The following is a 72,089-nucleotide window of genomic DNA, read 5'->3' as shown; positions in this document are numbered from 1 at the left end:
TGTCGATTTATTGGGTTGGTTTTGTGATTTGGGTTTGCATTGTTTGTGTGTTTTGTTTTTACTTTTCTTTTTATTTGCATGGTTTGTTGTGTTGTGTGCCCTGTGTCCTATTGGTGCGGGTGTGTTTGCTTATTAATTATCCTTGCTGTTATTATATTTTGAGGCATTAACGTTTTGGGGTTATTTTAGCATTAGTTCTATTTTATTTCAGAGGCCTACTGTGTTTTAAATAATTGTATTAAAATAAAATTGGTTTTTGTTCGGTATTTAGGGCATCACGTCTCTCCTTTTTGTGTCCGTCCCTAGCGCGGCTTTTTTTTTTTTTTTTTGATCTGGTTAAGATTGTTCTTCTGGGTTCCTGGGGTTTTCCCTGAGTGGCGTTGTTGACCTATTGCCTCAGATATATATTTATCAATTTTACCCACCCGCCACAGGTAGGTAAATGCAAGAAGCAGAAAAATAGGACTGGTAGTCACACAGACTTGCTAATTACCATTACATTGCTGACCATTGTGTATGTGTCATGCTTTTTTGTCTCTGTGTCTCTATGTGGCCCTGTGATGGACTGGTGACCTGTCCAGGGTGTACCCCTGCCTTCCACCTGAAAGAGAGCTGGGATAGGTGATGGTGAGTAGTTATTATGCTACAGGATGTTATTTATATAGCAACTATTGGAAATAGTGGAAATAATTACCAGTTTTTAGATATATTATAAATTAATTAATATTCTAATACTCTGATACCAAACCTATGTCCTTGGGATTAGTGGTAAATATTTACTGTTTTGTGCTGTGAGAATAAACAGCACAAACAGCAAATTATATAGAGAGTAAGTGTGCATGATCAGTCAACAGTTTAAACTAACATTAAAGGTTTGGTGTGTTGATCCTCCTTCATCAGTCTGTTAATGACTACTTACACAGACATGCAAAGTAAATGCAAATAGTCATTCACATAATCAGGTAATTAAGTCTGTACTTCCCTATTGTTCTACAAAGTGATTCCCTAATAAGGCTATATTCTAAAACTCTCATTCGACAGTTAACCTTCCATCCTGGGCGTACTCTCTTATACTTGTCCCTTCCTCACATCTAGTGTCCTAAGGAAACTCTCTCCCAGATACTCCTCACCAACATCCTTGAGAACACTGTGTCCCTTAGTGTCAGACTATACTAGGTCAGAAAAAAAATAAACATCAGATATGATTATGAAAAACACATAAGCCTTGGTGAACTCTGAATCAACCTGTAAATGAAAACCTGTGAAACCAGAAAAACCAAGAATACAATAAGAAACAATAAAAATCATAATCAGTAAGAATAATCAATCTTTGAAACTCATTTTTCCATTACAGTGGTTAGCAGTGTTGCCTCACAGCAAGAATGTTCCTGCTTCGAAACCCAGCAGGGACCTTTCTGTGTGGAGTTTGCATGTTCGCCCTGTGCTTGCGTGGGGTTTCTCCAGGTACTCCAGTTTCCTCCTACAGTCCAAAAACATGCATGTTAGGTTGATTGGTGACTCTAAATTGCCCATTGGAGTGAGTGTGAGTGTGTGAGGTTGTTTGTCTCTATGTGGCCCTGTGATCAACAATAGTAAATATTTTTGTGTTGCGAGCATGAACAGGTTTCTAATAGAAAAAAAAATCTGTGAAGCAAGTGAAGAGCATCAACAGTATAATTAACTGTATTTTTATACTGGATTGAGTTACAGAGGTTGGCTTAACAGGAGATAGGCAGGACATGATGTCACACACCTGCATTTAAGGAGGGCGTGTCTTCTCTAACATTTAATCTCACACCTCAGCTGTGTGTGAGACTAAGTCAACTGGACATAAACTGACAAACAATGAACATTTTAATCTTTTCAAAACATTATATCCTTTATTCTAAACACTTTATCAATTTGATGATTGTGTTTTTGAGGATTATCACAAAATGAGCAATACATCTAGTGTAATTGTATTTTCTCTGTCTGGCTTCAATGAAACAGTCAACTACAGAGTCACACTTTTCTCTCTCACTTTATTAAGCTATTGTGTCATTTTAGTAGTAAATGTGTCCATCATTTTAACCATAATCCTGGATGAAAACTTACATGAACCAATGTACATTTGTTTGTGTAACTTGTGCATTAATGAACTTTATGGGACTGCAGGTTTTTACCCTAAATTCACTTCAGATCTTCTGTCTGATATTCAGGTAATATCATATGCAGGATGTCTTTTACAAATCTATGTTATATATTCCTCTGCAAATGGTTGGCTTTTCTGTTTTAGCTCTAATGTCTTATGACAGATATGTGGCCATATGTCGACCACTGGAGTATCACTCTGTTATGTCTCTGAGAAGGACTGTAGTGTTAGTCACTTTGTCCTGGTTTGTACCTTTCTGCTGTGAGACTATGGTTGTAATGTTGACATCCACACTGAAATTATGTGGCTCACACATTCAGAAACTCTACTGTGAGAACTGGTCAATTGTTAAACTTGCTTGTAGTTCAACAACAGCAAACAACATAGTTGGACTGATTCTTATTTCCTTCTATTGTTGCCATGTCCTCTTCATTTTAGGTTCATATGTGCAGCTGGTAAAATCAGCTGTAAAATCCAGAGAGAGCAGGAGAAAGTTTACACAGACATGTGTGCCACATTTATTAAGTTTGTTTAATGTCAGTGCTGCTTTGCTTTTTGACCTCATGTATTCAAGGTATGGATCAGCATCTGTGCCACAGAGTGTAAAGAATTTCATGGCCATACAATTTCTGTTAATCCCACCTATACTCAACCCTGTTATTTATGGGCTGGTCCTGACTAAAATTCGAGGTAAAATAACATCTTTATGCATGAAGGCAGGTCAAAGGTTTAAATTGAGACTCAAGGCTTCATCTGTGTAACAATGGAGAAATAACTGTCTAAACAAAGTGTATGTTATAACAACTTTTCATTTTTGTTCTATTCTTACTTTTCTATACCTCATTAACAAGACTATTGTTGAATTTCGGTTGTGGCTAAAAATAATTATTATAGTATTAAAATGTAGAGAAAAACACCAAATCTTAAGCAATAATAAAAAAGAACTGATATTCTTTGGACCCTATCATGATTACAACATGATTATAGTTGTAAAAGTATGATCACCCTATTCTACTGCAATTGAAACTCAAATGTGTTAATACTGCATCAATAGAATGGTACACATATCCACAAAGCATTAAATTTATTCTTAAACTATACCTGTACTATTGCAGTTATTAGAAACGGCACAACCTACTGGAGATTTTGGACCAATGTGTTAGTTCTTTCTACCATCATCAACAAATCACCAAATCAAAATGAGCATATTTTACATTTTCTCAGTCTAAACATTTGATATATTTTCTGTGTGCTGTTGTGAATAAAATACAGATGTAAAGAATCTGGAAATCATGGCATTCTGTTTTTATGTAGGAATTTACAAAGCGTCCCAACTTTTTTGGAAGTGGAGTAGTATATCATAAGATCAACATAGTATCCAAAAATCCTTCCAGTGCAAAAAGTGAAGAAAAGAGGAAAATAGTCGAACAATTGAAACTAAAAAAGAACTCACTGCCAAGTATAAAAGTGGCATACATATGTTTGAATTAGCATTTCAAATATGGAATGGCCAAGTCGATGACATCGACAATACTGAAAGGTAAAGAAGCTCATGTAGCAAAAGGATTAATAAAGCACCTGTCAAACAGCACAGCATGTCGCACATGTGTTAAATATGAGTTTGACACAGTAAAAGTGTCTGAGACCCAGTGGGCCTAGAGGGAGGCCCATTTGCTAAATTAACACTGTTTGTCGGACCTGTGACTGTTTTATTTTGTTGTTTGGGACATTGAAAATATTAATTAATATCTTTTTTTGGGAATGAGCTGTCTCTGCTTCAGTAGCTTTGAGTTTAATATTATGGTGAACAATTGATTTCTTTTTTCCCCATTTTTTTTCTTTTCCTCTTCTTTTTACGCCTTTTTGGTTTCCTTCAGTGATCTTTGCAGTGATTAAGTAATACTGAGCACAGTCGATATGTCTAGTGAGGGATTAGAAGGTTAGGTTATGCCTGCTCGTAATGTGACTTTTGGGTTGGGGAGGGGTCAGCAGATTACTCCATCCTGTCTCAGTAGAGGGAGGCTAGTTGCCCCTGAGATTGGTAACAGTATGGCCGACCAGTCAGTAATCCTCCTACCATTAGGACCAGAGGCTAGCTCCACCACGGTTGTAGACAACCATGTTGATAATCCATACACAAGACCAGTCACTAGTGGGATGTTGGGCAGCTTAATTACTGATGTGGCTAAGCAGATTGGGGATAGTATTTCATCCACCTTTAGCGCTATGCCCCAGCCGCCATGCTCTTCACCTACATCTCCCCAGACACAGTTCTCCAGTGGTTGTAATGTCTCAGGTTAAGCTGGTTGTACAGTCAGATGCTAAACCCCTGTCTTACTTTAAGGGTGACCACACAGATGCTTTTCCCATGAGTGGGAAGATATGATGAGTTGTTACTTACAGCGAGTGAATTGTGATACATATGATGAAATGTTTGCCCTGTTAATGTCCAGATTGACTGATATCCAGAGACGTAGTCAAAGTCTCACTGCGCTGCCGACCTGAAGTGAGTGGGGATGAGCGATTGACTGCAGTGTTTGGCATACTGAAAAGTAACTTCAGTGATCTAAGGTTTTCCAAACTGCCGATGAGAGATTTTTGTAGCACTGGAGGATGACCAGGGGAAAATGCAATGGACTATTGGATTCGTCTGAATAAAGCCAACGATGCTGCTGCAGAGTGTATTCGCGGACGAGGGAAGCTGGTGGAAGATCCCAACGGCAAGGTCGTAATGATGTTCATCGATGGCTGCCCCGACCCCAGCTTAGCCTTGTCTTTCCAGCTGAAGGCTCCTGAGGAGTGGACTGCGGCAGAGGTGCAGGACCGTTTAGACAGTTATATGAGAAAAATGAGGTCTAATGTTTTGTCTCATAATTATGTGTGTTTGACTGAGCCATGTCTTGGTCCTGATCCCTTTTCCTGCCTGTCTAGTCCCTGTGTTACACAGACTGTGTTACACAGACAGTCCAAGCAATGACTGAGCCTGCCCTGCAAACTGTTGCAGGGGAGGACTGGTTGGTCCCCTCTGCAGTATCTACCTGCCAGTGTCACCCACTTGGTGCCTCTGTGTGCTCGCAGCGATCTGCTGTTTCGTCTCCATCACTCACTGTTCAGGTTGCAGCTCCGTCTCCAACAGTCCCCTGTTCCCCAGATCGGGACTCGAGCAGTAGACAGATGGTGGCTATGTTTGACAAGGGGTTATCCTTGTGTTCCACGTCCCTAGCAGCCCAAACATCTCTCTGGCCGTCAAAATACTCATACGTCATCATGTAAAGCTCAAACGCGCACACAACCAATACGCACTGTAGACTATACAGGTTGTGCCTCAGTTGTTTCAACCGTGGACATGTGAGGCATGAATGTCCACACAGCCACCACAAATCTGACACATGCAGTCCTCCTTATCTCTGGTGCGGCTTTAAGCTAGCCAGCCCTGTGCAACGAGAGAGGCAGCATGGGCAATGTTAGCGATACCCTCACCAATGCATTGGACCCATATTCTGTTTATGTTAACTGCTGTAGTACACTAACTGGGAAAATAGTTATTGTGGGGTCCCAAAGGGTTGGTGGAGCAAGTTAATTGTTTTATGCTCCAGTGTTGATTAGTGGACAATGTTCTTTGAGGGGGATGCTGGACTTGGGGAGCATGTCATGCACACTGAGCGTTGACAATGAAAGCGAGCTTAGAGCTGCCGGTGTTGTCATGACTCCTCAGCACATTCCTGAAGGTGTGGCGCTTGTTGGCTGTGGCGGTCTTATGACGCAGACCACCTATATATACAGTGGGTACCAAAAGTATTCAGACCCCTTTATATTTTTCACTCTTTGTGTCATTGCAGCCATTTGCCAAAATCAAAAAAGTTCATTTTATTTCTCATTAATTTACACTCAGCACCCCATCTTGACAGAAAAAAACAGAAATGTAGAAATTTTTGCAAATTTATTAAAAAAGAAAAACTGAAATATCACATGGTCATAAGTATTCAGACCCTGTGCTCAGTATTGAGTAGAAGCACCCTTTTGAGCTAGTACAGCCATGAGTCTTCTTGGGAATGATGCAACAAGTTTTTCACACCTGGATTTGAGGATCCTCTGCCATTCTTCCTTGCAGATCCTCTCCAGTTCTGTCAGGTTGGATGGTGAACGTTGGTGGACAGCCATTTTCAGGTCTCTCCAGAGATGCTCAATTGGGTTTAGGTCAGGGCTCTGGCTGGGCCAGTCAAGAACGGTCACAGAGTTGTTCCGAAGCCACTCCTTTGTTATTTTAGCTGTGTGCTTAGGGTCATTGTCCTGTTGAAAGGTGAACCTTCGGCCCAGTCTAAGGTCCTGAGCACTCTGGAAGAGGTTTTCTTCCAGGATATCTCTGTACTTGGCCACATTCATCTTTCCTTCAATTGCAACCAGTCGTCCTGTCCCTGCAGCTGAAAAACACCCCGACAACATGATGCTTCCACCACCATGTTTCACTGTAGGGATTGTATTGGGCAGGTGATGCCTGGTTTTCTCCACACATACTGCTTAGAATTAACGCCAAAAAGTTCAATCTTGGTCTCATCAGACCAGAGAATCTTATTTCTCATAGTCTGGGAGTCCTTCATGTGTTTTTTGGCAAACTCTATGCGGGCTTTCATGTGTCTTGCACTGAGGAGAGGCTTCCGTTGGGCCACTCTGCCATAAAGGCCCGACTGGTGGAGGGCTGCAGTGATAGTTGACTTTGTGGAACTTTCTCCCATCTCCCTACTGCATCTCTGGAGCTCAGCCACAGTGATCTTTGGGTTCTTCTTTACCTCTCTCACCAATGCTCTTCTCCCACGATTGCTCAGTTTGGCTGGACGGCCAGGTCTAGGAAGAGTTCTGGTCATCACAAACTTTTTCCATTTGAGGATTATGGAGGCCACTGTGCTCTAGGAACCTTGAGTGCTGCAGAAATTCTTTTGTAACCTTGGCCAGATCTGTGCCTTGCCACAATTCTGTCTCTGAGCTCCTTGGGCAGTTCCTTCGACCTCATGATTCTCATTTGCTCTGGCATGCACTGTGAGCTGTAAGGTCTTATATAGATAGGTGTGTGCCTTTCCTAATCAAGTCCAATCAGTTTAATTAAACACAGCTGGACTCCAATGAAGGAGCAGAACCATACCCACTGTATGACTTGGACATCGAGATTTACAGGTCCAGGTATGTTGTGCCTATGTTTGTGGTTCCTGGACAGAAGGACGAACTTATTGTTGGAAGAAATGTGCTTCGACCCATTGTCCAGAAGATGAAATCCAACCCAAAGTATTGGGAGGTTTTTACCTGAATTTAGTGAAGAGTTTTTGCAGTTGTTGAACTACGTGTCCCGGTGGTTGGGTCCTGTAGTGCCTGACAGAATAGGCACAGTCAAATTAAGACAGGCTGTAACTCTGTTTCCCCAGCACGAGCACATTGTGTGGGGTAAGCTGCCTTCCACAGCTCCTATATCACCGGGGAGCTCCGTCACAGTGGAACCTACGTCATCTCGTTCCGCCCCGGCAAACATTTTTGGTGGGTCGTGGCGTGACGCCCATGTGGGGTGATCACTGGATCCCAACCCCAACCCCACACGAAGCCTGGTGACATTATGCCATAATGCCAAGATTGTGGACGTTTTCCCTTGTGTTGCGGTGGAGGATTTGTCAATTACACAGGGTCTCAGTAAAACCCTGTCTGACCAGTCTTTTAGCCCAGCCTCCTCGTCTATTCCCCCGGGTGACCTGGTACAGCAATTGAAGAACAGTGGGTTAGCTGATATTGAATGAGGGCTGTGAAGTAACAGCTGAGTGGAAGACGAGGTTAGCTGAGCTAGTGCTGAACTTGATTGTGGTGAGGCGAAGGATTTTGTTCATCGTATCCATCTCACCGATGATCGTCCTTTTCGGCTTCCATACCGTCGTGTGCCTCCAGCTCACTACCATAAGTTGAGAGAGATACCGTTGGATATGAAGATGAAGGGCATTATTAGTAAGTCCATAAGTGAATACGCATCAGGACGGTGAAGGATGCACCTCCTCTATTCCATCAATCGGACTGTCTTGCCGCCCTGGGTGGTAATGCTTTCTTTAGTACTATGGACCTTACATTGGGTTTTATAATATTCCCCTTCATGAGTCAGAAAAGCATTACACAGCCTTCACAAAGCTTTAGGAAGGAAGACCTTATGGAAGCTGATAATGTCTCCTCCCTCTTGTGCTCCTTTAGTGACTGGGAGTCTGCTCCTCGTCAGCGTGCAACATCCCTTGCTGACCATCTGGCTTCAATCAGTTCACCCATTGATGATGACTCTGATGAGTTATCCTGTGCCAATCTCTTGTCTCACCAGACGGGGGACCCTGTTATTTCTAGGGTTGCCCACTATGTTGAGCGTAGGCGCTGACCTTCGAGGCATGAACGTTCCCATGAGAACCGGCTTACATTAAGGCATTGGGACTAGCTCACCCTTTTGGATGGTGTTCTGTATCGAGTGGTGAGTGATCCACTCACTGGACACAAGCGATTCCAGTTCGTTGTACCCGATTTACTGAAGTTGAAGGTACTGGCTGGCATGCATGATGATGCTGGGCACCAAGGTCAGCCTCTCACGTTTTTTTGGGCTGTCAGCGGTTCTTCTGGTACGACATGGAGGAGGATGTACACGATCATGTGAGACATTGCCGCAGATGCATCCTTAGTAAGACCCCGGAGCCGGCGGCTTGAGCTCCCTCGGAGAGCATCAAGACGAGTGCCCCCTTGGAGCTCGTTTGCATCGACTTCTGGTCGGCTGAGGATAATAACAAGTCTGTGGATGTGCTCGTGATTACTGACCACTTCACTAAGTTGGCTCAGGCATTTCGTTGTCAAGACCAGACGGCTAAGAGTTTCACCAAGACTCTTTGGGATGGGTTCTTTTGTATTTATGGCTTTCCCCAGCGTATTCACTCCGATCAGCGAATTTCGAAAGTGAGTTGATCGCAGAGCTCCTGAAGTTGAGTGGTGTTAGTAAGTCACGTACCTCACCTTACCACACTATGGGGAATGGAACTACAGAACGATTTAATCGTACTCTTGGCAATATGCTACGATCTTTACCCTCTAGGTCAAAGCAAAAATGACCGCAGATGTTGGCTTCCATGATGTTTGTGTACAACTGTACCCTTCATGAGACCATAGGTTTCGCACCATTTTATCTGATGTTTGGGAGGGTCCCTAGGTTGCCAGTTGATTGGATGTTCAAGAACGTTCTACATGACGTCACTGTTAGTGACTACAATGGATATGTCACATCTCTGCTAGACGACTTGCGTACTGCTTTGCTCCTGGCACAGAAAAACACACCTCTGTGGAGCAGAGACATCAGTCTGATCAGTACAACAAACGGGTCAAGGGTCTGTCTCTCTCTCCTGGTGACCAGGTGTTAGTGGCGAATAAAGGGATTAGGGGGAAGCGGAAATTGTCAGATAAGTGGGAACCTGTTGTGTAGACGTTAATGGGCTGTAGTCCAGGCCTGCATATATGCCGCATCAGAGACAGGGAAGGGAATGAGCGTGTGGTGCATCACAACCTTCTTCTGTTGGTTAACTTTTTACCCTTGGATGTTGCCCGGGGGATGTTGCTTTCTGTCCAGCTGAAAGTATGGCCGTTGGTTCACTGGTGGTCGATCAGCAAGAGTCCACATTGTCCTGTGTAGACACTGGGGCGGCAACAGTTGACAATCAGGCTGTTGAGTCTGTTGGCAGTAGCGTTGACCGCATGTTGTCGTGGGTCCAGCAACAGTCCGCCATTGACATAAATGGCCTCTGTGTGGTGTAAATGGCACCTCATATTGTCTATAGAGTGTTCTGAGATCCTGCTAGTTCTCCTGAGCAGTTCTCTCTTTCCTCTTATCCTGTTTGTAGGAAGCTTTATTGCTGAACTGATTAGCGGACTAGGTCTGAATCTGTCGATGGCCTGTGTATTTGTCCCTGTGGGTGTATTACTTTTTTTGTTTTATCTTATTTCCCTGTACTTCCCATAATTTTGTATAATTCTTCAAGCGTAACATAGTTACAATCTTTCACATTTTACACACTACACCTTAAGGACAGGTCATTGGTCGTGAAATATTTACATTTTTTGTGTTGTTAAAATGAGTAAACCATAAATAAAATATTTATAAAGCAAGTAAACTCCATCAACAATCAATTATCAATTTTATTTCAATATGGATTGGGTTACAGAGGATAGCAGAATAGGGAGTAGGCAGGACATGACGTCAAGACTTTAACTTCGTCAGTCACCTGCATTTAACCTAAATTTACTTCAGATCTTCTGTCTGATATTCAGGTAATATCATATGCAGGATGTCTTTTGCAAACCTATGTTATATATTCTCTGTAATGGTTGGCTTTTATGTTTTAGCTCTAATGCAGCCTTTTTCATAGACAAAATATCAAAGATAAGACAAACTATATCTAGCTGCAGTCCTAGGAACATGACAATATCACCTGTGCCTCCTTGTTCTCCAGTGAATCTAGAACATTTTGATCTCCTTGATCACAGAGCTCTGGCAGAAACGCTTCTACAATTAAAATCCTCATCATGCTGCCTTGATATTTTACCAATAAATTTTTTTAAAAGTGTTTTAACAGCTTAGCTCCAGATGTATTGCAGATTGTCAATAGTTCTCTTCAGTCAGGGCAGTTTCCCCAGGCCTTAAAAACTGCTGTTATAAAACCTCTTCTTAAAAAGCCTAATCTAGATGCTTCAGCAGTAAGTAACTACAGGCCAATATCAAATCTTCCATTTTTGGGAAAAATAATTGAAAAAGTAGTTTCTCAACAAATTCACAGATTTATGGTGCAAAACAATCTTTTTAATGCACTTCAGTCTGGATTTCGCGCACACCACAGCACAGACTGCACTTATTAAAATTTTAAATGATTTACATTTAAATAATGATGAATCCAAAACCTCTGTTTTAGTACTACTGGATCTCAGTGCTGCATTTGACACAGTTGATCATGATGTGCTGCTTGATAGACTAGAAGCGTGGGTGGGAGTTACTGGCTCAGTGTTAAATTGGCTAAAATCTTACTTACAAGATAGAGACTATTTTGTCTCACTTGGTAACTATGAGTCTGAAAATGAAATGTGGGGTTCCTCAGGGTCTATTCTTGGTCCTCTCTTATTCAATATCTACATGCTGCCCCTTGCTCAGATTATTGAATACTACAACATTGACTACCATACCTATGCAGATGACACCCAACTTTATATATCAGTATCATTTCATGATTATAGTCCTCTAATTTCATTATGTGAGTGTATCAATCAACTCAAAGAATGGATGCACCAGAATTTTCTCCAGCTCAATACAGACAAGACAGAAGTGATTGTTTTTGGCCCCAAAAATGAAAGGTCAAAGGTCATTGCTCAGCTTGACTCCATGTCATTGAAAGCTACAAATCAAGCCAGAAACCTTGGTGTAATCATTGACTCAGACCTGAACTTTAACAACCACATAAAATCCATCACTAAATCTTCCTATTACCACCTGAAAAACATTGCTAGAATAAAAGGTTTTCTGTCTAAACAAGATGCAGAAAAACTTGTTCACGCATTTATCTTTAGTAGGTTAGATTATTGTAATGGCTTGTTCACAGGTCTTAGCAAAAAGTCAATCAGGCAGCTGCAGCTAATCTAGAATGCTGCTGCCAGAGTCCTTACAAACACCAAGAAACTGGATCATATCACACCAGTTCTTAGATCACTACACTGGCTTCCCATTAGTCAAAGGATAGATTTTAAAATCTTATTGCTAGTTTATAAAGCACTAAATGGTTGTGGACCAAAATATATTCAAGATATATTAGTTCCCTTTGAGGTTTCCAGACCCCTCAGGTCATCTGGGACAGGTCTACTGTGTGTTCCCAGAACCAGAACCAAACAAAGTGAAGCAGCATTCAGTCACTATGCTCCTCACTTGTGGAACAAACTTCCTGAACACCTGAGGTCTGCTCAAAATGTCAGCTCATTCAAATCAGGACTGACAACACTGTTGTTTACTGCTGCCTTCAAATAATTATTCATCTTTGTTTTCTTAATGTGCTTTTATGTTTTATTTTTATTTACTTTACTTGATTTATGTTAAATGTCTTTATTTTTAAATGCTCTTTTCAATGCTTTTAATGTAATTATATGCCTTGTAAAGCACTTTGAATTGCGTAGTGTATGAAAGGTGCTATACAAATAAATTTGCCTTTGCCATTGATGTCTTATGACAGATAAGTGGCCATATGTCGACCACTGGAGTATCACTCTGTTATGTCTCTGAGAAGGACTGCAGTGTTAGTCAGTTTGTCCTGGTTTGTACCTTTCTGCTGTGAAACTGTTGTTGTAATGTTGACATCCACACTGAAATTATGTGGCTCACACATTGAGAAACTACTGTGAGAACTGGTCAATTGTTAAACTTGCTTGTAGTTCAACAAAAGCAAACGATATAGTTAGATTGATTATTATTTCCTTCTATTGTTGCCATGTCCTCTTCATTTTAGGTTCATATGTGCAGCTGGTAAAATTAGCTGTAAAATCCAGAGAGAGCAGGAGAAAGTTTACACAGACATGTGTGCCACATTTATTAAGTTTGTTTAATGTCACAGCTACTTTGCTTTTTGATCACATGTATTCAAGGTATGGATCAGCATCTGTGCCACAGAGTGTAAAGAATTTCATGGCCATAGAATTTCTGTTAATCCCACCTATACTCAACCCTGTTATTTATGGGCTGGTCCTGACTAAAATTCGAGGTAGAATTATATCTGTTTGCATGAAGGCAGGTCAAAAGTGGAAATTGAGAACAAATGTTTGATATATATAACCACATCAAAATTAAAACTCATTAACAATGTTGTTGTTAGATTTAACATTTTTCTTACTGTTATGGCTATCTTTGGAGGCAGTCCAAGCACTATGTACTGTGCCCAAGACCTGCATCCTTGAAGATAGTATAGCAACACTGAGTGAAGCTCATTTTACTGTAGAGGTGGATGTGTTTTCTCAATATAATAGCATATTTATTCAATTTTACTTTAAACCACCTTTAACAACACACTTTGCCATTTCTATATATTCTATCATACAGCCAAACATAAAATGTGGATGTGAACATTGTGTAAATGTAATGAAAACAGCTTACGACTGGCTGCATGAACATATGGCTATAGAGAAACGTTCTAAAGCTTTTGCAAAACATGTTTTGGATATTGCCAAAGTCATAAAAAGACAGAACCTACAAAGGTAGACCAGTAGACACTGGAAAACGACTGGAAAGAGACTACACAGGTTTCAAACAGCAAAAAATGTTGTCTCTCATACCCACATAGCAAATGTTCTCTTGCCCAGCTCCAGGCCACACAATCACTTTTCCCTCGACCCAATTACCGCAAAGAATGACGGCCCTGAAGTGGCCCAGAACTGGATTAAAGACAAGGGCTACACATGGGCCATAACCGACCCGAATCTCAGCCAGTTAATCACCCTTAAGTGGCCCTGAAATGGGCCAAAACAGGTTTAATTATTGGTACCAATTCTCAGCCACAAATTAACCATATCAACACCACCCTTTAACCAGAAACCCCAAAACTGAGCCATAACCAAGCCTAATCTTACCCAAATCATGTGCACAAATAAGTCACAAGAAAATTCAATTCTCAAAATTTGTTCATTTAACAATAATGAACAAGCCAAAAGGAAAAAAATAAAATATGACAGCTAGAATTGTGTAACTGTGTGAATGCAATTTTATTTAGTACTTTTAAAGCATAATATCTTATTACCATTTCAAAAAAGTACAAAAATGTAGTTGTAATTTCAAAACTAAACAGTTGCTTACTTATTGCAGTAATGCACAAAAAACAACCCCCCCCCCAAAAAAACAACAAACAAAAAACAAACAAAAAAATGACAGCTAGAATTGTGTAACTGTGTGAACGATCTTAGTTGCCTGAACAGCCATGTACAAAATTTTTCAATTATAACTAAAATAATCTATGAATGAATCTAACACTGAAATTTAAACAAATTATAATGTAATTTTACTCTCAACAAACAGAGAGCATATTAAAACAATTACTTAAAACAAACTAACACATCAGAATGTCTGTATGTGTGAAGGAGAAAGTGATCCTATTTAGAATCAGGAAGTGAAGTACAGCTCTGCAGTCCCTCTTTTCTCCACAAACGCTCTCTCCTTCCTTCATCTCTATCAGGACCAAGCTGAAGACATCTTTGTATATTTGTATATTCGGTGGCATGTTGTGTCAGACGATTTTTTCCTCACAGCAGCTAAAAGACAAAATACAAAATAATACAAAATTTCTTAATACATATACAAACATTTATCCACCTACTGTAAATAATTTGGGGTAACAATTTAAAATAAGGTTGCTTCAGTTACATTTTATACAGGAAATGAGTGCTTATGTGGCACTACTGAATGCTTGTACTAACTACCTTTTCAGTTTGACAACAGTATTTTGACAAACAAGGCCATTTTAGTGAACAAATGAACAAATGTTGAGATATGAAAACTGTGGTGTAAACAGAGTACACTGCACTGTTAAAGTACTGATAATGTAGCACATTCAAAGAATAACATCTTATTATCTCAAAAAAGTGAATTTAATTTTAAAACATAGTGGTCTTTCTTAAACAGTTATTGCATTGGTTAATGTAAACTAACAATGACCTTCTACAAATACCAAATGCATGTATTAGTAGCATTAGTTGTATAGAATATTATGCACAAATTAACATTTAAAAAGCGTATTATAAAAAAAATATTTAGATGTACAATTTTAAATAAATTTATTCTTTTTTTTTTTAAGTGGTCATACTCACTACAGACTTACCAAGAACGATGTTCCGTAACTGCAAGCTTTTAAAGCTGATCTTCCCATTTAGATTAGATTAGATTAGATTAGATTCAACTTTATTGTCATTTAGCAGAGTACAGGTACAGAGCCAATGAAATGCAGTGGACATCCAACCAGAAGTGCAAAGAAGCATTAAGTACCAAGTGCAGGTAGAGTATGGTTGTGTAGACAGTAGAGATGAATAATGTACAGTGTATAGATAAATAAATACAGGTTTTCCATATAACTAATATAACTAATATATATGTACAATATATTGCCCGGGTATATGGGCAGGCTATGGAATATAAAAAAATAATATATCTATATATGTATATAAATATAATGTATAGTATGGGGTGTTAGCAGTGCAAGTCCTGGGTGAAACAGTGTAGGAGTAATGTAAACTGATAACAGTGCAATACCGTCAATGTAAACATGTAACAGTGCAAAGTAAACAGGTTACTAGAAATAGCTTAAAGTGCAAATGCTAGACAGGAGGTGAAGTTTTGTTCAGCAGTGCTACAGCCTCTGGAAAGAAGCTGTACCTGAGCCTGCTGGTGCGGGAGCGCAGGCTCCTGTATCGCCTGCCAGATGGGAGTAGGCTGAAAAGACCATGATTTGGGTGGGTGGCGTCCTTGACAATGGATTTGGCTTTGTTTGTACAGCATTTATGATATGTGTCGTGGATGGAGGGGAGTTGGGAACCAATAATCCTTTGAGCAGATTTCACTACTCTTTGCAGTGCCATGCGATCAGCAGCGTTGCAGTTGCCGTACCAAACAGAGATGCAGTTAGTGAGTATGCTCTCAGTGGTACAATGGTAGAAGTCTGTTAGAATCCTAGAGCATAGGTGAGCTTTCTTCAGGGTACGTAGGAAGTGAAGGCGCTGATGCGCCTTCTTCACCAGACTGGAGGAGTTGAGGGACCAGGAAAGATTTTCAGTGATGTGTACTCCAAGGAACTTAAAGCTAGACACACGTTCCACCTCAGCACCGCTGATGTGGAGGGGGATGTGTGCCCTGCTCTTGGCTCTCCTGAAATCCACAATGATCTCCTTGGTCTTCTGGATATTGAGTGCCAGGTCATTGTTTTTGCACCACAAAGCTAGTTAGCTGAACCTCATCTCTATATGCTGTTTCATCCTCCTCTCTGATCAGGCCCACCACTGTGGTGTCATTGCAAACTTGATTATAGCATTGGAGCCATAAACAGGGGCGCAGTCGTGGGTGAAGAGGGAGTAGAGCAGAGGGCTCAACACACAGCCCTGCGGCACGCCAGTGTTCAGGGTAATGGTGGAGGAGGAGAGGCATCCTATTTTAACAGTCTGGGGTCTGTTAGTGAGGAAGTCCATAATCCAGCTGCAAAGTGAGTTGCTGATGCCAAGCTGGCTGAGCTTGGAGATCAGCTTGGAGGGGATCACCGTGTTGAATGTTGAACTAAAGTCAATGAACAGCATTCTGACATATGTATTGGGACTGTCCAGGTGGGTGAGTGCCAGATGGAGCACTGTGGAGATGGCATCCTCTGTTGATCTGTTGCGTCGGTAGGCAAATTGATATGGGTCCAGTGTAGCAGGCAGACATGACTTCAATTTGAAGAGGACCAGCCTCTCAAAACACTTTGCAATTATGGGTGTCGGTGCAACCGGGCGGAAGTCATTCAGTTCTTTGGCTGTAGACTTTTTAGGCACCGGAACAATAGTGGCAGATTTGAAACTGTGGGGGACTGTTAAGTGGGCCAGAGACATGTTAAAGATGTTGGTGAAGACACCAGCCAACTGCTCCGAGCAGGCTCGCAACACACGTCCACGCATATTTATATTCCTGGCCAGCGAGTTTGTTATAGTTGCTATCATTATTCTACAAACTCCATCCCTGGTGTCCGTCACACCTTTCATTGCCAACATGCTTATCTGTGAATTAACATTATTTGAATAATTGTTAAAATAAAACGGCAATTATCCACTAAAGGGATAGTTCAAAAATGTAAATTATGTCATCATTTCCTCACCTCCACTTGTTCCAAGCCTGTATGAATTTCTTCCTTCTGTTGAACATAGGAGAAATTTTGAAAAATGATGGTAACCAGGCAGTAGATGGTAACCACTGGCTTCCATAATATTTTTTACCAATGTTACCTTCAACTCTCTGGTTACCAGCATTCCTCAAAATGTCTTCTTTGTGTTCATCAAAAGAAACCCAATCATACAAGCTTAAAAGTAAATGATGAGTAAATTTGCTGCTATTAGTTTGAAAACATGCTGCTGAAGTTGTAGCTAGCTAAGCAACAACGGACTGTTCATAACAGATTTCAGTGCGTAACTGTCATGAGTCCCCTCTGGGACTTCCTGCCGGGGAACCTTTATTTTGTAAAGACTTCTTTTTTCCCATTGTACTGGTCCCCGGCAGCTTCACGTTTAATTGTGTTCGTTGGTTTCACCTGTTGTCTATTGATTATACTTTTCACCTGTGTTAATCACCTTTTTGTGTTCTCCCTATTTATACCTTCCTCTTTACTGTTCCAGGCGAAGCATTAGTTGTATTTAGTCGGTGATATAAGAAGTGTTGATGAGGATAAGTGTGTTTTCTGTGACGACCGTCTCACCCGGTCTTTCTGAGTTCTGACTGTCTCACTCGGTCTTGGAAGCTTACCGTCTTACCCGGTTCTCGTGTCTTTGTTTTTTGCCCTGGAAGTCCCAGGAGAAATAAAGCTTTGTTGTCCTGCGATTGGGTCCTACCGCCTCTCCTTTCCTCCAGCACCTCACCAGCACATGACAGTAACAGAGCTAATGGTAGGCTCATGATTCACCAACTGGCTGCAGAGTGTGTCCTCCCTGGAAGACATCAGATGTGCTCTTTAATTTCCTTGGAATAGATGAAAGGGCACTCTGGTAGATTAAAGACAGATTATGTCAGAGCCCTCCACCCCTGTTAAGGGAGGGTTTTTCCACTTCCACTTGCAGGCAGTTGGTAAATCTGAGGGGACACATGAGTCTAACATTACATCCTAATGATCCTCAAGCCTATTCAGGCCAGGTGTGAAGTGAAACCAACTCAGGAGTGTGGGTATAACGACTATCATCTGATTTACATACCTCACCTAATGAGTCTATTTGGACTAGGGAGGAGTGAAATGAACCTGAAAGATAAATTGGAGTTTCTATATATATATTGATGGGTTTGTTGGTCGCGGTGAGGCATCCTGCTCGTAGCCACTGCCCAAGTTCCACATGTACTGCTCCTGCTGCGTAGGCCGAATCTGTGTAGATGTTGACTTTCTGTCCTTTACCGAATTTCAGGGCTTCTATCACTGCCACCACCTCAGCTCTTTGAGCTGACTGTTGTCCTTCCAGTCTTTCTGAGATTCTGGTTTCGTAGTTTCCCTCTACTTCCTCTATTACTGCATACGGCACCTTCAGTCCTTCCTTCTCATCCCTGAAACAGTACCCGTCTGTATATAGCTGTCGTGCTCCTGGGATTGGTGTTTCCCTCAGATCTGGTCTCACCTTTTCTTCCTTAGTGACCCTATCTGCGCATAGGTGTGGTTCCCCTATTCCTATGCTCTCTGCCATATTAATCCCTTCATGTGTGAATGTGATGTTAGGTGCTTCCAGGATTCTGCTCAGTCTCTGCTGCCTCAGTGAGGTAAGGGTGAATGACTGTGAGTTTACATACGCCACTATACTATGTGGGGTCAGTACCTGTAGCGGATGCCCCATGACTATGTGTGTAGTTTTCTGTAGGGTTTTTGCTATCCCTGCTGCGTGTCGAGTGCATGTGTGGTGTCTTTTCTCCATGCTGTCTAGCATTACGCTGATGTACACCAATACCTTCCTAGTCCCCCCTTTTTCTGAAACAGGACGCCGTTCGCAACTGCGTCCATGACAGAAACGTCGAGGAAGAACGGGAGGGAATAGTCCGGTATGGTGAGGTCAGCAGCCATCGAGAGAGCCTGTTTGAGGCGGACAAACGCCCGTTCAGCGTCCAAAGTCCAGTTCAGTCGGGCTGAGAGGTTTCTCGTTCCCTTATCTTTGACGAGGTGGCGGAGTGGCTGGGTGAGACCGGTATAGTCAGGAATGTAAGTGCGGCTGTAGCCAGTAAGACCCAAGAAAGAAAGCATGTCTTTAATGGACAGCGGCTTAGGGTGGTGGGGGATGGCAGACCTGTGAGCGGGAGACAGCCCTGTGCCCTTCTGGGAGATCAAGCGACCCAAGAAGGAAATTTGTTTCCTGCAAATTTGCAATTTAGACCTGCTTACCTTAAACCCTCTCTCCGCCAGACACAGCAAAACGGTTTCTGTGGCCTGGAGACAAGCTGTGGCAGAGGGAGCCGCCAGCAGGAGATCGTCAACATACTAGATGAGCGTGGTATTCTCGGGGAGGGAACAGCCTGACAAGGCCTGCTTGAGTACCTGGTTGAAAATTCCTGGAGACAAGGCGAACCCCTGGGGGAGCTGGGTGTAGCGATACTGGGAGCCCTGGTAAGTGAAGGAGAAAATATGGTAGTTTATGCAGGTAAACCAGGACTGGTCTGGGTTCAGGTTGGTGAGAGCCACAAAAGGGTTTGGTACAGGAACTGTGGGGGTCACCAGGACGTCATTGATGGCGCGGAGGTCATGAGCCATACGGTACTTCCCTGTGCCTTTTTTCTCCACCGGTAAAATGGGAGTATTCCAGTTGGAGTAGGAGGGCTCGAGGACACCTGCCTCCAAAAGGCCTTCAATGGTGTCACAGATCCCTTCAGCGGCTTGCGGTTTATGGGGGTACTGCTGGACCCACAACGGGGAGTCCGTGGTCACCTCGAATGTAACTGGAGGGCAGTCCGTGAGGCCGACATCTGTCAGGGACTGTGCCCAGAGATGTGGCGGCAAAGAATCCAGCAGACCTGCTGCTAGATGGTGGTTCGTTTTCTCTCGACCATGGTGTTTGGTGACCTGTTGGTGTTCCAGGACCGCAGATTCTGTGGCCGATGTCTTTATGCAGAACGTCTTAATAGGTGGAGCGTAGAGGACCCCAGGCAGCTGCGTAGGCTGCCACGCGTCCTGTTTTAGGGCTCTTTTCAGGATTCCGCCAAGCTCCTTGGCCTCATGAGTGGGGTGTAGTGCGAGAGAGACATAAGGTGCACTGTCCTCCTCCATCCTGAACCAGGGTACTTGAGCCGGAAGCAGCCGAACTGCGGCCACTACCCCCTCGGGGACAACATAAATGTTTTCTGTGTCGATGCTCTATTCGTCTCCCTCGACCTGTTCCTCGAATTGTTCCCTGTACCAATCGGTTTGGAGCCTGTCGTAGAAGAGGGTGACGTAGGGCTCGAGGAGCGAGATCCAAGGGCGCCACCGCTGGAAAACAGATAGAATGCCCGGCTGGTCTGGTGGTTCAGGGCAGAGTTTAGCCCAATATATGTCCGTACTGTCCTCTTCTAGCGGCTGCAAAAGACATTGTTTGTGTGCCATTGCATGTGTTCCGGAGCAAGGGAGACGTGTCCCATCAGGGAGTGTCACTGTGAGTCCATCAGGGGTGCACAGAATTGATGCACCCAGTTTGATGAGAAGGTCTCTGCCCAGGAGGTTAACTGGCGTGCCTGGAGAAAACACAAAGGGATGTGTCACTATTTGGGGACCCACTTGGGTGGTCAGTGGGACCGTGAGTGGCAGAGTCTGTTTCTTCCCCGAGAAGCCCATGACTGTAGGGTGATGAGTCGAGAAGGTGGAGTTGGCCATGTTATTGAGGGTGGAACATGTGGCCCCTGTGTCAACTAGAAATGGCAGGTACATAGTGTTGACCCGCACGGACAGCATTGGATCTGCCGTGGTGTTGCTGTCCGGGTTTCTCGGTGGAAAGCGTCAATTTTGGTGGGAATCCTCCCACCCATAGTGGAAGTCCCAGTCCATCACCGTCATATTGTGCGCGGGGGGCCCACCTCCGCCGGAGCTTGGGAAGCCGCCCCGATATCCCCTCCCTCGCTCCATGGCTTTGATATGAGGGCAGTTCTTGACCCAATGTCCTGTCTCTTCGCAGTAGTAACATCCCCCGCGTCCTCTCCATCCACCTCTCCCCCATCTCGGACCATTCCCAAAGCCACCCCGACTCTGTAGAGGGTGTTGAGGCTCCCAGGGTGGAACGGGGAACAGGTCGGGGGCCTCCGGAGCATCCATGCCCCACTGCCACATGACCTTGCTGGGGTCCTCTTTCTTATCCTTTTTCTTTTCATTAACTTTCTGCCTGGCATCAGCCAGTTGCAGTCTCAGCAGTTGCATTTGCAGGTCTTTGGTCTGATCATGTTCCCTTTGGTGTTGTTCCTGACCGCACTGGTTAAGGTCACTTCCTTATTAGGTAAAACTGTCCAATTCCCTTAGCAACAGCTATGCTGCAGGCGCACCCTATATCTGAGGGTCACATTGTCTTACACAAAGAGGTGGTTACAGGGCGTGGCTGTTGTCTCTACATACCATACTTAATTCATACTAGCAGGACCTATACAACTTTATGCCTTAAATCCTATATTCTATGAAACCCTTTTGTCAGGTAGTTGCTGCATTCCCACAAATGGCATATGCAGGTGTGTCTCAGGATGAATAGTGATTTACCTGAGAAGACAAAAGAGGCACACAACGACCAGACAAAGAACCGCATAATGAGCCTTTCCATCAATGTAGCTGAGAGGGGATTAATGCAGAGCAATACAATACAATGCAGAGCCAAATGTTTGTCATTTCAGTTGTGTTTTTCCTCTGAGGACAAACTAAACTATTCGTGTCTGTGTGGAATATAAGAAGCGCTTCTTCACCCGCGTAATGTAACATCATCCAAACGCACAGAAACAGTGAGTAAATTCTATGATGAAGTTTGACGTTTTATGTCATTTCTCGGGGGCGTGTACAGAATTACCTGGTTCACCTCAGATTATTTCCATGTGAACAGTGTGCTCAGTGCGAGGTGGGGATCAAATTAGCTATAATGAGGTGAGACAGGAGAAAACGTACTTCTCCTTACGTTCATACAGATTAAATAAAAAGTGATGATTTGTTTTTGACTTGAATTGTTTCATTTAAAAGAAGACATTTCAAGCTTTCTAGCCATATATTTCTTATTTTTATGAGGCTAGTATTCGCTAACATTCTGGTTGTTTTATTTACGTGTCTGTGAAGAGAGATGACAGAGACAGAGGAGACAGAGAGTGCACCCTGTCTGCTTTCTTTATTTTACAAAAGCAGTGTTTTGTTATTATGTATGTATACAACTAAAACTAGACCCTTTACAGATTCTAAGGATATATTGCTTTTATCTGTACGATCAAAACTGACGGAGTAATTTAAGTTTGTTTCAGCGTTATCAGGAGGTCAGGTTCATGACTCCACCATAAGAAAGACTGGGCAAAAATGGTCTGCATGCCAGAGTTCCAAGACGAAAACCGCTGCTTAGCAAAAAGAACATAAAGGCTCGTTTCAGTTTTGCCAGAAAACATCTTGATGATCCCCAAGACTTTTGGGAAAATACTCTGTGGACTGACGAGACAAAAGTTGAACTTTTTGGAAGGTGTGTGTCCCATTTCGTCTGGTGTAAAAGTAACACCGCATTTCAGAAAAAGAACATCATATCAACAGTAAAATATCGTGGTGGTAGTGTGATGGTCTGGGGCTGTTTTGCTGCTTCAGGACCTGGAAGACTTGCTGTGATAAATGGAACCATGAATTCTGCTGTTTACCAAAAAATCCTGAAGGAGAATGTCTGGCCATCAGTTCGTGACTTCAAGCTGAAGCGAACTTGGGTTCTGCAGCAGGACAATGATCCAGAACACACCAGCAAGTCCACCTCTGGAAATCGCCCGGCCACTCACTAGGCTAACTTCTACTAAGATCCTCTTCACCTGGACTCTGGAAGCTAAGATGGCGTTCCAGAACCTCAGAGATTCACCTCAGCGCCAATCCTCATTCAACCAGACCCATCCCGGCAGTTCATGGTTGAGGTGGATGCTTCCGACATAGGTCCTGTGTCAGTGGGCGGAGTCAGATCAAAAACTTCATCCCTGTGTTTTTTTTTTTCTAGGAGGCTCTCACCAGCAGAACAAAACTATGATGTGGGGAACCGGGAACTCCTCGCCATCAAGCTTGCTCTCAAGGAGTGGGTGACACTGGCTGGAAGGGGCAGAGCAACCATTCATAGTTTGGACTGATCACAAGAACCTGGAATACCTGCAATTGGCCAAACGACCGAATGCCCACCAAGCCAGATGGGCGCAGTTTCTCAGCTGTTTTGACTTTACGGTCTCCTATCGGCCGGGCTCAAAGGATACTAAGTTGGATACCCTCTCCTACCAGTTTGCTGACTCAGGTTCCGGAGCCCATCTTCCCTGCCAGCTGCGTGGTAGCAGCAGGCACGTGGGAAATTGAGAAGCAGGTGAGGGAGGCCCAACACCCTGGCTACTAATCTCTTTGTCCCCATTTCTGTCTGCTCACAGGTACTCCCGTGGGCCCATGCCTCTAAGGTTACCTGTCATCCTGGCGTGACCTGGACCCGGAACATAGTCCAATGCCGGTTCTGGTGGCCAGCCATGGACTCAGACATCCGGGGTTTTGTGAAGGCCTACACTGTCTGCGCACAAGGCAAGACGTCCCATCAGCCGGCGACAGGCCTCCTGCACCCTTTGCCCATCTCTTCGCAGCCATGGTCATGCATTGCCCTGGATTTCATCACTGGCCTCCCACCTTCCCAAGGTAACATGGTCATCTTCACCATTGTTGATCAGTTTTCCAAAGCTGTGCATTTTGTCCCTCTCCTTAAACTCCGCACAGCTCTGGAGACCGCTCACCTTCATACAGACCACGTCTTCCACCTGCATGGCATTCCCCAGGATGTGGTCTCTGACTGTGGGAGCCAGTTTACATCCCAAGTGTATTGGGCGTTCTGCAAGGGCTTGGGGGCTATGGTCAGTTTATCCTCTGGTTTCCATCCACAGAGTAATGGCCAGGCCGAGCACGTGAACCAGGAGCTTGAGGCTGCTTTCAGATATGTGACAGCAACCAACCCCACCTCCTGGAGCTCCTACATCCCATGGATAGAATACACTCATAACTCACAGGTTAGCTCGGCCACAGGCCTGACCCCCTTTGAGGCCTCAATTGGATATCTGCCTCCCCTTTTACCTTCCCAGGATGAGGAGATTGCTGACCTGTCGGTCCAGCATCACCTCCACCGCTCCCACCGCCTCTGGAATCAGAGGCGCTCCAGAGACCAGAATCGGTGGTTGGCCGACCGCCACAGGACACCGGGTCCCTGGTACCAGGTTGGGGATTCGATTTGGCTGTTTTCAAAGAATGTACCCCTGAAGACGGTAGACGGAAGTTTTCACCCCGCCACATAGGGCCTTTCAAAATCACCAGGCTCATGAACCTGTGGCGGTCCGTCTGGCCCTTACGCCATCCATGCGAATTCACCTGGTGTTCCACGTCTCTCAGGTCAAACCGGTTTTGCTCAGCCCAGTGCATTCCCTAGCCATAAAAGCTCTGGTTCCCGATGGTCATATTGGTCATACTATTTAGGATTCCTCTCGCTCTGTCACCATTCGCAACAGACGTTATCTATATGAGACAGCTGCATTTAAGGAGGGCCTGTCTTCTCAAACATTTAATCTCACACTTCAGCTGTGTGCAACACTAAGACAACTGGACATATACTAACAAACAATGAACAATTTAACTTTTTCAAAACATTGCATCCTTTACTCTAAACACTGTTTATCAGTTTGACATGTTTGTTTTGGAGGATTATCCCAAAATGATCAATACATCTCTCTTTCTGGCTTCAATGAAACAGTCAACTACAGAGTCACACTTTTCTCTCTCACTTTATTAAGCTATTGTATCATTTTAGTAGTAAATGTGTCCATCATTTTAACCATAATCCTGGATGGAAACATACATGAACCAATGTACATTTGTTTGTGTAACATGTGCATTAATGAACTTTATGGGACTGCAGGTTTTTACCCTAAATTCACTTCAGATCTTCTGTCTGATATTCAGGTAATATCATATGCAGGTTGTCTTTTGCAAATCTATGTTATATATTCCTCTGCAATGGTTGGCTACTCTGTTTTAGCTCTAATGTCTTATGACAGATATGTGGCCATATGTCGACCACTGGAGTATCACTCTGTTATGTCTCTGAGAAGGACTGCAGTGTTAGTCAGTTTGGCCTGGTTTGTATCTTTCTGCCGTATGACTGTGAGCATAAGTTTGACATCCAAACTGAAATTATGTGGCTCACACATTCAGAAATTCTACTGTGACAATGGGTCAGTTATTAAACTTGCTTGTAGTTCAACAACAACAAATGATATAGTTAGATTGATTTATATTTGTTTCGATTGTGGTCATGTCCTCTTTATTTTAGGTTCATATGTGCAGCTGGTAAAATCAGCTGTAAAATCCAGAGAGAGCAGGAGAAAGTTTACACAGACATGTGTGCCACATTTATTAAGTTTGTTTAATGTCACAGCTACTTTGCTTTTTGATCACATGTATTCAAGGTATGGATCAGCATCTGTGCCACAGAGTGTAAAGAATTTCATGGCCATAGAATTTCTGTTATTCCCACCTATACTCAACCCTGTTATTTATGGGCTGGTCCTGACTAAAATTCGAGGTAAAATAACATCTTTATGCATGAAGGCAGGTCAAAGGTTTAAATTGAGACTCAAGGCTTCATCTGTGTAACAATGGAGAAATAACTCTGTCTAAACAAAGTGTATGTTATAACAACTTTTCATTTTTGTTCTATTCTTACTTTTCTATACCTCATTAACAAGACTATTGTTGAATTTCGGTTGGGGCTAAAAAGAATTATTATAGTATTAAAATGTAGAGAAAAACATCAAATCTTAAGCAATAATAAACAAGAACTGATATTCTTTGGACCCTATCTGTCTTACAACATGATTATAGTTGTAAAAGTATGATCACCCTATTCTACTGCAATTGAAACTCAAATGTGTTAATACTGCATCAATAGAATGGTACACATATCCACAAAGCATTAAATTTATTCTTAAACTACACCTGTACTATTGCAGTTATTAGTGTGTAGAGTGTAAAGAATTTCATGGCCATACAATTTCTGTTAATCCCACCTATACTCAACCCTGTTATTTATGGGCTGGTCCTGACTAAAATTAGAGGTAGAATAATATATTTGTGCATGAAGGCAGGTCAAAGGTTTAAATTGAGACTCAAGGTTTAATCTCCATAATCATGAAGTAATCATTCTGACTTGTTTTTTTTTTGGTTTTTTTTGTGATTCTCCTGTTTAACTCAGGATTTTGTAATGTTAATGATCTGAAACACAATTATTATGGGATTCCCACCAGAAAAAAGCATATGTAACTGCATTTTTTTTGTTTTTGTACAAAACTCACTAACTCACTAACAAAGTTGATGTTGGAATTATCTTATATTGTTTAAATTATGGCTAAAAGAGTTATTATAGTTAAAAAAAAAGGTATTTTGGTCTGCTATTTGGTCAGTTAGGGGCCCGTCTTTGTCACAGTTAAAGCTGTAAATAAAATGTGATTTCTCTTTTCTAAATTCTATGACACTGAGACTAACTGTGTAAATTTGTTTAATAATACTGCATTAACAAGAGGGTACAAATATCTGTTAAATTATAATTATCACAAAGGGCACAATGACCAATTAGAGATTTTGAACCATAGTGTTAGCTCTGTCCACCAACATCAAAACACCAAATATGGGAATATCTTTTGAAAGAAAGGTTTTCTGCCCTCAGCAGAGTTTCAGCCATGTAAAATTGACACCAAGGTGCACTGACATTGTTCTGCTGGCACATGGAGGCTCAACAACATGTTGGCGCAGGACACTTTATAGTTGATTTCTCCCATAGTTTGGCAACCATTAAATTGTTAATCTTGCTTGTAGTTCAACAGCAGCAAACTTTATTACACATCACATCCACAGCATAGAATAGAATAGAGACTCCTCGAGCTTATCCACAACTATCCACATTTATACAATGTTTCAGTAGGCTCCACAGTGACAAATTTGTATGTCAGAGTAGCTGGTCACACATTGCTGAAGTTCTAGCAGTAGATGTGTAAACCTGATGAAATTCCCTTTTCAGTCATGGATTATCAGGTCTTAGTCTGCCCCCTAGCAGTTAAAGCTTGCAGACATATTCAAGGAAATATGTGAACCATGACACCAATCATGTTGCCACTGTCTTCCCATACATGTTGGTAAAAAAACAGTAATGCCCCAGCTGTAGATATAACAGGAGCTCTAGACAACATCAGTCACAGGATTTTGTGTGTGGGCCCAAATTTAATGCAGGAGTATAAACAAGTGTTTAAGTCAGTTTTGATATTAGTGCATGTGAAGGTACAGCTGCTGCTTTAATAAACTGACTTTATTGGGCTTGCCAGGTTTATTTTTCATATTGATATTTGTAGATTTCTCTGTATTTGAGATATAAAGTCTCCAAGTGGTGTCTTGTTTGACTTCATAATGTCAGAAGCTAATCTTGTGAAAAGAATCAGCCCTAGTGCTGGTAAAGCTAAAGGCAAGATATTGCTCATCTTCTTTGCTTGTCTCTCTTTTTGACACCTGTGACATTTACGGTTTCACTTTGTCTTATGCTTTACATTACAGTCCTTTCACAAACATTTCCATATTGTCCAACCCAGGAAGGCAGGAAGAGGAGGAGGTGGTCGGTCTGTATTGAGCACAGGCTAGAATTAAATACCCTAGTTTAATATATCCTGCAGAACACAGTGTAGCTAACTCTAAAATACTTTGCATAGATCATCAAATGTCAAAGTCTGGAAGCTATTTTCACTCTTGCACAATCATTGCACTCCACATTCTTCTGATCAGTCGTAATTATACAACTGACATTTGGTGATTTCTAGAGCAAAAGAAAACCTTGTTTAGCAGGTGGTGTGTATCTCAGAAGGTTGAAACAAAAGAAGAACTCAAATGACTGATTCTTCTAGAAGAGTGTAGAAATTGTGTTCTGGAAGCTGTTTCAACATGCTTGAGTAAGCAGAAAGTTTCTAAAGTGGAGGATGTGGCCATGCTTGCTGATGAGTATGTTTTGCACCATAAAGTTGTGTTCAGTGCTGTATCTCAATAACCTAGGAGGTTGGCTGGTAATAACTCAGGTCCCTCAGTTACTGTTAGTAAGTCTGTTAATGATCGAATTTCTCTAAGAAGAAAACTGCAAAGACTGTAGGACTGATAACTTCTGTTCTGATGCATTTTGATGTAGAGAATGTGGAGCTGGGTCCCAGCCTATATACTAAAGATGAGTCTGGCCTGGGAAGAATCAGAATAAAATTTTTTTTGCCGGGTACAGCAATAAACACTTTACAGTACTAGGAATTTGTCTTGTTGTCTGATGCAAATATATATGCAGATATGAAGTATGTACACAATTTTAGAATAAACTAGAATAAAATAAAATAAATACTATATACATAAAAATGAGTTTTCATGAAAAGTAGTGCAATTTAGAAGGTGAGAATGACTAAGTTTGGCTCTTGGCTACGTGTCTCTGGGTCCTGGAGACATACAGCTTCTGGAGAGATGGAAGACTGTAGCCAATCACCTTCTCAGCAGAGTGGATGACACACTGCAGCGTGGCCTTGTCCCTGGCCATGGCTGCAGCAAACCAGACCGTGATGGAGGATGTGAGGATAGATTTGATGGTGGCAATGTAGAAGGTCACCAACATCTTTGAAGGGAGGTGAAATTTCTTCAGTTGCTGCAGGAAGCGGACGGACTCAACAGCAGTCACCGGAGTGTCGCAGAGGATGACAGGGGGGTTTGGGTCCTTCCTGAAAATCCACTATCATATCCACTGTCTTGAGAGAGTTTCTTTTTGGAGACTGGGATGATGGCTGAGGTCTTGAAGCAGGCTGGCACATGGCAGGTCTCCAGTGAGGTGTTAAAAATGTCTGTAAATGCTGGGGACAGCTGATTGGCACAGTCCATCAGGGTGGATGGGGAGACAGAGTCCGGGCCTGTAACCTTGTGAGGGTTCAGTTGTTTAAACGTTAGTCTGTTCATGTCTCCCTCTTTGATGGTGAGAGGTGTGTTCCTCTCTCTTGAGAGTTACCTGAATCAACCCTAACAATATGCTTTGTCAAAAAGGAAGGTTTTAAGTCTAGCCTTAAAAGTACAGAGAGTGTCTGCCTCCTGAACCTAGACTGGGAGCTGGTTCCACAGGGGAGGGGCTTGATAGCTAAAGGCTCCACCTCCCATTCTACTTTTGGAAACTCTGGGAACCACAAGTTGACCTGCACTCAAAGTACTGTGAGATCTTTAAGGTATGAAGGAGCTTGATCATGAAGGGATTTGTATGTGAGGAGAAGGATTTTATTTCTATTCTGGATTTTGCAGGGAGCCAATGAAGAGAAGCTAGTATAGGAGAAATATGATCTGTCTTGCTAGTTCCAGTCATGACTCTGGCTGCAGCATTCTGGATTAACTGGAGGCTTTTTATGGAGTTACTGGGACATCCAGATATTAACGAGTTATAGTAGTCTAGCATTGAAACAACAAATCATGAACTAGTTTTTCTGCATCATTTTGAGACAAGATGTTCCTAATTTTTGCAATATTGTGCAAGTGAAAGAAGGCAGTTCTAGAGATTTGCGTTATGTGTGACTTAAAGGACATATCTTGGTCAAAATTAATTCCAAGGTTTTTCACAGTAGTGTACAGTATTCCTGTATTGTTAGAAAAGCTGTTGTCTGAGGTTTTTAGGCCCAAATACAATAAATTCTGTTTTCTCTGAGTTTAAAAGTAAAAAGTTAGACATGCCCGCAGTCTGGTTTACTGGTATGTGCTATTGGGTTTCATAGATAGATAAAGCTGAGTGTCATCTGCATAGCAGTGGTAATTAAAAGAGTGCTTCCTAATAACATCGCCTAAAGTAAGCATGTATAAGGTGCACAGAATCGGTCCTAGCACAGAACCTTGTGGAACTCCATGACTAATGTTTGTGCACATGGAAGGTTCATCATGAACATGAATAAATTGGAATCTGTCCAATAAATAAAATTGGAACCATTTTAACTCTCTTCATTGATTCCAATCACATGCTCCAGTCTCTGTAATAAGATGCTGTGGTCGATGGTGTCAAATGCAGCACTAAGGTCTAGCAGGACAAATATAGAAACAAGTCCATTATCTGAGGCTAAGAGAAGATCATTGGTGACTTTTAACAGTGCTGTTTCTGTACTATGATGTGCTCTAAATCCTGATTGAAAATCTTAAAATAGTTCATTTCTGTTTAAGTGGTCTGATAGCTGCTTAGCAACCGCTTTTTCAAGGATTTTAGAAATAAATGGTAGGTTGGATATTGGTCTGTAATTAGCTAAGACTCCACCACTTCCTTTTCTAGCCTTTGTGATGCCTGCTTTAAGGTATGGATATGTGAACTGTACCATGGAGCTAATCTCCTCTGATTAACTAACTTCTTTTTCAGAGGGGCCACAGTATCAAGTGTTTCACGAGGCTGCAGCACTGTCAGCAACATAATCAATTTGGTAGGGAGGCAGCTGCTGTCCACTGTGTTGGCACATGGCATAGAAGTATGTCCACTGTGTTGGCACATGGCATAGAAGTAAATAAAGATGGAATTATTTTCTTAAATCTATTAACAGCATTGTCAGATAAACATCTAGTGGAATTTTCTTCCAAATACTGCATGATCCATTATCTTAAATTTAAAAGTTATTAACGAATGGGGGAAGGATTTGGAGGAAAAATTATTAAGTGTTCAATTTCAATGCCATATGTCAGAACAAGATCAGGGTGTGATTGAAGTAGTGGGAGGGCTTGTTAATATTTTGAGTGAAACCAAATGAATCTAATATCGAATTAAATGCAGTGCTGAGACTATATTTTTCAACATCTACATGAATGTTAAAATCTTGCACAATGATGACTGTCTGAACTAAGCACTAAATCAGACAGGAAGTCTGGAAATTCAGTTAAAAACTTCTGAGTAAGGGTAAACTGAGTAAGGGATAGGTGGACGGTACACAATGACAAGTAGAACTGTTTTTTGTGTTTTCGAGTTTGGATGTGAGAGACTAAGAGTGAGGCTCTCAAATGAGTTATAATTGTTCTGAGGATCAAAGTTTAATCATATGTTTGAGTGGAAGATAGCAGCTATTTTGACCTGTACGTCGAGGAACATGACAATTTTTATGACTGAGGGGGGTTGATTCATTCAGATTGACATATTCATCCTGCTGCAGCCAGGTTTCTGTGAGACAGAATAAGTCAATTTGGTGATCGGTTATCAAATCATTTACTAACAGAAATTTAGACGAAAGAGATATTTAATATTTACTAATCAATAACTGACTGTTCTGTTTTTCTCTTCAGCAAGAGTAGTCTTAATTAGGCCCGAGCAAGGACCGAGGTCCCAGCGCAGGGACTATTATAATTGCTCAATGGGCAAGGGACGAATAAGCGGGGGGGGCGGTTTCTGGCTTCCTCTACTGTCTCCCCACACCCCACCATGACGTTACTGGGCGTTAGACCTTTCCGAAAATGTATAGTGTGTCGCTGCCGCGCGGCCGTGGGCCTGGAAATCGTTAGGATTATTATTTTTAGGCCCGAGCAAGGACCGAGGTCCCAGCGCAGGGACTATTATAATCGCTCAATGGGCAAGGGACGAATAAGCGGGGGGGGCGGTTTCTGGCTTCCTCTACCGTCTCCCCACACCCCACCATGACGTTACTGGGCGTTAGACCTTTCCGAAAATGTATAGTGTGTCGCTGCCGCGCGGCCGTGGGCCTGGAAATCGTTAGGATTATTATTAGGCCCGAGCAAGGACCGAGGTCCCAGCGCAGGGACTATTATAATCGCTCAACGGGCAAGGGACGAATAAGCGGGGGGGGGCGGTTTCTGGCTTCATCTACCGTCTCCCCGCACCCCACCATGACGTTACTGGGCGTTAGACCTTTCCGAAAATGTATAGTGTGTCGCTGCCGCGCGGCCGTGGGCCTGGAAATCGTTAGGATTATTATTATTTTTTTTTTTTTTTATTATTCTATTTTTACCGATTCAACCTCAAATTTGACCCCCTGAACGTGTGTGAAAACTCACCAAAATTTGCACCCCACTCACAATCGCGTGAAAATTTGATATTTTATGGGTTTCATAAACGACCTCAAAAGAATGGCTCTGCGGCGCCCCCGACAAAGGTCGAGATACATTGGGCCTATGGGAGGTCATGTGACACTTTTTTCATCGTACAGTCACCAGCTTTGGCATGTTTATTCTTCATGTCAGGCCAAGCAAGAAAGCTTATTGTGTCCCGGTCGTGTGACCAGCAGGAAGTCCACCAGCTGGGAGTTTATCTCGAGGTCACTGAGTTCGTTGACTTTGCTCACCTCGTATTCTTTCGAACTCCTCCTTGGGCTTTTGACCGATCGAGCTCATTTTTGGCCGGCATCACCTAGACCCATGGGGCTGCAAAAGTTATCCAAATTCTTTGAATAAGTATTACGGTTTTCCATTGGCGGGCGCTGCAAGTTGGCCCAGGCTTTTGGCTCGCCGCCAGTTCTTCAACTTGTAATAACTCTCACACGCATGGTCGGATTGGAATCGGACCAATTGATGAATTGTAGACCCCGGGGGCCTGAGTCCAGGTGATTGAACAAAATCACTGTAGGCCCTATAGCGCCCCCTATATAACAATGTGAATATTTGCATACATTTGTATTGAGAAATACACATTTAGTTTGTCAGAAATGGACCAAAGTTTGCACACAAATCCATTAGGGCATTCTGAGCAAAAAAGCCAATGAGAGCCATGCTCTATTTTCCACGCTCTTGCCTTGGAGATGACACACACCCACCATTCATTTCCTATGGGTTTTACACTTAAAGATGCAAATGCTGTGTTGTCACATTTGAATCACTTACACTCCCCGCAGGCCTGAACCCACGTGACCGATCAAAGTCACAATAGGTGCAGTGGCGCTGCCTTTGTAAGGGCCTTCAAGTTTGAATGTGTGTCTGTATGTGCCTGTATCACTGTGGCTGCAGAGATGTGACCTCTGCAGAGGTTAAAATCCCACACACCTCACCTTTCCGGGTGCAAATTCTCTAAATAAATGTCTCATGCTGCTGCCGTCCTGCATTTCTGTGTCTGTATGTGTGTCTGTATGTGTCTGTATCACTGTGGCCGTAGAGATGTGACCTCTGCAGCGGTTAAAATCCCACACACCTCACCTTTCCGGGTGCAAATTGTCCTCTCACTTAAAAGGCTGCCATTGGATCCACAGTTTCACTTTGGCATTGAATAAATCTTGTGTTTTCTGAGAGACAATACTCTTTTCACCGTGATGTTGTAACACGTGAGCTTTTCATCTCTTCTGTGGCCTGGGGACTTATTCTGTTAATGTCTTAATATGTGTGTCAGTGTGTTTTTGTGTCTCAGGACATCTGGAAATGTGTGTTTACAACTGTTGCACTTTGGTTTCACTCTTTTGAACAACAGACTTTTGACTTGAGTGTTGTTTGGGAGCACGTCCTCTGTTTTGCCAAAAGATGGCAGTAGAGCTCCATGTACCACATTCTTTCTGTGACAATGAATCAACAGACTTGACTTGAGTGTTGTTTGGGAACACATCCTCAGTTCTGCCATTAGATGGCCGTGGAGCTCTATTTTCCACACTTTCTGTGGCAATGGCTCACAATCAGCATGGGATGTTTTAAAATTAAAAGTGTTTTAAACTTAAGGCCTTCTACTTTTGCTCCTGCATTCATGTGTCTCTGTATGTATGTCTGTATGTGTGCCTGTATGTGTGGCTGTATGTGGTCTAAATTCTGCATCCAGTCAAATGAACTTTTACAATGATAAATTTGGAGCTTTGCTGCTCTGTCTGTGTCCACGGGTGTGTGTGACGTTTTGTGTGGCTGAATGTGTTTGTTGATGTGTTAATATGTGTATCTGTGTGCTTTTGTGTCTCCGTTCGTCTGGAAATGTGCAGCTGTGTTTTCAACTGCTGCTGTTTCAGGTCGGCTCCGCGGTTTGAGCTCGGCTTCGACCGCGGGTCGCTCGCGGGGGCGGTGTGCCGGGGGAGGCGGTCCGCTCGAGGCGAGGGCCGATCATCGCCGCTTGCGGCTATATTTTTTTTTTTTTTTTTTTTTTTATTATTCTATTTTTACCGATTCAACCTCAAATTTGACCCCCTGAACGTGTGTGAAAACTCACCAAACTTTGCACCCCCCTCAGAATCGCGTGAAAATTTGATATTTTATGGGTTTCATAAACGACCTCAAAAGAATGGCTCTGCGGCGCCCCCGACAGAGGTCGAGATACATTGGGCCTATGGGAGGTCATGTGACACTTTTTTCATTGTACAGTCACCAGCTTTGGCATGTTTATTCTTCATGATAGGCCAAGCAAGAAAGCTTATCGTGTCCAGGTCGTGTGACCGACAGGAAGTCCACCAGCTGGGGGTTTATCTGGAGGTCATTGAGTTCGTTGATTTTGCTCACCTCGCATTCTTTCGAACTCCTCCTTGGGCTTTTGACCGATCGAGCTCATCTTTGGCCGGCGTCACCTAGACCCATGGGGCTGCAAAAGTTATCCAAATTCTTTGAATAAGTATTACCGTTTTCCTTTGGCGGGCACTGCAAGTTGGCCCAGGTTTTTGGCTCGCCGCCAGTTCTTCAACTTGTAATAACTCTCACGCGCATGGTCGGATTGGAATCGGACCAATTGATGAATTGTACTCCCCGCCGCCCTGGACCCATCTGATTAAACTGAATCGAAATAGGCCCTATAGCGCCCCCTGTATAACGATTTGAAAATTGCCATTCAAACCAAACCATTTACTTTGTCAGAATTGTACCAGATTTGGCACACACGTCCTTTAGGGCGTCCTGATCCTAAAAGCCGATCGGACCCGTGCCCTATTTTGCATGTGGTTGCCTTGGCGGTGACCGGATCTCGCCATTCGTTTCCTATGGGAATTTTGCAAAATGTCCAGCTTTTGTCAGAACGGTACCAGATTTGGCACAGACATCCGTGGGGGTCCAGTAAAGGACGTGGTCTACTTGGGGGGGGGTGTGGGGGGGGCGGATAGCGCCCCCTATGCAGTTGCACTTACTTTGTCCAGCTTTTGTCAGAACGGTACCAGATTTGGCACAGACCTCCGTGGAGGTCCAGTAAAGGACGTGGTCTACTTGGGGGGGTGTGGGGGGGGGCGGATGGCGCCCCCTATGCAGTTGCACTTACTTTGTCAGAACTGTATCGAATTTGGCACAGACCTCCGTGGGGCTCCAGGAGAGGACGTGGTCTACTTGGGGGGGTGTGGGGGGGGCGGATGGCGCCCCCTATGTACTTGCACTTACTTTGTCGGAACTGTACCGAATTTGGCACGGACCTCCGTGGGGGTCCCCTGAATGACGTGATCTACTTGGGGAGGTGCGGTCTCCAAGGGGGAGGGGTTTTGGGGGGGCCGCCGTTTTTTTGGGGACGGTCGGTTCGGAGGGCGGGGGCGCTTGGGGAGGCTTTTCGTTCGTGGAGGCCGTTCGCTGGGGGAGGCGGTTCGTTCGTGGACGCGGCTCGCTGGGGGACGCGGTTCGCTCGCGGGGGCGCCGCGCCGGGGGAGGCGGTCCGCTCGAGGCGAGGGCCGATCATCGCCGCTTGCGGCTATATTTTTTTTTTTTTTTTTTTTATTATTCTATTTTTACCGATTCAACCTCAAATTTGACCCCCTGAACGTGTGTGAAAACTCACCAAAATTTGCAGGCCCCTCAGAATCGCGTGAAAATTTGATATTTTATGGGTTTCATAAACGACCTCAAAAGAATGGCTCTGCGGCGCCCCCGACAGAGGTCGAGATACATTGGGCCTATGGGAGGTCATGTGACACTTTTTTCATTGTACAGTCACCAGCTTTGGCATGTTTATTCTTCATGATAGGCCAAGCAAGAAAGCTTATCGTGTCCAGGTCGTGTGACCGACAGGAAGTCCACCAGCTGGGGGTTTATCTCGAGGTCATTGAGTTCGTTGATTTTGCTGACCTCGTATTCTTTCGAACTCCTCCTTGGGCTTTTGACCGATCGAGCTCATCTTTGGCCGGCGTCACCTAGACCCATGGGGCTGCAAAAGTTATCCAAATTCTTTGAATAAGTATTACGGTTTTCCATTGGCGGGCGCGGCAATTTGGCCTAGGCTTTTGGCTCGCCGCCAGTTCTTCAACATGTAATAACTCTCACACGCATGGTCGGATTGGAATCGGACCAATTGATGAATTGTAGTCCCCGCCGCCCTGGACCCATCTGATTAAACTGAATCGAAATAGGCCCTATAGCGCCCCCTGTATAACGATTTGAAAATTGCCATTCAAACCAAACCATTTACTTTGTCAGAATTGTACCAGATTTGGCACACATGTCCTTTAGGGCGTCCTGATCCTAAAAGCCGATCAGACCCGTGCCCTATTTTGCATGTGGTTGCCTTGGCGGTGACCAGATCTCGCCATTCGTTTCCTATGGGAATTTTGCAAAATGTCCAGCTTTTGTCAGAACGGTACCAGATTTGGCACAGACATCCGTGGGGGTCCAGTAAAGGACGTGGTCTACTTGGGGGGGTGTGGGGGGGGGGGGGGGGGGGCGGATAGCGCCCCCTATGCAGTTGCACTTACTTTGTCCAGCTTTTGTCAGAACGGTACCAGATTTGGCACAGACATCCGTGGAGGTCCAGTAAAGCACATGGTCTACTTGGGGGGGAGTGTGGGGGGGGCGGATAGCGCCCCCTATGCAGTTGCACTTACTTTGTCAGAACTGTATCAAATTTGGCACAGACCTCCGTGGGGGTCCACTGAAGCACTTGGTCTATTTGGGGGGGCTGTGGGGGGGCCGGATGGCGCCCCCTATGTACTTGCACTTACTTTGTCAGAACTGTACCAAATTTGACACAGACCTCCGTGGGGGTCCACTGAATGACGTGGTCCACTTGGGGAGGTGCGGTCTCCTCGGGGGAGGGGTTTTGGGGGGGCCGCCGATTTTTGGGGGACGGTCGATTCGGAGTGCGGGGGCGTTTGGGGAGGCGTTTCGTTCGGGGAGGCCGTTCGCTGGGGGAGGCGGTTCCTTCGTGGACGCGGCTCGCTGGGGGACGCGGTTCGCTCGCGGGGGCGGCGCGCCGGGGGAGGCGGTCCGCTCGAGGCGAGGGCCGATCATCGCCGCTTGCGGCTATATTTTTTATTAGGTTTTTTAGATGGCTCTAAGGAAACTGCAGAGAGGTATTTTAGACTGAGTTCTTTGTGCCGGTACCCAATCTGGATTGTCAAACTCTAGGTTGGCTAGAGATGAGAGCCGCACCATCCAAAGTGGGATGCCGTCCCTCACTACCAGACCAGGTTTTTCCCATAAAGTGGCCCAATTGTCTATGAAGCCCACATTGTTTGTGCAACACCACCTAGACAGCCAGTGAAGGAACAACACCATGTGGCTAAACATGTTATCGCTGGTCAGGTTGGTGAGTGGTCCAGAGAAAATTACGTCCGACATTGTTTTAGCACACCTACTCAACATTAATTTTAGTTACATCCGATTGGATCGGATGTCAGCGCTGCCGACGTGAATAACAATTTTACCATATTTATAATTAGCCTTAGCCAGCAGCTTCAAATTTGACTCGATGTCGCCGGCTCTGGCCCCAGGAATCCATTTGACTATGGTCACTGGATTCTCTAAATTCACATTTCTGACTATGGAATCTCCAATTATCAGAGTCCGGGAGTTTCTCAGTGGGTATGTCACTGAATGGGGAAAATCTGTTAGAATTGTGAACAGGCAGGTGATAAGCCGTGGGCTTCTGCTTAGCATCGGACTGTCACCCAGACTAATTCTTTGGGCTGCTACGGAGCTGCTGTCGGACAGCTAACACACCCTGAGCTCAATGGCTTCATACCTGCTAGCAGGGCTAGGCTAGAGGTTTTTGTTCAAAGGTGCGGCGCTGCACTTCCAATTCAGTGATCCTTGCCTCCAAAGCTACCAGACCCTTGTGCTTAATTACAAGTATCATTATCACTAAAGGAGGCAGAGTAATAACTAAACATGTGGCACACGGAGAAGGAGAAAGAGAGAGAGAGAAGGAGAAGCCATGCTACTAGCTAGCTAAGCTAACTTATAGGCTAACGAACGCTAAGGCTGGAAATAGCAAAAAATACCGGACATGTAGCCAGAAGACGTGTTCAATGAGGAGTCTGGCTGTCTTTAAAGCTGTGGGTAGCTTTGGAAGGGGTACAAAATGCACAGCCTTAAAAAAATGATTATTGTGAAGTATTGTGGTGTTACCTTGGGAGGGCGGCAGGCCTGTAACAAAGTCCAAGGTTATATGGGATCACGGCCGTGATGGTATCGGCAGAGCATGAAGACTTCCAATGGCTGATGGAGACCTTGCAAATGCAACAAACTGCCTTATGTCCATCGAGGGCCACCAAAAACGATGCCTGATGAGGTTCCAGGTTCATGTAACCCCAGGATGACAGGCGACCTTGGCGGCGTGGGCCCACTGGAGCACTTGTGAGCAGACAGACCTTGAGACAAACAGACAGTTAGGAGGCCCCCCTCCCGGGTTGGGTTCTAGTTCCTGAACCTCCTGGACGTGTACCTCAACATCCCACGTTACCGCGGCCACAACGCAGTGTGGGGGTAGGATGGACTCTGGTGGTGTGTCTTCAGCGGAGTGAGAGAACTGGCAGGAGAGGGCGTTGGGGATCCGGCTGAACTAGGATGGAGGCAGAGGTGAATCGCTGCTTCAGAGTGAGGAACGCTTCCTCAGCTTGAGGTGTCCAAGTGAAGGGCATCTTTATGGAGGTGAGTTGGGTGAGAGCCTGAGCCAGACTACTGAAGTAGACCGGCAGTAAAAATTAGCGAACCCCAGAAGTGCTCCTCTTTTCGGGATTGGATTGGAGTTTTCCGGCTCCGCTCAAAGATGAGCCTTTCAGTCAGGAATGTGGCTGAGAGGGAATTAGTGCAATACAATGCAGATCCTAACGTTCGACATTTGAGTCGTGTTTTTACTCTGAGGAGAAAGTAAACTATTTGTTGCTGTCTGGAACATACAAAGTGCTTTTCACCCACGTAGCATGCCATCATCCAAACGTGCAAAAAGTAAGTCAATTCTATGATGAAGTTTGACATTTTATGTTATTTCTCGGGGACGTGTACATATTTACCTGGCTCACCTCAGATTATTTCCATATGAACAGTGTGCTGAGTGCGAGGCAGGATCACACTAGCTGTAATGAGGTGAGACAGGAGAAAACATACCGCTCCTCATGTTTATACAGATTAAACAAAGTGATGATTTGTTTTGAACTTGAATTGTTTCATTTTAACAAAGACATTTCAAGCTTTTTCACCATATAATTCTTATTTTTATGAAGAGAGTATGAGGTGGGGTGAGGGCGGACCGGAGACACATTGCATGGCAGTATGGACTCCAGCCCTCCACCTTGTTTTTGGCCCAGTCGGCCAGGTGGTGGTACAAATGTGGCGGGCTTCGGCCTCTTTGGTTCTCTTCCTTTGCTGCTCCCGCAGCCAGTAAGAGAAACAAGAGCACATAGAGATGGTTCATCATCCTGGCCCACTAGTTGGTACTTAAGTTCCCCATTTAGGCCTTTTATGTACAACCCTCTCAATTCCTTGTCCTCCCAGTTAGCCTCTGTGGTGAGAGTGTTAAACTTAATTGCATAGTCTATAATGCTCCTTGCCCACTGGCCCGGGGCGAGGAAGTGTTTGACTGCTGTTCCCACATGGTTGTGATGATCATAAATTTGACAAAAGCATGCAAAAAATAGTTTGAAGGTGTAATCCTCCATCGGTCAGATGGAAAACTGAGCGTGTGCCCAACTCAACTCCCTATCCCTTAGCAGTCCAGAAAAGAAAATGATTTTTAATGTCTGTGAAAAAAACTGAGGGGCATGACGTAAAAACATTAGTGCACTGAAAAATAAAACTTCAGCACTTATCTGGGTCTCCATGGTAAGGCGGAGAATCCAGAACAGGAGAATCCCGCTGGGCTGGAGGAGGAGATGACACAGCCTGGCTGGAGGGTCGAGGCTGAGAGTCCGCTGATGGTGGGGAGTAAACCAAATGAGAGGAGAAAGCACACATCTGTTCAGTCAGCTGCGTAACTTTCAGCAAAAGTTGATGGCTTGATTCAATGCAGAAGTGCTCTCCTTTGGGTGGACAGCATGTGGAATACTACACATCATATTGTTGTCCCTTCTGTGTACCGCAAGCAAATACTGAATCTAGCTCATGATACAGTTTTTTGTGGCCACTTGGGAATAACTAAGACTTATTATTATCCTTCTCCAGTGGTGCGGGAACCATTTGAGAAGCTTATCATTGATTGTGTTGGTCCATTGCCTAAGTCAAAATCTGGTCATCAGTTTATGATAGTCATAACTCATAAACTAGACATAATAAAATTCATGTTCGATACATATATATATTTAAATTCGCTACAGCAGGTGAGGCCACTTTGCCAGTAAGTCTGGGTGCAATTTTACAATTCTAAAAAAAAAAAAAAAAAAGTTTTACAATTCTAAATATTTCCTGGTATACATTTTTGGCTTTTGTTTGAACTTCGCTTTTAGTAAGATTCCTACACAGTTTTGTAGTAGAGATGCTTGGCCCCTACACCAGCCTGAGTCTTCATGCCATATGGCCTCCATGCCACATTATGACCAGGCCACATTTTTTTCAGTAGTTTATTCAGCCAGTTTTGAAACATGTGAAACTGAAACGCATCATGTTATGAAAGAGTGTAAGTGAATATTATGAATATGAATAAAGTGAATGAAATGGAACATGTAGTTTTTCTATATGCTGACAAATTCAGTTTAAATGAAGACTTTGAAATCACAGTGATTTTTACTTATAACTGCTGTTGTTGCTAATTTGTCTTAATATAATGATCAATATAATAAAATGACGCACAGGAAAACAATTTTTATATAAAGGCACAAGTTCATGGTTTCCATAAGACACTGGATTGAGTTACAGAAGTTAGTAGAACATTGGGTAGGCAGGACATGACGCCAGGACTTTAACTCTGTCACACACCTGCATTTAAGGAGGGACTGTCTTCTCTAACATTTAATCTCACACCTCAACTGTGTGTAACACTAAGACAACTGGACATATACTGACAAACATTTTATTCTTTAACCAAAACATTGCATCCTTTTCTCTCAACACTGTTTATCAATTTGACACTTTTGTTTTTGAGGAGTATGAAAAAAATGAGCAACACATCTAATATTGTATTTTCTCTGTCTGCCTTCAATGAAACAGTCAACTACAGAGTCACACTTTTCTCTCTCACTTTATTAAGCTATTGTGTCATTTTAGTAGTAAATGTGTCCATCATTTTAACCATAATCCTGGATGAAAACTTACATGAGCCAATGTACATTTGTTTGTGTAACTTGTGCATTAATGAACTTTATGGGACTGCAGGTTTTTACCCTAAATTTACTTCAGATCTTCTGTCTGATATTCAGGTAATATCATATGCAGGATGTCTTTTGCAAATCTATGTTATATATTCCTCTGCAATGGTTGGCTTTTCTGTTTTAGCTCTAATGTCTTATGACAGATATGTGGCCATATGTCGACCACTGGAGTATCACTCTGTTATGTCTCTGAGAAGGACTGCAGTGTTAGTCAGTTTGTCCTGGTTTGTGCCATTAGGCTGTGAGATTATGGGTGTAATGATGACACCGACACTGAAATTATGTGGCTCACACATTCAGAAACTCTACTGTGAGAACTGGTTAATTGTTAAACTTGCATGTAGTTCAACAACAGCAAACAACATAATTGGATTAGTTAATATTTCCTTCTATTGTTGCCATTTCCTCTTCATTTTAGGTTCATATGTGCAGCTGGTAAAATCAGCTGTAAAATCTAGAGAGAGCAGGAGAAAGTTTACACAGACATGTGTGCCACATTTATTAAGTTTGCTTAATGTCAGTGCTGCTTTGCTTTTTGACCTCATGTATTCAAGGTATGGATCAGCATCTGTGCCACAGAGTGTGAAGAATTTCATGGCCATACAATTTCTGTTAATGGTTTAAATTGAAACCTAAGGAGACCTCTTTAAGGAGATCACTTTAACTATTTATTGTCATTCTCCTGTTGAACTTCAGCCTGTTGTAATGTTACTGACCTGAAACACAGAATTATGGGATGTTACAACTGCATTTTGATTTCTTTTTGTATTATTTTCACATCTCCACAACTCATTAAAAAAGTTGTTTGATTTATCTTCAATCCTCCTGAGAACCAAGAAAAATAAGTGTCTTCCAATTTTTTGTTTTTTGTAATTTTCTACCTATTTTTGGTTAAAAAAACATGTTAATTTAGACTTTTTAAAATTTATTTTTAATTGTATAGCATGTCCATTGTAGTGGACCAGAGGATTGTTTGGTTGTGATCAAACTGTCCACTACAAGGGACACAAGTCAGTGGGCTGGGTCTCAGGAGGATATTCTTTGGGTTATGGCTAAACGAGTTATTATAGTAATAAAAGTTATAAATGAACATCAATCACACTTCAATAATGGAAATAATAGGGGGCAAGAGGGCAAGAACTGAGACTAAATGTGTAAAATATGTAAATTTGTTTAATAATACTGCATTAACAAGAGGGTACAAATATCTGCTCAGCAATGTATTTATTGTTGTTAGATGAAACGGTGACCATGCATAACCCGTGATGAATTGCAGCGTCAGTTGTTTATGCCATCAGAAATTAATCAGTGGGCAGTATCACATCAGAGAGAAGGAGCTATCACCACACTTTGAAAATCAATCAATACAATGGCAGGTACAAAGGTTTGAATAGAGACCCCTCGAGCTTATCCACAACTATCCACATTTGTACAATGTCTCAATAGGCTCCACAGTGACAAATTTGTATGTCAGAGTAGCTGGTCACACATTGCTGAAGTTCTAGCAGCAGATATATAAACCTGATGAAATTCCCTTTTTAGTCATGGATTATCAGGTCTTAGTCTGCCCCCTAGTAGTTTGGGCAGACTACAAGACTAATAGACATAAGCAAGGAAATATGTGAACCATGACACCAATCATGTCTTCCCATACATGTTGGTAAAAAAACAGTAATTCTCCAGCTGTAGATGTAACAGGCGCTCCAGACAACATCAGTCACAGGCTTTTTTTATGTGGGCCCAAATTTAATACAGGAGTATAAACAAGTGTTTAAGTCAGATTTAATATCAGGGGGTAACTAAAGAGTGTGGTAGTTTTATTGGTGGTCCAGTTTTGGAGTAAAGTGAGTTTCAAGCATTAATTTTTCAAATGTCTGTTTTGTTTAACTGCAGGAGTGCATTTGAGCGCGTGAAGGTACAGATGCTGCTTTAATAAACCGACTTTATTGGGCTTGCCAGCCTTGTCCCCAGTCGTGGCTGCAGCAAACCAGACCGTGATGGCGGATGTGAGGATAGAATCGATGATGGCAGTGTTCAACATCTTTGAAGGGAGGTGAAACCTCTTCAGCTGCCACAAGAAGTACATTCCCTACTGAGTCTTCTTGGTGAGGGAGCTGGTCTTCTGCTCCCACTTGATCTCCTGGTTGATGGTGGTGCCCAGGAAGTGAAAGGACTCGACAGAGGTCACTGGAGTGTTACAGAGGATGACAGGGGCAAGGGGGTTGGGTCCTTTCTGAAATCCATTATCATCTCCACTGTCTTGAGAGAGTTGGGCTCCAGGTTGTTCAGGCAGCACCATGATACAAGACAGTCCATTTCCTGTAGCCGACCCACCCGTCACATTTCAGGCCAGTGTGATCTGCAAACTTCAGGAGTTTGACAGACTGGTGACCAGATGTGCAGCCGTTGGTGTACAGGAAGAATAGCAGAGGAGAAAGGACACATTCTTGGGGGGATCCAGTGCAGGAGTCAGAGACATGCTTTCCCAGCCTCACGAACTGCCATCTGTCTGTCAGGAAGGCTGATCCAGACTGTGGGTCGCTGAGGTGTGGAGCTGTGTGTGTGATCCAAGTATGGAAATGGAAATAAGGACGCTGCTGATCATTGGCTGGTGGGGGGAGGCGTCCGGGAGGTCAGATCTGTCCCATTGTCCTTCAATGCGGCAGTAGAACTCATTCAGGGTGTTGACCAGGCGTAGTTTTAATATGGATGGTTTTGTAGCCCTGTCTTGAGTCAGAAGATCTAGTTCCAGTATGAATTTTAAGAGATACAGGAACAGCCCAACCATTGCTGTTGGAAGGAGTTTTGCCCCTTTCTGAGAAAACCTTTACCGGGGAAAGTGCTGTAGTTCGTGGATGTGGAATGAAGTGGCTTCTAGGACCATTACATCTCATATATTTTCAATCTGATTTAGTTAAAAGCCCTGTAGCTGTAGCTATCTGTCCTGAACTGCCTTTAGAAAATGTGGACATGGTGTAATGATCTGGCTGGTGGGGAAGTATTTCCTGTACCGATCATTTTTACTCATCCAACTGGTTCTTATATTCAAAGTGATGTTGCTCTTGGCTTTGATTGGCTTTGATTTTCCCTGCTTGTGTTGTTACTCGTGCTCAGTCACATAGGGATGAAGCTGTGGTAAATGTATCTGTTAGAGAAATTAAAATGTTTACCCCCCTGTGACCTGATCCACCTTACTTTAGTATAACTGAAACACTTCTGAATAGGGCCTATTGTGTATTGTGGAAATATAATTGTTGCTCTCAGTGAGCACAGTTTGCTCTAACCTTGACTATTTGATAAGGGCCCAGATGTCTTTCTGTGTGAAACCACCCCCTTTTTGTTTCCATGAAAACTGATGTGTTAGGCTGCAAGCAGCCAGTAATCCTCATGCTGTACCAAGGTGCTGTGTGACTGTTACTCCTTGCAAGTAAAACTTCTATATAATCTTACCGAAGTTCGTCCTCTGAGTCTATTTGTTATAAGAATTTACCTAACAGTATCTAAAAGTATCTTCTGGCTCCACCTGGTGGTAACACAGATACTGCCTCCTAGTTTTTTAACCTCCATCATGGCAGATGTGCCCACTGATCCTTTAACAAACCCTATAGAGGTTAGGTTGACCAGTCCTGTCACTTGTCCTGTTGAGTCTAGTAATCCAGTTACATTTGGCAGAGATGAGCTTATAAAGGAACAGAGAGCTGATCCTTCTTTCACAGTCTGCTTCATTGTCTATTCTGTCACATGTAGAGCACATACAGAGAATCGAAATTTCATTACTCTCAGACCTTGGTGTGTACAGATATATCTTTGGCTAGGAGTATGACAGCTGTGGTGCCTAAAACTGAGATTGATGCATCTCAGGTTGTTTATTAATTGGAAAATGGAATGCACATGCAGAAGTGGTCTCCTTTGGGTGGACATGTCATGAGGCGGCAGCCCCGCCCCCATTCTCTTTCCCTCTCCTTCCATGTCTATGTGTCTTGTTAGTCTATTACCTGCAGGTGTGACAGGCGAGGAGGTGCGCAATCACCACTCTCTTCTGCCATAAATGCTCCGGACTTTCACCAGTCAAGTCACCAGTTCATCAGTCTACCTCCTCGGTAGTAACTACACATGGCTCAACTATTAAAAGATAGTTCATATACTTACCTGCTGCCTTACCTTACAGGGTAAGGAGGAAGATTAATGTATTTTACTGCCTGTGATGCAGTAGGTCAGAAGGCTCTCTACTGCTGACCGATAGAAATTGGTCAGCAGATGAAGAGGGAGGTGCACCTGTTTCAGGTTCCTGAGGAAGTACAATCTTTGCTAGTGCCTTCCAAACGTGATGGGATATGTGTACAGACCAGGTGAGGTTGGCTGAGATGTGCACACCAAGGAACTTAAATTTGTCTACACTCTCGACTGTTACGTCACTAATGACGGAAACGGAGAGGACCCAAAGGCAGATTCAAAAACAGAGTCAGTTTATTATAACACAAATTCACTGGAGGTTAATCCACACATAAAACTCTCCAGGTGCTCAGGACGGTCTTTCCTGGAAGTACAGGGCGACGAATGCCTTGATCAGACTGCGTGGCTCCAAGGCGACAGGGGAAGGCACACCCCAGGAACTGCTGACATGCAGGGACCTGGAGAAATAGAGAACAGGTAAGTATTTGGCTGAGCTGATCCTTTCACTGAGTGAAGCTGGCGAGAGGCTACCGCGTGTAGATAACGGGAAGAACTGGCGACGCTGGAGAGGTGAACCGGAGCCTTTATTGACGATGGTGAGTAATTGGGACCAGGTGATGCTCATCAGCAGCAACTGTCTCTTGTGGCACACCTGCAGACAACACACACTGAGGTAGAAAGGAGACAAGGTAATTAGGAGGACCGGTACTGCGGCCTCATGACAGTACCCCCTCCCTTACGGTCGCCCCTCAACGACCCCCAGGCTTGTCAGGGTGTCTCCGATGGAAGTTTCTGACCATGGTGGAGTCAAAGATAGCCGAGCGTGACACCCAGGAACGCTCCTCTGGGCCGTAGCCCTCCCAGTCCACCAGATATTGATACCCCCGTCCTCGGCGGCGGACATCCAGTAACCGCCGCACCGTGTATGCGGGGGCATCATCGATGAGCCGGGGCGGCGGTGGTGGGTTGGCCGGGGGGTGCAATGGGCTCACAGATACTGGTTTCAGCTGGGACACATGGAATACTGGATGAATCCTCATGTGGGGCGGGAGGCGAAGCCGGACCGATTACGGGGTTGATGAGACGCTCTACAGGGAAGGGTCCGATATACCTGGGAGAGAGTTTACGAGATTCAGTCTTAAGTGGGATATTTCGAGTGGATAGCCATACCGACTGTCCCGGTTGGTAAGATGGGGCTGGGGACCTCCGACAGTCAGCCACTCGACGATTCTGCTCCGCCGTTCTCCGAAGAGCCATCCGTGTTAGTCTCCACACCCGGCGGCAGCGACGGAGATGGTGCTGGAGTGACGGGACTGCCACGTCCCGTTCCTGGGCATCAAACAACGGGGGCTGATAACCTAAGGAGGCTTCGAAGGGGGTTAGACCAGTAGCAGAACTTAGTTGTGAGTTGTGAGCATATTCCACCCAAGGCAGGTACTTACTCCAGTCGGTGGGACAAGAGGCAGTGACACAACGCAGAGCTGCTCCCAGGTCCTGGTTAACACGCTCAGTCTGTCCATTGGTTTGCGGGTGGAACCCCGAGGATAAGCTCACTGTTGCACCCAAGTCCTCACAAAAAACCCTCCAGACCCGGGAGGTAAACTGGGGACCTCGGTCGGACACTATGTCCCGTGGAATTCCGTGCAGCCGGAACACATGCTGGGTTAATAAGTGGGCAGTTTCTAGTGCAGTGGGGAGCTTGGGAAGGGGAATGAAATGTGCAAACTTAGAAAACCTGTCTATTATGGTTAGGATAATGGTGTTACCTTGAGAGGGGGGGAGCCCCGTAACGAAGTCGAGGGCGATGTGCGACCAAGGCCTCAAAGGTATCGGCAATGGTTGAAGTAGTCCGGGGGCCGGTCGCTGTGAAGCCTTGCCTCGGGCGCATATGGCACAAGCTGACACAAAGGCCCGGATATCCCGGTCTTGGGACGGCCACCAGAACCGTCGCTGTACCAGGTCTTTGGTGCGATTCCGGGGTGGCAGCGAGCTTGGTTCCGTGGGCCCACTGGAGAACCTGCGATCGGACAGAGCTGGGTACAAAAAGTCTGTTACTTGGGCCAGTGCCTGGATCCGGCTCATTATTCTGAGCCTGTTGTACCTGGTTCTCGATCTCCCAGGTGACCGCTGCTATCACGCAGTTGGGGGGCAAGATGGAGGCGGGCTCGGGTTCTGACTCTGCGGGAGCAAACTGGCGGGAGAGAGCGTCCGGCTTGGTGTTGCGTGACCCCGGGCGGTAGGTGACCGTAAACTGAAATTGAGTAAAAAACAGAGCCCACCGTGCCTGCCGAGCGTTTAACCGTCTGGCAGACTGTAGGTAAGCTAGAGTCTTATGGTCGGTCCACACTACAAAAGGATGTTCTGCACCCTCCAACCAGTGCCTCCACTCTTCTAGGGATAATTTTATAGCAAGGAGTTCCTTATCGCCCACGTCGTAATTGCGCTCTGCCGGGGATAGCCGCTGGGAAAAGAAAGCACAGGGATGCAACTTGCCATCAGACTCAGCACGCTGGGATAGAACCGCCCCCACTCCTACGTTAGAAGCATCAACCTCTACGATGAACTGCCGCAGAGGGTCTGGTTGCAGGAGGACAGGGGCCGAGGTGAAGCGTGATTTTAGTTCAGAAAACGCTGCCTCTGCCTCTGGGAGCCAGATGAAAGGCACTTTGGGGGATGTGAGCCGGGTAAGGGGCTGGGCCACGCTGCTGAACCCACGAATAAAGCGGCGGTAAAAATTGGCAAACCCGAGGAACTGCTGTAATTTACGCCGAGTTGTGGGGCGTGGCCACTCAGCCACCGCACTGACCTTGCTGGGGTCTGCTAGTATTCTACCGCTCTCAACAATCAGACCGAGAAACGGAATGGATGGGCGGTGAAACTCACACTTCTCGGCCTTGACAAACAGCCGATTCTCCAACAGACGCTGCAGCACCAGTCTCACATGTTCCCGATGCTCATGCAGCGTCCGCGAGAAAATCCGGATATCGTCAAGATAAACAAAAACTACTTTGTTCAGGAAATCTCGGAGGATGTCATTGATCATTGACTGGAAAACGGCTGGGGCGTTGGTGAGGCCGAATGGCTTCACCAAATATTCAAAATGCCCTAAAGGGGTCTTGAAAGCCGTTTTCCATTCATCGCCCTCCCGGATCCGAATTAAATGATACGCACTACGGAGGTCGAGTTTGGTGAAAATAGTCGCTACTTGCAGCAACTCGAAGGCGGATGACAGCAGGGGAAGCGGATAGCGATTTCGCACGGTGATAGCGTTGATTCCGCGGTAATCTATGCAGGGACGCAAGGTCCGGTCCCTCGTTTCAACGAAGAAAAAACCGGACCCCACCGGGGACGACGAGGGCCGAATTATCCCTGACGCGAGGGACTCACCAATATACCGCTCCATCGCCTCCCTCTCCGGGCGCGACAGACTGTACAGCCTGCCAGAAGGAAGCGGAGCACCCGGGAGGAAATCGATGGGGCAATCGTAGGGTCGGTGTGGGGGTAACGATAAGGCCCTTTCCTTACTAAAGACCTGCGACAGGTCGTAGTAACACTCCGGCACGCCGGTTAAATCTATGGCCGTCTCAACAGGGTTACTCTGGGTAATAGTGGGGGTCAACGCCGCCCGGAGGCAAGTACCATGGCAGCGCTGACTCCACTCAGTGATCCTACCGGTAGCCCAGTTAATGTGAGGGTTGTGGTGTTGAAGCCACGGAAGACCTAGTACCAGGGCTGATCACGGTGCTGGAATAATTTTAAACGTGATCTCCTCGCGGTGATTACCTGAGAGGATCAGGGTCAAGGGAACGGTAACATGTGTGACGTGGGCAAGGAGACGACCGTCTAGGGCGTTGGCTCTCAAAGGGGAGGGCAGGGGGCGTAAGGACACCCCTATCCGCTGCGCCAATTCTGCATCTAAAAAGTTGTCGTCCGCCCCCGAGTCGACCAGGACGGACACGGGAAATGTCCGCCGATCGACCAAGAGGACGGCCGACAAATTTACCCTGGGGCATACCGGGCGATCCGACACCCCCACTCACCAGCACCCCCAGGCTTACTGAAGAGGCGGCCGGTTTTTTGGCCGTTGTGGGCAATTTCTAAGCACGTGACCTGACTCACCACAGTATAGACACAAACCTCCATGGAACCACCGCCGCCGCTCTTCCGGGCTCAGACCAGCATGACCCAGCAGCATGGGTTCCTCCAGGTCCGAGGAGGTGGTAGTGGGGGTCTGAAAAGCCTTGGGAGCTTGCGGTCGTGCCGCGGATTCCTGGGCAGATGGCCCCGAGGGCAACCGTTCCCACTTGGCTCTCTCTCGTCGCCTCTCCCGGATGCGACCATCCAGGAGGATCACCTGGTCTATAAAAGATGGAAAATCCGGAGCTTGGTCCCTGCAAGTTAGTTCATCTTTGAGCTGTTCGGAAAGTCCACGTTTGAACAACTCCCGTAGGACTGGTCCTGCCCACCCCGTGCATGCTGCCACCGTCCTAAACTCGATGGCGTAATCCACCACGCTCCTATTTCCCTGGCGTATGGTGAGGAGCCGTGTAGCGGCGTCCCCGGCATAATCAGGTCAGTCAAACACTTGCCTGAAAGCCTCAAGAAACTGGAGTAGTGTCAGGTTAGTTAATGGCCTGGACGAGGATTCTGCCTCCGCCCAAGTGAGCGCCCTTCCCCGTAGCAGTCCGACTATAAAAGAAATTTTGGACTTATCTGTGGAGTAGGTCCGGGGTCGCGTCTCAAAGATGTTCGCGCACTGAAGAAGGAATCCTCCACAGGTTCCAGGGTTTCCGTGATATGGTTCGGGGTCCGCGACGTGCGGGTCGGGCTGATCCTGCGCCGGGCCAGGTGGCGGGCCCGTCTGTGGCGTGTCAACCGACACCACAGGAGCTGCGGAAGAGAGCTGCGTGGTTAGAATCCGTACCTAATCCATCAGCTGAGTCATGTGCGTAGCCATTTCCTGGTTCATCTTAACCAGGCTGCGTAGAGTATGATCGTGCTCTCCTAGCAAGGTCCCTTGCCGGGAGAGCGCCTCGTGCAGAGCACTACTGCTCAGGTGTTTGCCGGGCTGGGAATCCGCTGGGTCCATTTGGCCAGTTCTTTCTGTTACGTCACTAATGACGGAAACGGAGAGGACCCAAAGGCAGATTCAAAAACAGAGTCAGTTTATTATAACACAAATTCACTGGAGGTTAATCCACACATAAAACTCTCCAGGTGCTCAGGACAGTCTTTCCTGGAAGTACAGGGCGACGAATGCCTTGATCAGACTGCGTTGCTCCAAGGCGACAGGGGAAGGCACACCCCAGGAACTGCTGACATGCAGGGACCTGGAGAAATAGAGAACAGGTAAGTATTTGGCTGAGCTGATCCTTTCACTGAGTGAAGCTGGCCAGAGGCTACCGCGTGTAGATAACGGGAAGAACTGGCGACGCTGGAGAGGTGAACCGGAGCCTTTATTGACGATGGTGAGTAATTGGGACCAGGTGATGCTCATCAGCAGCAACTGTCTCTTGTGGCACACCTGCAGACAACACACACTGAGGTAGAAAGGAGACAAGGTAATTAGGAGGACCGGTACTGCCGCCTCATGACATCGACGTCCTTACCCTGTATGCACAGTGCTCAGTACGCCTTGATCTTCTGAAGTCAATTATAAGTTCCTTGGTTTTGGAGATGTTTAAGTCCAGATTATTGAGGGAACACCATTTTGTCAGATGCTGAACCTCCTCCTTGTAGGCTGTTTCATTATTATCTGTAATCAGTTCCACTATGGTGGTGTCATCAGCAAATTTGACAATGGTGTTAGTGGAATGGATACGGGAGCAGTCGTATGTGAAGAGAGAGTAGAGGAGGGGGCTGTGGATACACCCCTGTGGCGTACGAGTGTTCAGGATGAGAGCTGATGATGCCATCCTTTCCTGGCAGTGAAGGATGACTGCTGATGTCACTGTTCCTTTGGTCAAAGCAAGAAAAGAAATGTCAGAGTACTTTCTATGGGGTGTATGTCTGTTCTTGTAGCCAATAAGGGTCTTTATTCCTTGCCACATTCTCCTGGAATTGTGGTTAACAAAATGTTCCTCAATGTCTTGCTTATACCTGTGTTTGGTCTCTCTGATGCCTCTTCTTAGGCCTGAACATGCCTCCTTGTAGAATAGTAGGTCCCCAGACCTAAACACTGAATGCTGTTTTGCAGCTTCTCAGTTTAAAATGAAAGCTCATTTTGATCGTGATTCTGTCAAACGAAGTTTATCAAGCTGGAGACTCTGTGCTTGCCCTTCTTCCTATCCCTGGTTCTGTATTGCAGGCTAGATTTGCGGGGCCATGTTTTGTTGACAAGAAACTTAGTGAAACAGACTATGTAATCAGCACTCCAGATAGAAGGTGGAAAACTTGTGTATGTCATGTACATATGCTTAAGTCACATATTCTCTGATCTAAATCAAAAGCTCATTCTTCTGAGATTGTGCCAGGTGCTTAGCTGCAGTGTTTCCACCTTACACTCTGGATGAGAGTGAGCTAGAGATGCAAGAGGCTCCTGTCCTTTGTGCTCAGTTGAAAAATTCCCAGGTTTTGTGCAAGAAGGAGGCCATTTTAGATCATCTCTTTGAGTCAAAGAAATCACATCATTGCATTGATACAAGGCCATGTGGCACTTTTCTCTGATGTACCAAGCCAAACCAATGTTCTTAAACATGACATTGATGTTGGTAATTGCACTCCTATTAGGCAGCATGCATACTATGTGAATCCCCCTAGATGAAGAAAGAGGTAGAGTATTTGGAAAAGCATTTTTACTGTTTTCTAGCTCAAACCCCTGGAGCTCCCCCTGTTTGTTGGTGTCAAAGTCTGATGGGACGCCATACTTTTGTACTGATTTCAGAAATGTCAATAGTGCTACCAAGCCTGATTAATTTCCTTTGCGTCGTGTGGAAGACTGCATTGACCGGGTTGAAGGAGCTGAATATGTTACTAAGTTAGACTTATTGAAGGGTTACTGGCAAGTACCTTTGACACCTTGTGCATCTGAGATTTCGGCATTTGTAACCCCAGACAATTTCTTGCAATATACTGTGATAGCTTTGGCATGTGCAACGCTCTTACCATGTTCCAACGCCTGATGCATAAAGTCAATGCTTCCACACAAACAAAGGGAAGCCAGGTACATATACAGGGATGGAACTAAAGATAATTAAACTCAGGTGAAAATGGTTAGGGTTAATGAGAACATGAAGCTGCCAGGGGCCAGTGCAGGGAAAAACAGTTCTAACAAAGTAAAGGTCCCCGGCAGGAAGTCCTAACATAGGAGTCATGTCAGGGTGGGCAGACGAAGATCCGGAGCCATTCGAGAGGATGACGAGCGGAGGTCCGAGGCTGTTCAGGAGGACAGCCCCTGAGGCGAGAGGATGTCCGTGGCCATTCGGGAGGACAGCCCCTGAGGTGAGAGAAGGTTGAGGGGTCATTTGGGAGGATGGCCCCTGAGGATAGAGGAGGTCTGAGGCTGTTCGGGAGGACGTTCCCTGAGGCGAGAGACGGTCCGTGGCCGTTCGGGAGGACAACCTCCCGGGCAGGCGAAGATCCAGGGCTGTTCGGAAGGACAGCCCCTGAGGAGGGACTCTTGCTGGGCAGTGAGGGGGGACTCTGGCTGTAGGCTGTCCCTAGACTGAGGCAAAAAAACTGGCAGGAGGCTCAGGTGAGTGGCCAGCTGGAAACTCAGGTAGGAGACCTGCTGATGGCTGAGGTGAAAAACTGGCCGGAGACTGAGGCAAAGGGCCAGACGGGAACTCTGGAGAAAGGCTGGCCGTAGTCTCAGGTGAAGAGGTGGTCTGAGACTGAGGTGAAGAGCTGGCTGGAGACTGAGGTGAAGAGCTGGCTGGAGACTGAGGTGAAGAGCTGGCTGGAGACTCGGGAGAGGCATGTCGGAGACTGAGGTGAGGAGCTGGCCGGAAACTGAGGCGAAGGGCTAGTTGGGAACTCAGGGGAGAAGCCTGCTGGTAACTCAGGTGAGAGAACAGCTGGAAAGTGAGGTGCCAGGCCTGCTGGAGGGTCTGGAAGTAGGGGCCCTGGAGACTGGGGCTCAGGAATCAGGACTGGGACCTCAGCGGGGACGCTGTCGTTAGCGCACTGATGCTCAGGAAGCAGTACTGGAAACTCAGCGGGGATGCTGTCGTCAGCACACTGAGGTTCTGGAATCAGGACGCTATGGTCAGCGCACTGAGGTTCTAGATGCTGGAGTGGAACCTCAGCGGGGATGGCCACGTTGACACACCGATGTTTTGGATGCTGCAATGCTGGGCACTTGACCTGCTGAGGTGCTGGAGGCTCCGGCGGCGAGAAGGCAGCGCTGGACTCCGTCATAGAGAAGACACTGGGCTCGGGTCTCCGGACCTGAGATGTGGCTACACCTCTCTGACGACGATGCCATCGGTGGCAACGCTGCAAAACAGAAGACCCAGGCTGTGAAAGGGAGAGAGTGAGAGGGGAGCCCGGCTGGGGATGAGAGGAAAGAAGAAGGGACTTAGGCTGAGGACAGAGATGAAACAGCTCAAGCTGAGGAGGGAGAAGAAGGGACAGCTCAGGCAGAGGAGGGAGATGGGACTCAGACTGAAAGGGTGAAGACTCGGGCTGAGTGAGTGAAAGCCCAGGTTGAGTGAGTGTGAGCTCAGGCTGAGTGAGAAGACAACTCAGTCTGAGGGAAAAAAAGGGACTTCAAAATGAGGATGAAAGCATTGAAATCTATACTTTTATGACAGACCACTTTTCTAAGATTTTTTAAGTTCTTAAGTTTTGCCAGTGTCCGCTCTGTCCCACTGACACAATAACAGCAGTAGCAAAATGTGGCCACTGACACTACTATTTTTTTTTTCCCTGTGTGTCCTCTGTTGGGGTGAGGTCTGCTTGTTTGCACGTCTTTAGCACCTTGGCTCAGTCTAGGCCATCGTCAAAGGTGACATTGTCCTTTGCTGGGCAATCGAACCACAACTTCTTTGGCTGTCCGAATGGTTGTCATCCATGTAGTAATAGATAGTAGGGCGGCTTTTCCACTGTCTCATCACTGCTTCAGATACATGGTCATCCATGACATGGAGGACCTGCTCATACCATGTGGTAGCGGGCTAGCATTTGGAATGGTACAGCATGACTGGGTGTACAACAGTTTTGAGTTACAACAGTTAAGATCTTGTCCTTGGTATGGTATGGGCATTCGGCAGTCACAGAGGATGCCCATGAACTATCGCCATTTAAGCCATGCTGCATTATGACATAAGTTTCGGGGAGGGAGTTGCTGTCACTCAGGATGAGCGAGCTAAGATGTTTGAATCAGGGAGCTTGTTCAGTGGCTGCCTGCTAACTCTGTTTGTCTCATTGGTCTGGGGCCAGCACTCTCAGTCTTCTTGATGTTGAGGCAACATTCGTTCATGTCTAGCTGCTCGTTCCAATTTTGCACTTGACACTTAAGCCCACAACAAGTTTTGTCAGCTTGGAAGATGTCAACAGCGAAAAGAAGTGACCAAGGGTGAGGAACACAGGTATTTGCCATAGCCATGTCCATGCAGAGGATGAACAGAAGCAGAAAGAGGGCGCTTCCCCGGCGTATGCAGATGGTAATTGGGAGCGGTTAGGACAGACTGATGGGGTATCAGGTGATGCTGGTAGTGTTTGTATAGAGGAGCTGGATCCACCATATGTACTCTTCAAGGACACTGTGGATGTGGAAGGAATGCCTTTTCTCTCGGTTTCTCTCCAGCACCAACCTGACAGCATGGATCGATTACACACTTGAATATCTTCACTGTGTGGCAAATTGGGTGGTAGGTTTTACATTCAGCAATGTCACCTTTGCCTTTCCAGAACAAGACCATAACACTGTCAGCCCACACTGAAAGAGTGGCACCGTTGTCAATTACCTTGTTGAACAGCCGAGCAGTGCCTCAGCATCCAAGTAGCTTCCGTGCCTCGTCAGGTATGTCATCAGGTCCAGGGGGCCTTTTCATTCTTCGTTTTTTGAATGTTGATTTTGACTTCGGATGGGCTGATTGGTCATGCTGTTCCATGTGTGGGGGTGCTGCTTGTATTCTCTGGGTGTGGGAATTCCTTCTTCCTTGAATAAGAAGAGTTACTGATGCTGGATACTTAATTACAGAACACTCCGGTGAACAGGCACATACAATTTGAGTACAGGAACGTCTGGAGAACACAGGGAGAATGGCGAGATGACTGAGATCAACAAAGGTTAAAGTATGATCCCGCTGGTGAAGAGCACTGTCTTATATAGGGCCTTTCTGGATGATTAGATGGCCATCAGGTATGGCTCATCACCTTGTTGCCTAACAAGATTGCGCACACACATACAAGGAGAGAGAGTCATGGGAGGGGAAACCAAGGGACTCGGATGTTATGCTATCTGGTGGTGTCGGTGTGATGAAGGAAAGAGTGGTGAGGACCCAAATGCAGGACACAACAGGCTTTATTTTCCTGGATCTTCCAAGCTCAGGCACAAAACATATGGAATCTTGACGGGCAAGCAGACAGGCAGGCAGGACAGGGAAACAGAAACGCTCTTCACACTTACGTCGACAAACATTAGTAATGCTCCGGCGGGGAACAAAGGAACAGCCGGGGACATATATACAGAACTCAGGACACAGGTGAACGTAATCTAACCTAATGAACACAAAGCTACCTAGAACTAATACAAACAGAACCGGAACACAGGAAACTGACCAAAATAAAAGACAAACAGGAAACAAGCCTCGGGGCCTAACATCGGAACAAACAGAGGTGGAACTTATCAAGGATAATGTGTACATAACGTTACATAGAACTAAAACAGATACAGTAAATAACCATTAAATAAAAGTCCCAAACAGGAAGCCAGGACATGGATCCTGGCATCTTTGATGTTATTACTTGACCAATGTCCTGGATCAAGTAGTGACAGGAATCTGTGGGTTTGTTGATTCAGCCCACCCCTTCGGGTGTTTCAAGCTGTGATTAGAGATTGGCCCAGTGCTGGGATTTTGCAGTACACACTGCCATCAACTTCAGTCACCAGTACTCTTGCCAGTTATTGACCATCCATGAAGCAGGCCAGGTCTTGAACACCACCTTCGTTGCCATTGTGACAGCTTGAACCCTCTCGGTCCAGACCCAGCCCTGTTTGCGACCCTGGCTTGGTCGTACCGAATTCCATAGCCTTGTCCACTGTGAACTTGTTTGTAGCTGTCTCTCACAGTCTGAACATGACCACTGAGGTTGCTGCTGACCCGAAGATGATCATCCATGTTGACTGATCAAAGGTGATCACTGAACATAGCAGGAGGCCACCCTCAATACCAGTGATCCATTGTGAATTGTGATCAACATGAGGTGATATGAGATGTGGCTAATCTCAGTGACATTGTTGTACAACTTCCCACTGACGACAACCACCACTCCATTTTATGTTTGTTCTGCTGTGCTAGTATAGCTTGTATCATTTGGCGATGTCTCTGGTTAAGCACTCTTGGTGCAGTTTTATAATTCTAAATATTTCCTGGTATACAACGTTTTTGGCTTTTGGGTGGACTATGCTTTTAGTAAGGTTTCTACAGTTTTGTAAAAGAGACCTCTGGTCCCTACACCAGTACCTCACAATCAGGGCACTGTTGGCTATGGAATGGAGGTCGGTGTGGCCTGTGTTTTTTTGTTTTTTTTGAGTTGTTTATTCACAAGGATTCACAAGGATTCCACCATTCCAGTTTTGGAACATGTGAAAATGAAATGCATCATATTATGAAACAGTGTAAGTGAATATTATAATATGAATAAAGTGAATGAAATGGGACGTAGTTTTTCTGTATGCTGACAAATTAATTTTAAAATAAACACTTTGAAATCACAATGATTTCGGCTTATAACTGCTGTTGTCGTAATATAATGATCAATATAATAAAATGAACCAAAGGTAAACATTTTTTTTAGAAAGGCACAAGACACATGGTTTCCATAGGACACTGGATTGAGTTACAGACGTTAGTAGAAAATTCGGTAGGCAGGACATGATGCCAGGACTATAACTTAGTCACACACCTGCATTTAAGGAGGGAGTGTCTTCTCTAACATTTAACCTCACACCTCAGCTGCATGTAACACTAAGACAACTGGACATACACTGACAAACAGGGAGCATTTTAACCTTCTCAAAACATTGCATCCTTTTCACTCAACAGTATTTATCAGTTAGACACTAGTTTTGGAGCATTATTACAAAATGAGCAATACATCTAGTATAATTGTATTTTCTCTGTCTGCCTTCAGTGAAACAGTCAACTACAGAGTCACACTTTTCTCTCTCACTTTATTAAGCTATTGTGTCATTTTAGTAGTAAATGTGTCCATCATTTTAACCATAATCCTGGATGAAAACTTACATGAACCAATGTACATTTGTTTGTGTAACTTGTGCATTAATGAACTTTATGGGACTGCAGGTTTTTACCCTAAATTCACTTCAGATCTTCTGTCTGATATTCAGGTAATATCATATGCAGGATGTCTTTTGCAAATCTATGTTATATATTCCTATGCAATGGTTGACCACTCTGTTTTAACATTAATGGCATATGACAGATATGTGGCCATATGTCGACCACTGGAGTATCACTCTGTTATGCCTCTGAGAAGGACTGCAGTGTTAGTCATTTTGTCCTGGTTTATACCTTTAGGCTGTGGGATTATGAGTATAACTTTGACATTTACACTGAAATTATGTGGCTCACACATTCAGAAACTCTACTGTGACAACTGGTCAATTGTTAAACTTGCTTGTAGTTCAACAACAGCAAACAACATAGTTGGATTGATTCTTATTTCCTTCTATTGTTGCCATGTCCTCTTCATTTTAGGTTCATATGTGCAGCTGGTAAAATCAGCTGTAAAATCCAGAGAGAGCAGGAGAAAGTTTACACAGACATGTGTGCCACATTTATTAAGTTTGTTTAATGTCAGTGCTGCTTTGCTTTTTGATCTCATGTATTCAAGGTATGGATCAGCATCTGTGCCACAGAGTGTAAAGAATTTCATGGCCATACAGTTTCTGTTAATCCCACCTATACTGAACCCTGTTATTTATGGGCTGGTCCTCACTAAAATTAGAGGTAGAATTATATATTTCTGTATGAAGGCAGGTCAGTGGTCAATATTAAGAATGAATGTTTGATATATGCAAACACATGAAAACCAAAACTTACTTACAATGATCTTGTACACTTGTGTAACTTATGCACAATAAACTCTATGGGACTTCAGATTTTTACCCTGACATTATTTCAGATCTTCTGTCTGATATTCAGGTAATATCATGTCTTTTGCAAATCTATGTTATATATTCCTATGCAATGGTTGGCTTTTCTGTTTTAGCTCTAATGTCTTATGACAGATACACTACTCACAAAAAGTTAGGGATATTCGAATTTCAGGTGAAATTTATGGAAAATGTAAAAAGTTCATACTACAGTGATATTATGGTCATGGAACAGACACTTGTTGGGATTTTTGTGGTTAATCACCTTGTTAGAGAACACCATGTTATGCAATAAGTACTGAAACATTGAACAGTTGGACATGTGCATTCAAAAGTTTAGAGAAGGTCAAATTAAGTTCAGCTGTAAAGGTTATAGTGCATTTTTGGTGCATTCTGAAATTCTTAAAAAGTCAAATATCCCTAACCTTTTGTGAGTAGTGTATGTGGCCATATATCGACCACTGGAGTATCACTCTGTTATGTCTCTGATTAGGACTGCAGTGTTAGTTTAGGTACCTTTTTTCCAGTGGGACTTTGGTCATAACATCCACACTGAAACTGTGGCTCACATATTCAGAAAGCCTACTGTGAGAACTGGTCAATTGTTTAACTTGCTTGTAGTTGAAGAAATGCAATAAACCTAGTTGGATTGACTGTGATTTCCTTCTATCGAGAACAGGGGTGGGCAATTAATTTTCCCAAGCAGCCACATAAGAAACTGGGATAGTTGTAAAAGGCCGGACCAATATACTTATCTCAGTTCTGCTCAATGTATATCTCTTTATAAAAAACAGCAAATGAAACATTATAATGATACAATGAAAACACAATTATATCACTATAGATAAATAAATAGATACTTTATTCATCCCTTGTGGGGAATATTCAGAATTAACTGTTTAATGAACATTCACAAAACAGTTGTTTGCAGTATTTCAAAAACCACCATCACATTAACTATATATAAAAAGCAATAAATGCTTTTAGTGTTGTTTTTTTTATTGTTCTACATCATTTTTTTCTTCTTGTTCAGTGAGAGAAATCTAGCCTGTTTTGGGCTTGAGCAAGTGCACTGAAGTCAGGTTGAATATCTGAAGTGGATATGCAAAGGACAGCACACAAGTGATCACTGAGAGGATCTTTATTTGGATTTGTTCAATTTCATCACTGAGAATGTTTGTTCACACATGTAGGTAGATCCAAAGAGAACCAACACCCTCTGAGCAAGCTCCTTATGTGTGGAAAGTTTGTACATTTCACTCTCAACTGTTTTGAAGTCTTCGAATCATCTTGAAAACTCACCATGTAGTGCCCCTAACATGGATCAGTACCTGCGGAGGTGATCAGCTGATAGTGTGACTTCTTTTAGTGTCGGCATGAGAGTAAGAATGTTGTCCTCCAATTGGCTGGAAAGAAACTTCAACTTTCTCATAAAAACCATCATTAGGCTGTGCATTTAATGAGTCATTTTCAGAGGCCCTTGACTTGCAGCTTGGTATTTAGGTCATTCATTAGTGCAGTCACATCAACAGCAAAAGCCAGAAAAATTTGAAATCAAAATAAAGGTCCAGGTGAGGAAGGTTCTGGCTCACCAGACCGGGGACAATGGTGGGAGAGCACCAGGCTCTGGCTGGAGACTGGAGAGTGGCAGTGGCGCTGTACCCCTGCTGGGAGGTGGCGCTGGACCCTAGCTGGAGGGCGGCGCTTGGCTCCTGGCTCCAGTGGGGCAGCGCTGGACTTGGGCTGCACAGTGGGAGCTAGGGTTGGTCTCTTGCAATGGAGACATCGCCGGCGTCGAGACTGCGGGAGTGGAGACTTGGGCTGGAGCTCAGACTGAGGCCAAAGTGACAGACTGATGGATTGGTGGCTCAGGCTGAGCGACTGGTGGCTCAGACTGAGGGACTGGCTCTGGCAGACTGGCCGGAGACTCAGGTAAAGGGCTAGCCGGAGACTCAGGTAAAGGGCTAGCCTGAGACTGAGGTGAAGGGCTGGACAGAAGCTGAGGCAAAGGCCTTGCTGGAGACTCAGTTAAAGGCCTAGCTGGAGACCGAAATAAGGGGCAGGCCAGAAACTCAGGGAATGGCTGGCCGGAGACTGAAGCGAAGGGCTGGCCAGAAGCTGAGGCAAGGAGCTTACTGGAAACTCAGGTGAAAGGCTGGCCGAGGACTGAGACAAAGGGCAGGCCAGAAACTCAAGGGAATGGCTGGCTGGAGACTGAGATGAAGGGCTGACCAGAGGCTTGGATGAGTGGCTACCCAGCGACTGAGGTGAAGGGCTAGCTAGAACCTGAGGCGAATGGCTTGCTGGAGACAGGTAAGGGGCTAGCCATGAGCTCAGGTGAGTGGGTTGCCGGAAACTCAGGGGAATGGCTGGCTGGAGACTGAGATGAAGGGCTGACCAGACGCTTGGGTGAGTGGCTACCCAGCGACTGAGGTGAAGGGCTAGCTAGAACCTGAGGCGAATGGCTTGCTGGAGACATGTGAGGGGCTAGCCATGAGCTCAGGTTAGTGGGTTGCCGGAAAGTCAGGGGAATGGCTGGCCAGGGACTGATGCAAATGGTTGGCCAGAGACTGAGATGAGGGGCTAGCCAGCAAATCAGATGAAAGGCTGGCCAGAGTTTGAGGTGAATGGCCAGCACTGAGGCTCTGGAAGCAGGACTGGGGCCTCAGTGGGGACGCTGACATCGGCGCACTGAGGTTAAGGAAGCAGCGCTGGGGCCTCAGTAGGGACACTATTGTTGACACAATGAGGTCCATGTGGCTGAATGGGAGGAACCTCAGTGGGGGTGGCTTCGTCAGCACACTGAGGTTCTGGAGTCTGCTTTTTCGGACGGCAGTGATGCCATTGTGAGGCAGCAGGACAGAAGGCTCTGGCTGCTATGGCTGTGGAGGCTCGGGCTGCTGCGGCTCTGGAGACTGGCTGCAGCTCTGGAGACTCTGGCAGCAGCTCTGGAGACTCTGGCTGCAGGACTTGAGACTTTGTCTGGCTGCGGCTCTGGCTGAGGCTCTGGCTGCGGCTTTGGATCCTCTGGCTGCAGCAGATCTGGAGGCTCCAGCAAGAAGGCAGCACTGGCCGGTGCAACGCTGCGGGACAAGGAACTCAGGCTGAGGGAGAGAGAGCTCAGGCTGAGGGAGTGAGTCTGGCAGGCAGGTTGGGGACTCTGGCAAACTGGCTGATGATGTTTTTCTCAGGGCATATTAGCACTGCAGAGTCCACCAGATTGTGGGATATCTCAAAGCTGGTCTTGACTGCTGTGTCCCTAGATGTGTGAAACTTTGTACAAAGTCCTTATTTCTTTTGCGGCTTAGCTGGCAAAGCTTCAGATGTCCATGCCTGCTCTTCATTGGTGAAGTTCTTGTATTTCTCAGCATGCTTAGTCTCGTAATGGTCATTCAAATTGTAATCCTTAAACACAGCTATGTGTTCTCCACAAACTAAACACACAGCCTTACCCTTAACTTCAGCAAATAAATACTTAGAAATCCACGTCTTGTTAAAAACTCTCTTGTATCAATCTTTCTTTTTTTAACATTAGCTGACATATTTACAGGCTAACACTTTTGAATGAAGGTACATGTGGTCACACGGGTGTACGTAAATAAAAAAAAAACATATATATAGAGCAGTTGCCTTCAAAATAAAAGCAGTGCATTTATATTGCGTGCACCTACACCTATTTGTGTTTGACATCTAATTTACCAGTGACGAGCCAGTCAGGGATAGCCAGAGGGCCATATGTGGTCCGGGGGCCATACAATGCCCAGGTCTAATTTAGAATATGTCCTCTTCCTTTTATGTTCTTATATGCAGCTGGTGAAATGAACTTTAAAATCCAAAGAGAGCAGCAGAAAGTTTACGCAAACATATGCCACATAGCAAGAAGGTCGTGGGTTCGCAACCCGGCCTTTCTGTGTGGAGTTTTCATGATCTCCCTGTGCTTGTGTGGGTTGCTCCGGTTTCCTTTCACAGTCCAAAAAACATGTATTGGTTGATTGGTGACTCTAAAATTGCCCATAGGAATGAGTGTGAGGTTGGTTGGTCTTTGTGTGTCTTTATGTGGCCCTGTGATGGACTGGTGACCTGTCCATGGTGTACCCCTGCCTTCCACCTGAAAGAGAGCTGGGATAGGTTCCAGAAGATCCCCGTGACCCTGGTTAAGGAATAAGTGTGTATAGAAAATGGATGAATGGAATTCAGGATTCAAAAGCCTAGACCTAGAACACATGGACGCTACTACTGCCAGAACGGCAACCAATTGCTCAAAGTTAGTTACATTGTGATTATTATACTTATATTATATTATATTATTATATTATTACTATTATTATAGTTACATTGCATAAGTTGGTGTAACTACTGTCACAAACTGGATATAAAACACAAAGAACCCAAACACAGACACATCAGACTAGTGAGACGTTTGTTTAACCACCACAAGTGATTAGGGTTCCTGTGTGTGTGTGTGTGTGTGTGATGCCTCTGAGGGATGGACAGCAATTTAAAATAATGAAATACAAGTGAAGTAATCCCCTGTCTCCAGACTGACCTGTATAGCCACATTCTCCCAAGCCCTGAGCTGATGAAAGCTGCTGTATTGGGTATAATTACAGTAGCCTCCCTAGTGTGGCTACTGGAAAACAACAGAGCTCAGAGAATATAGGTGGTGGGCTATCGAACAAAAGCTTTGACATGTATAATTACATAAAAAGACATGTCTAAATGATCCAATGTCATATTTTACAGACTAACACTGTCATTTTTTTTTCATTTGAGTTCTCATTTGGAACACTTCAATGTCCCTTTGGGGATTAATAAAGTATCTTATCTTAGATAACACTGATTTTACCTGTTGACACCAAAAGTTGTCAAAGAGCATCACTTCCATAATGAGTACCTCAGAGGTAATACTGTAGTTATTTTTAAGGAGTGCAAGGCAATTATGATACAAATGGTCAATAGGTCATTAGTTGTGCTCTCCTCTGAGAGCAATTAATAAATCACCACTTCTCTGGAGAGCTAATCTGGGCACTAATGCACACAAACAACCCCTTTAGCCAGTTTGTCTTTATCCTTAGTTACCCTCTGAAACAATAAACCATCACACAGTAATGTTTTATTTTACTTTAATACATTTTTTGAAATATACTTGCTGATTTTCGGTTGCTATGGCCATTAGTGTAGCTTGTTATTGAGTGCAAGCAGCAAAATCAAGTTATTTGCAACAAATAATTGAAAACCTCTTGGCTTATTTGTATTACACAAATTAACTGTTGACATTCTTTAATTTATTTTGTGTCATATGCAGTGTTTGCCCTATTATTCATTTTTCCATCCTCCTCAAGAATAAAGGTACAATGTAGCTGCATTATGGAATTGACATAATTTAAGTGTACACTTGTTATGTTTCAGAGGTGCATGAGGTTGTTTTATTAGTTTTACCACTCTGTAAAAAGACTGCACTGCTGTTCTTACCAAGAATGTGGGTTATCTATGCTTCATACAAATATATAGAGTTCCAGTGTTGCAACTTAGCAACTGTCTTGCTAGATTTACTGACTTTTAAGTTCCCTTTAGCTAGCGTGTGAATTATACAGTGATAATCGGGTGGGTCAGTCTTTTTCTTCAGGGTGTACACATCACCTGTACAGGACAAAGCAGATACATGCCACAGTGAACTGAAGATTTACTTAACCAACTGTTATTAACACAGTCCACAAGTTTACAGCATGTACAGTATGTAGCAGTTCTTCCTCTTGCTCATGTTGAATTTGAGCCTACAATGAGACATTAAGCTTGATCACCTAAGGTGCTAGCTTTTAAAGAGATACAACAATTGGACTACCCACATTTCCATACAGGAGTAGGTAGCTTTCCTTGCTTATCAAATTACAGTAAGGTACTTAATGTCATCCTTCCAAACCAAGCATACTGGCATTGTAAAGATGAGTGAAATATAGACAGCTGCAGTTAGTCAGATGGATAGCTAACTACTTCCTAAAGGGTGGGATCATGGATATCAGCACACATGTACACTGGCAATACCATAATCGTTTAGGCAACGATCGACTTGGCGTAAACAATTTCCAAATATCTTGTTATAACAAGATACTTTTCTCATTTTATGAGATGTGTTCTTATTAAAAAAGTTTTCTCAATTTTACAAAATAGGCCTACTTTATTTTCTTGTTAAAATGACATTTTCTCATAATAATGTGAGCACTGCTCAGCTTGGAGTGAACGCAGTCCATATGCGCACATACTGTAAGAGTAGTACGCTCATTGAGTTCAGCGGCCTCTCTCAACACCTCCCATACCATCTTCCTGCAAAGTGATATAAATCAAATAAATCAGAAGTAAACACAAGAGAAGTTATGTATCAAGATCTAATAAAAATTAAGACCACTCCTCTTATCAAACAGAAAAACAAAACAGTCAGATGTGGATTATTAAATATTAGGTCTCTTTCATCTAAATCTCTGTTAGTAAATGACTTGATAACTGATCACCAAATTGACTTACTCTGTCTTACTGAAACCTGGCTACAGCAGGATGAATACGTCAGTCTAAATGAATCAACCCCCCTCAGTCATAAAAATTGTCATGTTCCTCGAAGCACAGGTCGAGGTGGAGGAGGTGCTGCAAACTTCCTCTCGAACTTATTAAACTTTCATTTGAGTGCCTCACTCTTAGTCTCTCACATCCAAACTGGAAAACACAAAAACCAGTTCTACTTGGCATTGTGTACCGTCCAACTGTCCCTTACTCAGAGTTTTTAACTGAATTTCCAGACTTCCTGTCTGATTTAGTGCTTAGTTCAGACAAAGTCATCATTGTGCGAGATTTTAGCATTCATGTAGATGTTGAAAAATATAGTCTCAGCATTGTATTTAATTCGATATTAGATTCATTTGGTTTCACTCAAAATGTTAACAAACCCTCCCACTACTTCAATCACACCCTTGATCTTGATTTGACCAATGGCATTGAAATTGAACACTTCATAGTTTTTCCTCCAAATCCTTTCCCCATTCTTTAATAACTTTTGAATTTAAGATAATGGATCATGCAGCATTTGGAAGAAAATTCCACTACAACTGATGTTTATCTGACAACGCTTCCATCTTTATTTACATCTATGCCATGTGCCAACACAGTGGAAGGCAGCTGCCTCAATCCCACTCCCTACCAAATTGATCATATAGTTGACAGCGCTGTAACCTCACTGTGTGAAACGCTTGATACTGTGGCCCCTCTGAAACAGAAGTTAGTGAATCAGAGAAGACTAGCCCCATGGTATAATTTACATATTCGTGCCTTAAAGCAGGCATCACGAAGGCTGGAAAGGAGGTGGCATTCCACAAATTTAGAGGAATATTTTCTGGCCTGGAAAAACAGTCTACTAACATATAAAAAAGCTCTCCGTAAAGCCAGAGCTGCATACTATTCATCACTAATAGAGAAAAATAAGAACAATCCCAGGTTTCTTTTCAGCACGGTAGCCAGGCTGACAAAAAGTCACAGCTCTGTTGAGCCCAGTGTTCCCTTAGCTCTCAGCAGTGATGACTTTATGAGTTTCTTTACAAATAAAATCACAACTATTAGAGATAAAATTCATCAGATGCTTCCCATACCTGCAATAAATGAATCTTCTACTACAGTAGCTCTTGAATCATCTGTAAGACTTCAGTTATATTTAGACTGCTTCTCTAACATAGATCTTTCTGAATTCACTGCACTGCACTGGACAATCTCCTCCAGCCAGGAACACGAGTTGAGTGCCTCCACGTAATCGTCGGAGGCTTGTGAAACAAAACTGTGAAACACAACGATCCTTCCTGAAACATGGTTGCCAACATTATTAACATCAGTAATCGTCCGACCGAGAACAAAAGAAATTAGGAGGTCAAGAGGCTACAATGACATGATTCAAACAAAGACTAATCAAACACAGGTGAAACTACTACAGATAATAAAACATAAAGCTTCTCATGACTAAGGTAACACAGGAAATACACCAAATAAGAGTCCGGTCACAGGAATTCAAATTACTAAACCATAACATATACGTACATATAGAACCATGGTCTTAATATGTGTGATATTATTTATTTTCATATGTAAAATGGACCTTGCACAAAAAAGTTTTGACATTTTGCCAGAGAACACAAAACCATGCTGTATAACCGGTACTATATATACTGTATAAGTAATATTTATGCACATTTTTTTTTAAACTCACAAAAGATATGAGGAATGTCATGCAAGTTTTCTTTCAATGTAAAACTCAATATTTAACAGTGTTTACAACCATTCTCCACACTAAAGCATTGAGTGATGTTGTTCTGTGTGTAATTATAGGAAAAATGGAAAACCATTTTTAAAAGCATGGGTTGAAAAGCAGCTAAACTATTCTATATGCATTTTCACATATTGCATGTTACTGTGTCATGCACCATGGGAAAGCCTCCAAATTCTCTAGAGGTGAAATAATATGGTAACATCTACCAGGGTGGACAGGTTAGATAAAACTCTTTGAAAATCTCCCAGAGCCCACAGTTGATTTATCTGTGTATACATCTCACTCAGTGTAAAATATTGATGGGTTTTTGTTTGAATTTTTTTTTTCCAGTTTATTAAGACGGCTGTTTTTTTAAAACAGTGCAAAGAGATTAGCAGTATAACGACAGGTCTAGGCTTTTTTTTCTCTGTCTCTAAAGACACCCTTTGACTTAGAAAATGGAAAACAGAACTTGCTCTTTTTACTTTAACCTCACAATGTTCATAAACATTGGATATTATCGTTTTCCAGCCTTCGTCTTTTGCCTCCTGCTCTACATCTTCATTGTGGTTGCAAATCTTCTTATTATATTGATAATATCATGTGAGAGAACACTACATGGGCCCATGTACATTTTCATTGCATTTCTGTCTTTCAATTCTCTGTATGGCTCTAGCGGCTTCTTCCCCAGATTCCTCATGGACCTTCTGTCTGATACTCATCTGATCTCACGTCCATTGTGTTTCACTCAGATTTATGTTATTTACACATATGCTTCCTATGAAGTTACCATTCTCAGCGTTATGGCCTATGATAGATATGTTGCTGTATGTCATCCTTTACACTATCACAGAAAGATGACCTCAAAAACTGTCTATTCATTGGCATTGTTAACTTGGGTCTGTCCAGCTTGTAACCTTATAGTAACTGTTATTATGGTGACCAGGCTTCCTCTGTGTGGTAACAAAATTGAGAAGGTATACTGTGCTAGCTGGAATATTGTGAAATTATCATGTGTTACCACTGCTGTGAACAATATTGTTGCTATGTTGGGGGCCATAATTATAGCTTCACTTCCCTTCGGTTTTATCTTGTACACTTATCTGAGAATTGTCATAGCTTGTTGGAAAAACTCATCAGAGGTAAGGGGAAAGGTTCTACAGAGCTGTTTCCCACATGTCATTTCATTTGTGATTTATGCCATGACATCATTTAGTGACACCGTTTTGAGCCGGCAACATCTTACAGAGTTAAATCCCTTTGTGGCTGTAATTTTGTCACTGGAATTTATTGTCATTCCTCCAGTTCTGAATCCTCTCGTATATGGCCTTAAATTGCCAGAAATTAGACGACATATTTATAGGATATTATGCTTCAAACATAAACTATGAAGATTTATTTTAGAAACAGTCTGCATTGCTCATGTGAACGAAACCCATAGAAGATGTGCAAGTACAATGACATAATGTGAAATTTTATGTCATATATAAAAAAGCTTAATATTGCTTGAAGTAAAGATGAATACATTCTATGCTTTTTCAGTAATTTAATGTTTTTTCCAATACATAAACTGATCATAGAGATGTGTGTCAATATTGTGTATTACATTTTTGAAAAAGCTGAAAGTCTCTCAGATCACAGTTGAGGACATTGATTCTGATAATGATGACACCTATGCTATAGCTGTAACAATACTGAGCTCTGACTGAACAGCAAAATCTGTTTCTAAGGTGTCCCTTTACAAAGAAAAGCCAGGCAGCAGTTACAGTAGTTGATTACACAAACAACACAAAGTGTTAATGCCTTACTTCCTCACTGCGATGCCTGAAGTGGAGAAGTCTTAAAATATAATCTTTAAGTAGGATATAGAAACAAAACATAACCTTTGCCCTTGGCAAATTTATATTAAAACAAATATAATCTCAAAATATTTTTAGTTTGAGTACAAAACCCAGGAAGAATAGATGAGCAGGCACATAAAGTATCCAATGTAGATTGATGAATTAACCTCAGCTAAGGGAGAAACTAAGTCCTACAGTAACTTAACCCACAGTGACCAAAACTGTTTGGTATTGAAATGCTAAAAGCTCAAAGTTGCACTAATACCTATACTTATGTTAACAATGCTTACAATGTCATGTAATGTAGACCTCACATAAGGTTAGTTCAGCTGTAGTGCTGAAAAAACAATAATGTACAACAGAAGCTTTATGACTGTGATTTAAAATTACTAAACCACTTTGTCATAGTTGTAGTTAGGAAATTATAAGCCTATGATAAGATTTGTGGCAAAATATTAACATGTAACTACAACATGATTAGAAAAATGGTAACTAAAACTTTTAAACATGAGTTTTTAATGACCCCAAATTATTGTATTGAAATGAGATTATATCAGCTGGCTTGTCCACACCTAACAGTACCTTAAGGATGTCATCAAAGTATAAAACTTGATCTGTTAGAGCTGCACCACAGCATATTGTATAACAATAATATAATGTCAAAGTTAAGGAAGAACAGAAATCAAGTTTATTCAAGAGATTGTGTGTTTCATAAATAAAATGACTGAGAGTGTTATGGTCATATGATCCCTAACAATGGAATTAAATGAAATCTAATTCTCACACACAGATTATGGGATGTGAACATCCAGAGAGTTTATACTACAAACTAAGTTTATGCTGCTTTCTATTTACACTACAGAAATGCTAAGCACAGTTCAACAGTCGCTTCCTTTCCCAGTAGCTGAATGGGTCTATAAATGTATAAATGGATGTTTAAAGCAGTAAGGCAGTAATTCAGTGGTTTCCTAGTACTGATAAAAAAGACACTTTTTAAGTCAAGTCAAGTCAACTTAATTTTATTTATATAGCACATTTAAAAACAACAGAAGTTGACCCAAATTGCTTTCCAGACAATATAGAGGTGAGGCAGGTACAAATACACAAGGTAGATCAAACAATCAAAAAACATAAAACACAAAAATGATCAATTAAATGAACTTCAAAACAACAGGTGTAAATTAAAAGTAATAAGCAATGATGACCTGAGTGACCTCGGTGTGGGGTGGTGTAAGCAGATCAGTGATGTTGGAACCCATGAAGGGCTTTAAAAACAAAAAGTAAAAATTTAAAATCAATTCTAAATTTCACAGGCAACCAGTGCAAGTTTGCAAGAATGGGAGTAATATGTTTCATTTTTTTGGTTCCTGTAAAGAGGCGTGCCGCAGCAAGTTGTAGCTTGGCTATGTTAGCCTGGCTTAAAACTGAATTGAGAGAATTGCAGTAATCGAGTCTAAAACAGTATGCGATTTAACCCTTTCTATTTTTCTCAGATGATAATAACTCCATTTTGCCACACTGTTTACTTGTTTGTTTCAGTGAGCTGTTCAACCAAACCCCAACATTCTTCACTACAGGGTGCAGGTTAGTAGCTAATGTACCAAGTGCTTCATCTAACCTTTGTGAACGAAAAAGAATAACCTCTGTTTTATTAACATTTAGTTGTAGGAAATTTCAAGGCATGCAAATTTTCAGCTCTTTAAAACAGTAAACCAGGTTTGTCACAGCGCAGTTATGTTTGGGTGAGATGGGAAGGAAGAGTTTTGTATCGTCTGCATAACAATAGTACTGAATGTTGTACGTGGAGCTGAGAAGAAGCATATACAGTGGAAATAATAGAGGGCCCAGGATAGATCCTTGTGATGCCACAGCTCAGGGTAGCAGAAGAAGAGGACTAATTTCCCAGTTTAACTGAAAATGTTCTATCAGACAGATAGGAAGAGAACCAGCCTAGAACCAGGCCCTGCAGGCCAACTCTATCCTTAAGGCGGTTCAGAAGGATGCTGTGGTCAGTTGTGTCAACATAAATCAAGCACAACTAAGATGGTGCAGGATTCAGAGTCAATACAGAAAAGGATGTCATTCAGGACCTTAAGCAGGGCAGATTTGGTGCTGTGCAAGACTCTGAGACCAGGCTGAAATTTGTCAAAAATATTGTTAGAATTTAAAAAGGAGGATAATTGTTGGAAAACAATTTTTTCCCCAGAATTCTGGAGTTAAATGGTAATTTGGAAATGGGCCTGTAGTTCTTTACATCATTGGGATCGAGGTTGGGCTTCTTTAGGAGAGGCTGTACGGCGTGCTTGAGAGGGGATGGGACAGTACCACAGTTCAACGGTTTATTATGGCTAGGATGAGGTGGCTGATTGTGGTAAAAACCTCTTTAAAGAGGTGTGATGAGGACATCGAATGGACAGTGTGTTAACTTCATACAGGAGACAACTTCAGACAACTGGGAGAGTGATGCTGGTGTGAACTGTTGGAGGGTGGTACATCTCAGGGTGAACAGAAGCAGGTTTGGGGATGTTGGCTCTTATATCATCAAACTTAGAAATTTAAGAATTTCTCACACAATTCTGTTGAGGGAGCAGAGATCGAAGCAGCAGCAACTGGTGGGTTTATGCTGGATAAAGTTACTGGAGGATTTTGGGGGCCTAGACACTAACGCACATAGTATGTGGATGTTTGCATTTAGAATTAAAAGTTGCACCTCACAAGGTGAAAAGACCAGAACAGGCAAGAGTCTGCTTTTTAAACAGTTATTGAAGATTGTGGCTATGTCACCACCACAGCCTGACATTCTAGGTGAATTTAGAAAACTATGATGGGAAGAGCACAGATAACCAAGAGGACAGATATCACCAACAGTTAACCAGGTTTCAGTTATGAACAAAAATTCTAGTTTGTGGGATGAAATTCAATCATTAAGAATGAAAGACCACTGAGAGAGCATTAAGAGAGCAAATCTA

The 72,089-nt window shown here is 43.9% G+C and overlaps 4 protein-coding genes, 1 long non-coding RNA gene and 2 pseudogenes across 5 annotated transcripts in view; all 7 read left to right on the top strand.

Annotated features, from left to right (window-relative positions):
• Positions 1-20, top strand: part of LOC113123865 (uncharacterized) — a 681-nt gene extending 661 nt beyond the window's left edge. Inside the window, exon 3 of the long non-coding RNA XR_003294983.1 lies at positions 1-20. This exon is cut by the window's left edge and continues 346 nt beyond it. This is a non-coding gene — a long non-coding RNA (uncharacterized LOC113123865).
• Positions 21-1,934: 1,914 nt separating this feature from the next.
• On the top strand, positions 1,935-2,892 carry LOC113122947 (olfactory receptor 6N2-like; annotated as a pseudogene).
• Positions 2,893-12,373: 9,481 nt separating this feature from the next.
• On the top strand, positions 12,374-13,658 carry LOC113122933 (olfactory receptor 52E4-like; annotated as a pseudogene).
• Positions 13,659-21,172: 7,514 nt separating this feature from the next.
• On the top strand, positions 21,173-25,734 carry LOC113122931 (olfactory receptor 2A12-like). The gene is made up of 2 exons (XM_026294607.1): positions 21,173-21,206; positions 24,806-25,734. Exons 1-2 carry the CDS (start codon positions 21,173-21,175, stop codon positions 25,732-25,734), a joined length of 963 nt encoding a protein of 320 aa, XP_026150392.1.
• Positions 25,735-41,330: 15,596 nt separating this feature from the next.
• On the top strand, positions 41,331-42,167 carry LOC113122929 (olfactory receptor 10H2-like). Its single transcript, XM_026294606.1, has one exon. It carries the CDS (start codon positions 41,331-41,333, stop codon positions 42,165-42,167), a length of 837 nt encoding a protein of 278 aa, XP_026150391.1.
• A 15,802-nt stretch (positions 42,168-57,969) lies between these two features.
• On the top strand, positions 57,970-58,917 carry LOC113122922 (olfactory receptor 6N1-like). The gene has a single exon (XM_026294585.1). The coding sequence runs from the start codon at positions 57,970-57,972 to the stop codon at positions 58,915-58,917; it is 948 nt and encodes a 315-aa protein (XP_026150370.1).
• Positions 58,918-67,737: 8,820 nt separating this feature from the next.
• On the top strand, positions 67,738-68,670 carry LOC113122920 (olfactory receptor 142-like). The gene has a single exon (XM_026294584.1). It carries the CDS (start codon positions 67,738-67,740, stop codon positions 68,668-68,670), a length of 933 nt encoding a protein of 310 aa, XP_026150369.1.
• The last annotated feature ends 3,419 nt before the right edge of the window (positions 68,671-72,089 follow it).

The sequence above is a fragment of the Mastacembelus armatus genome, chromosome 21, assembly GCF_900324485.2.
Source record: "Mastacembelus armatus chromosome 21, fMasArm1.2, whole genome shotgun sequence".
NCBI lineage: Eukaryota > Metazoa > Chordata > Actinopteri > Synbranchiformes > Mastacembelidae > Mastacembelus > Mastacembelus armatus.
This window is presented reverse-complemented; position numbering and strand designations above follow the sequence as displayed.

Coding starts and splice junctions, on each gene's coding strand:
- LOC113122931 (XM_026294607.1), top strand. CDS start 21,173: ATGCCCCACTGCCACATGACCTTGCTGGGGTCCT. Junction 21,207..24,805: donor CATGACCTTGCTGGGGTCCT/CTTTCTTATCCT, acceptor ATGATCAATACA/TCTCTCTTTCTGGCTTCAAT.
- LOC113122929 (XM_026294606.1), top strand. CDS start 41,331: ATGAGCAACACATCTAATATTGTATTTTCTCTGTCTGCCTTCAATGAA.
- LOC113122922 (XM_026294585.1), top strand. CDS start 57,970: ATGAGCAATACATCTAGTATAATTGTATTTTCTCTGTCTGCCTTCAGT.
- LOC113122920 (XM_026294584.1), top strand. CDS start 67,738: ATGGAAAACAGAACTTGCTCTTTTTACTTTAACCTCACAATGTTCATA.